We start from the raw sequence: 72,089 nt of genomic DNA on the forward strand, positions 1-72,089 counted from the left end.
ATTGAGCATATATGTATTTATGTATAATGTTGTCTTTATCATCATTGGACCTTTTCTTCATTACTTAAGCAAGTATATCTTATATTTTCAAAAGTCAAATATGGATTCGAAGATGATTTTTTTGTAAAATTAAGCTTTGTACATTAATATATTTCTATGTATCACCACTTTATCAATATGGTATTGTGAATTTTTAATCGTTGTTTTCTTTTCTTATGGGGATTTTAAACTTGTATATTATTTGGTAAATTTTGTATTACAAATTTTGTGTTGCATATTTCCCTTTAATATCTCGTATGTTAGGCATCTATTATATGTTAGGCGAACTTGTGTTTTGGGCTAACTTTAGGTGTGATTTTTAAATGCCTTGCTCTCTAAAATTTCTTACATATTCACTATTCTAAGTCTCTTTTCTACTTATCATGGTTCAATCTTCAAAATAGATATCTAAGTATCTGAAGCCGTAATGTGTGTTCTTCATTTATACCTTCAAATTAGATGTTTTTTTTAACCTTATATATCATCATTTAATACTTTTAACAGATTCCTCTACATGTCAAGGTTGTTTAAATATGGTTTCCTTTCGTCCCCTGACCATTATAAAGGCTCGATATCTTGACTAGGTTATGATTTATCATATTCAAAGAAAACGACTAATTATTCAAAGTTATCATTTTTTCCCTTCAGTAGTGTTCTCATTGTCAGAGTCTTAAGTGAATCATGTATACATCATCTTTGTTATGTTTAGTTTCATGTCTGATTACAACGTCATTTGTTTGATTACTTAATTCCAAAAATATATTGAACACCCCATCTAAATCATGCCCATACCTAAAAATAAGCCTATAAAGTTAATCACTTTCTACTCATTTCCATGTAATCAGGAAAATTGATCAATAAACTGCATTTAACTACTAAAAAGAAATTGCTCGTCACATAAGCTTCTCTATTAGCATAAACGAATACTTTGTTCTGGTTGTGTAACCTCTGACAGTAGTACCTATGTTTAGTTTGTGAATTAAGTATCTTGGCATCCTGGATATTATTTTTTTGTTGGGGTTAATGCAAGTGACAATGATCTTTTTTTAGAGTTTCTTTGCTCAGACGAAAATCTTAAAAAAAAAACACTCTGAATAGTTGGAGAGGAGGAAAAGAAGTATATATAACTAACACGTTCCATATCTTAAAAACAATGTAATTTGATTACATTTCTTGTTAGTGTTGCTTGTAATCTATTTGAATTTCTTTTCTTCCTTTTAATTGTAATAATGACATTCAGGTTTCTGTAACTTTGCTATTATGACAGTGAATATTTTTTTGGAAAAATTACTTGGAACAGTACAAACTATGGCCGATTTTTTTAAACAGTACCAACTATATTTTATCCATAAACAGTACTAACTTTGGGCCTATTTTTTATCGCGTAGGACCAATGACTTGAAACTGGTTAAATAAGTTAACACCCACTTATTTCCCTCATATTTCCCTCCAAACCCATTAATGACCTGTAAATCATCCAACCACTATCCTCAGACATTAACTTAAGCAAACCAAAATTAAACCCCAAATTAACCTAAACGAAGCAGAAAAATTTGAAGTTGCTTGCGATTGAGCGTATTCGAAGTGGATTTCAATGGCAGCAAGGTATGTATCTTATTCTTTTTTAGGTGCAAATTGGTTGAAGATGAGTTTTTTTGTGTGTTTGATTTGTGTGTTTGATAAGACAAATTTTTTCGAAATTAGGGTTAAAGATGAGTTTTTTTTGTGTTTGATGAGGATTATTACCACTAATTGTGTTCTATTACTTGTAATTTTAGTGATGACCCATTCGTCAATTGGGCTACTCTGCGTTTTTGGCATGGGGGTAATTTTAAGGAAGTTAATAATCGTCTGAAGTATGTGGGGGGGACAGGGCAAAACAAAAAGAATTGATTTGGATGAATTGAGTTGGTTTACACTGAAAGAGATGGTTCAAGAATGTGGGGGGTATAATGACATTTCTGAGAGTATTTGATGCCTAACTGTAGTTTAGATGATGGTTTGAAGAAGGTTTATAATGATGATGAATGTCTTGAGATGGGTAAACTGTTAATGAAGAGTAGGAGTTTGGACTTGTATGTGGTTCATGGGGTTGATACTCCCAATGTGTTGCACAAACTGCCAGAGGTGATTTTTGATGGGCATTATGTACCTGTGCCCAAAAGTCCAAAGAAACTCATTCCAAGAAGGTAACCAAAGAATATACTTATAGACAAACCTTCAGAGAGTTTGAGTGTGGTCCAAATAATCCAAGAGGTTGAGGTGACCCCACCAAAACAGGTCAAACAGTCAACAAAATAAAAAGTGACCCCCCACTAAGATCTAGCACTAGGTTTGATAAATCATGCACCAATCCTCATACTATTGTAATCTCAACAACAACATAACCACCCAACCCACATGATAAGGGAAAAACCCTAGCACCTGAAATAGAAGAAAGCTCTTCAAAAGCACCCAAAGAAAACTGTCAACCTTCAGAAACACTACCTGAAGATTATCATTATGAATTCTATGATGACAGACCTGAGTCACCTATACCATATGCTGAGTTGTTAGGTGTCAGTCAGACAATAGTAACTTAGATCCAGGTTATGCTCCAGATGAGTCAACTGATAGTAGTGAGTCTGATGGGGATGGGTTTGTGGTAGATGAAGAATTGATTGAGGGGGAGCAAAGTGAGAGGGAGGTCATTGTGGAAAACATTGAGCAAGCTGATTCTAATGATGATGAGCTAAGGGAGGCAAGGCAAAGGGTGAAGTTGAGGAATGCTGAGCTGATTAACATAGCTGAGAAATTGAGGAGGCAAATTGATGAAGGTACTTTTGCGTCTGTTAAACCAACTGATGGGACTGAAGGGAGGAGTGATAGCAGTAGAAGAGAGGGTGATGAAGCAGTAAGTGAATATGAAGATAGTGATGATGGTATTCATACCCCTACTGAAAGTGATGATGAAGGTAGGACGAGTAGGAGATCTCAATTAGTGGGTGAGGGTACTGATTGGAGCACTTTTACTTGGAGGGTAGGTCAGAGATTCAGAAGTAGAGAAGCGTTCAGAGATGCTGTTGTGGGCTGTAGTTGAGGGTGAGAACAGTGAAAGTTGGGAGTGGTTCATGCAGAACATGCAAAAGTGTTCGGAGCTTGGAGCTGGGGCTGGCCTAACTGTCATCTCAGATGAGAACCCTGTAAGTGCAAATCCATTTGTGCATGATCTTTGCTACTTTTTAATTTGAGAAGACCTAATATATTACTTGTATTTTGCAGGCACTGATGACATCAGTTGCTAGTGTGCTGCCTATTTCAGAGCACAGACACTGTGCTAGACATATTTTTGCACACTGGCACAAAGCTTTTAGAGGAGATGATTTCAAGCTGAAATTTTAGACAGCAGCTAAAAGCTACTCAATGGCAGATTATGAAGAAGCAATGGATAATTTGGGTATGGATAACACAACAGCAGTAGAAGCATTCAAAGGGTATGATCCAACTCTTTTCTGTAGAGCCTTCCTTAAGTGTGACACAGAAGTGGATGTTATTGTGAACAACATAGCTGAAACCTTTAATGGTTACATAATAAACTCTAGGACAAAACACATTATATATATGTTGGAAGAGATTAGATCAAATTTTATGCAAAGACTAGTTGTGAAAAGGTTGGAAATGGAAAAAAAGAACCAAGTGATTTGTCCTAGGGTGCAAGCTAAGTTAGAACAAGAGAAGTCAAAGGCTGCCATGTGTGATTGTTTCCCTTCAACCATGACAAAATTCCAAGTTAACTACTACTTGGACACGTTAGCTGTTGATTTAGAGAGTAGGAGTTGTACATGCGGAAAATGGGACCTCACTGGTGTGCCTTGCTGCCATGCCATTGCTTGCATTTACTTTTGCAAGATGGAGGCATATGACTTTGTGCATGAGTGCTTTAGAAAAAACACCTACCTTAAATCCTACACAGTCTGCATTCCTCCTATCCAAGGTGAAAGGCACTGGCCTAAAGTCACCATGCCACTTGACCCACCCCCAATCAAGGTTGGCCCAGGTAGACCAAGGAAGAACAGGATTAAAGATCCTTTTGAGAATCCAAAAAAACCTCGCAAGCTGACCAAACATGGAGTTCAGATGAGTTGCTCTAGGTGTAAGTCAACCACCCACAATGTAAGAAGATGCAAAGTAGTACCTACAACTGAAAGGGTACAACAGCCTCCACAAAAGAAAAGGAAAACAACCCAAACATCACAACCTCTATCAACACAGGCCTCAACATCAACAGCAGTCCATCATGAGGCTACAGCTCAACCAACCAGAACTGGTAGGGGAGGAAGGGTGATCAGAGGGGGTCTAGGTGCTAGAGGAGGAAGCAGAGGAGGAAAGGGACAAGGTGGAGGAAGGGGACAAAGTGGTACAGGAGCTGTTGTAGCTGGAGGACAAGGAAGGGGGAGGGGAAGACCAAAGAAGCTGCCTCAAGGGTTCGGATTGCTAGTTGGTGATGATGGCAGCACTTATGTGAATGTAAGTGCCTTGTAATTTTTTAATTCTGAATCTTAACTTATTTTGTTCAATTCTAACTTACTTTGCTTAATTCGCAGCCAACATCTAGAAGAGGAAGACCAAGGAAAGTGCAACAAGATGTAGCCTCAACTTCTGGATGCCCTATTGGAAGTCAATCATCAACAGCAAACACCTAGATCTAAGTAGATCTTAGTCAATATGTGATACATTCATTGCTGTTTTTTTGCTACTTAAAGTTGATGTATTTTGGATGATATATGGTTGTCTATGTAAAACATTTGCTTGATGTAATGTTATTTTGTGCCATGGGAAAAGTATTTGCAAAGAAAAATTTGTGCATTTGATTCTTTCATTGTGGACAACACATGGTACATCTTAGTAATAAATAAAGCATGCGCAATACAAGTACAACTACTAAATAACATCCTAAACTGCAGCACATCTAAATTCACTTCAACATAGCAACAGCACAAATTCCCACTACAACAATAGCCAATATAGTGCCCATAAATTGTTGTTTTTCAGCCTTCAAACCCTCCAACTCTGAATTCTTCATCTTCAACTTCGATTTCATGTCCTTCAATGAAGCAACCTTTTCCTCCAATTCACCCACTCGCTTCTCACTCTCAACCAACCTCAATTGCAAATTTGAGCACCTTGTGCAAACCCTACCAGCCAACAAGTCCTCTTCAAAAATCGAAAATCCACAGCTATTCTACAAGATTAACAAACAAAACAACCCAAATTAACCATTATTGATTCAAAGAAATGCAATTATATAAGGAGAAATGCTCAAACTTACTGGCCATAAACGACAACCCCAAAAACGATTCCCACTGCTTCTTGAAACGCACAACTTCGCTGCTAAATTATGCCCACATTGCAACCCTGACGCCATTGAATTCGACCTTCTACTTGATGAAGCACTAGATCCGGGAGAATAGTTATGATTGACAGCCATTGAGAAAAAAAAAGATCCGTTATGAGAGAAGAAGATAGAAAAGGTTACCTAAATAAGCTAAAGAAATAAAAAATTAAAAACAAATTAAAAAAAGGCAGAAACGCGCTTTTAATACCTCAACACTGACACGTCACCATATTAACCTAAGCTAACCTGTAAAACAGTTTATGGTCCTACACGATAAAAAATAGGCCCAAAGTTAGTACTGTTTATGAATAAAATGTAGTTGGTACTGTTTAAAAAAAACGGCCATAGTTTGTACTGTTCCAAGTAATTTTTCCTATTTTTTTCGAAGTTGAAATACTTCATCAGGGGGAAGGTCTCATTAGTAATAGACTCCCTACAAATATTTCAGACAGGTATTTTGTCTCTGTAATAAGATCTCTATAGCTTTGTTATTGTGACAGTAAATATAATGTTTCAATATCGAAATATTTCAAGATTGACTTTAGTGCAAAGCAGACAAGTGTTTCTTCTCATGACTGAAACTTTTCTTATATAAAAATTTATCAATAACTAATATGGTTCAGCTAATCTATTGAGTAGTTTAGTTTTGTCTTTTGCTAATGAAAATACATGCACCCTATTTTAGAAAGAAGGAATCTTGGAAAGCTTGTCGAATGTGATATTGCTATACTGAATACATAATTGAGTTCATTTGTTGATAATAGAAAGCGTTTAAAAGGTAATTTGTTTACTTATGAATATGTTGTCCTGATGCACTGCAAAAGCTGCTCGGCACGTGCTTACTATGAGGTCTTTTGTAATACGTACATGAAAAAGAGTTGTGAAGGTAGCAAGTATGTTTAGTGCCTTAGTGATGGTATCATTTATGTTGTTTAATTTTATGCTTGCTTAATACTTATGTGGTTGGTTCTCAATATAGATGTAACTAGAGGCATATGAATTCTAGTTTCGAGATTTATTTGCATATTTTCTATAATATTATTGATCAAGCAATAGGTATAGTAGTACTATTTGTGCTTTTTAGTTGTAATGGCTTGATATGTGTGTGTGTGTGTGTGTGTGTGTGTGTGTGTGTGTGTGTGTGTGTGTGTGTGTGTGTGTGTGTGTGTGTGTGTGTGTGTGTGTGTGTGTGTGTGTGTGTGTGTGTGTGTGTGTGTGTGTGTGTGTGTGTGTGTGTGTATTTATGTATGTATGGTTAAGCTTACTATCATGTATTCCCGTGTATTCAAGTTTGCACTTGTCCAGAAAAAAAAAAGGTCCGTACTTGGTAAAAATATTTCTTAAACCTGTGGGTTATGTACTTTAGGCGGTCTGATTTTTTTGCTTTGTAAAATGTATCTTTTAGCCTTTGTGCTTTAGTTTGGGTTTTAATGTTTAATTGTTGTGTATATTGTTGTATGTACTATTATTTTTCTTGGTAGGACTTTCAATGACGGTATAGCAGCTCAAGGCTGACTTTCAATTGGTGTTCGTGAAAGAGCATTGATGGAAGGATGGATGAATCAAATTAAATTAGAAGAGTGCTTTGAACTAATCTATTAGGCTATAAGCTAGGTTATATGTTAATCGAGTTACTTGGACATAAGAACGTGTCTCTTTTGTTATCGAAGCCTTGGTAGGTGGTAGCCTTTGACTACTTGGAGTTGGTGTTATTGGCATGAGTTAAAAAAGCTTCCTTTAAGCTATTGGAAAGTACAGATTGAACTTCCCTTGACTACTTCCATTGTGTTTGTTTAAGCTTTTGTGTTGATGAAAATCCTTGATCTAGAAGAAGATAGTTTTGTGTTACTTTGAGATTACACCACTTCCAGGTGTTCCATTCGAACTAACATATAACTTACCCACGATTACGTCCAGCAGGATTGCAATGCCAATGCATTGTTTCAACTTTTTGTTCTTCTTTGTTTACGCAATTTGGCATAATTATTTTGTCCTTTGTCGCGATTACAACATCGTGTTTTTCAGTTCTACTAGTTTCCCATGGTGCGCAATGCGCGCCGTGTTCAACTTTGATATCTCGTAGTATATCTAATTTTATTAGAGTTATTAAATAAACTTTAAGCTAAAATAATCTGAAAGGGAGGAAAATAAAATCTTACAAATGCTCAATACGATTATGAGTATGATATAACGTAGTAGCCTAAAATTGAGAAAGCATACGTAATTTGTTTCCACTCCTTTGACAAGGGTAACAAATGAAGGAATTTTTGGTACCCTCCGAAAACGATATTTGTTAGCTAAAGCTCATAACAAGCATTAAGTAATGAAAACGATTATTTGAATATCTTTCCTACATCAAAATTTCCCAATAATTGAAAAAGGTATGATCTAAAGCACTAAAGGTCACAACCCAACACCACCTTTCCAATACTTGAAAAGGTGTGATTCACACACATTGGTTACGTTCTTTACAATAGAATAGATGAATAATCTATAAGATGCAATATCTAGGCTACTATAAACGTGAGCGCAACGGAAACCAATAATAAATATTGAACCGCTTTAGGAAAGGAATTCCATAGTTAAGAATGCATCACGGATGTCAATTGTACTTAAGAAACTAACTTCAATTGTTCCAATCACAAGAATTTCTTTCCTTGAATACAGACATGCAGGTAACAAAGTTAAAGGGAAATACATAAACATACAGGAGACAATAATCAATGGCAAAAGATAATGCTACTGTATAACAATTTGGATAGTCCCTTATAATTGTATAAAGAAACTAAAAAAAGCTAACTGTATAGCATAAGTATTGCACCGAAATTGTAATGATACACTAATTGTTAAGAGCTCATAGTTCAAGGCCCATAGACGACCATCGTTATATTGTACCATCATCTACTGCATTTGCGATTCTTGGATGTAGTCTACTATAGGTCGGAATGATGATTCCAACAACAACAACTGGCAAATACAGAGTAATATAACTGAGTTCCATGTTAATCAATCTATTGCTAATGTCTAACACTGTATTTGTAATTCTCTTAAATAAATTGATACTTTCCAACAGCATTATAATTCTAAAAAAGACTCGGCCATAGGCCCACGGCAGCATTGATTGACTTTTTGTTGGGTTTTGTGTGGTTTTAAGTGATAAGCTTTGAATCCTATAATGGGAAAAAGAAAGTTCATAAACCAATGTCATCAACTCATTACAAAGAAAACTAATATAGTATCAACTCATTTGTACAGCTATGCATAAATACATCTCACACATATGGATACACCAATCTAATAAGATCTTGATCACAAGACTATGTTTTCACACATATATCAACCATAATAAATATTTGAACAAATGGGAGTGTATGAATAGTGTAAGGATGTAGCAATTTTTTTTTTTAAATATGGGGTAAGTTCTATATTTAAGGTGCAAGTGCGACTCCTACATGTATAAGAATTAGAAGCAACCAACTTTTCCTATGAACATATCAAAGTCCACAAACTCGTTATACTCATCATAGTTCTAATAAGCATCGAAACTAGCTAACTTCTCAACAAAACATTATAGTGGCTACATTTCAATAAGCTCATTATTACTAACAAACAGCAACCAACAAAGCAGAATTATCCGAGAGATGGTACAATTACACTTACTGTAACCTTACACCACTTACACAAATCAGCCAATAAGAATCCTCCTCTTTAGTACTCATTTTTTTTATCTATGAGGGAAATTTACCGCCTAATTTTATCAAAGTAGAGGGAGTTTTTCTTCCCATTCTCTCTTCATTTCTTCCCTCCTAAATTTTCATAGATTATAACCCACAATAACTACAAAGGTAGGTTTCTTTTTTTTACATTAATTCTTAAAAAATATGCTCGATTTTGGGAGAGCGTCATTCTGGCTAGGGTAGGTTCAGAGGGACAATGGCCCATTTATTATGTAAGTAAATCCCTCGTCGATGCCGAAACCATGTATTCCTCTTTTGAAAAGCTTTTCTTGGCACTGGTTACTGCTTCCAAAAAATTGAAACATTATTTTGAAGCACATGAAATACATGTAAAAGACTAACTATCCTACTAAGTCAATCTTGAGATGTCCAGAATTGACAGGAAGGATGAGCAAGTGGGCAAATACTCTTAGCAGTTATGACATCACGTATCAGCCACGAAGGACGATGAAATCACAAGCCTTGGTAGATTTTGTGGTTGACTTCAGCCCATGACTAGAGGTGTCGGTGCAAAGTGAGGTGAGTATGCTCGATGTTAGCCCAATTGATAGTAAATGGGTCTTACATGTAGATGGATACTCGAATTTTCGAGGTGCCGGACTCGATATATTGCTGAAGTAACCACAAGCGGACATTATAGCCCGAGCTATCAGTTGTGATTTCAAAGGAATATGAAGTAGTGTTAGCTGGATTGACTCTAGCTGAAGATTTGAATGCCACCGATGTTGATAGTTAGCCAGATCAAAGGAGAATTTGCAGCCAAGGACTCCAAAATGCGGCGTACCTGGAAGCAGTCCAGCCAAAGGTAAAATCTTTTGCAAGCTTTAACATTCATCAGATCCCAAAGGTTTAAAATACGCATGTGGACGCCTTAGCCAATATTGGCTCGGCTATGAGAAAATCGGGATTCAAAAATATAACTATTGTGCACTTAGCAACACCGACGATCGATCGATTAGCAACCAATGTTGGTGTAAACAAAATTACTACGCCGTCCACCAGCTGGAAGACACCAATCATTTCATAGCTCAAGGACGATATACTCCCAGATGACAAACTATAGGCTAGAAAGATTCGTTTTAAATCCTCAATGTACATACAGATTGACGACGTACTCTTTTGTAAGTCCATTGTAGGGCCCTACTTACGTTGCCTTGAGGATGATGAGTGCAAACAAATGCTTCAAGAGATGCACAACGGGAGTCGCGGTAACCATTTAGGTGGACGTAGTTTATCCAACAGAACCCTGAGAATGGGGTATTACTAGCCAATGTTGAGGCGTGATGCCAACGAATACGCCAAGAAGTGTGACGCTTGCCAGCAACATGCTGCCATGTCTCATAATCCGGTAAAAAAGGTACATCCCACTATCACTCTGTGGCCCTTTATGAGGTGGGAAATGGATATTGTCGGCAAATTGCCTCAAGCACCAGGGCAAAAAATGTTCATGTTAGCACTGGCAGATTACTTTTCGAAATGGATTGAGGCTGACTCGTTCACTCAGGTACGTGAGAAAGAAGTTATTAATTTCATTTGGCGAAATATAATCTGCAGATTCGACGTTCCATCGGAGATAATCTACGACAACGACTCCCAATTCATTAGTACACCCACGCGCAACGTCTTGGCAAAAATGGAATATACAACTAAGTTCTGCAACGCAGGGGTATCCACAGACAAACGGACAAGCTGAGTCGAGTAACAAGTCAATCATAAAAGTTATTAAAAGGCGTCTAAAGGCAACCAAAGGTAACTGGGCGGAGGAGCTCCGTCAATTCTTTGGGCGAACAGAATCACTCCCAAGACGGCGATAGGGAAGTCGTCGTTCTCTTTAGTGTAGGGCTTCTTCCCCTGGAATTGCGGATTCCAACGACAAGATATGGATTATTTACGCCAAAAAGGAATGAAGAGGAGATTGGTCACGACCTCGTCATCAGCGAGGAGTCAAGAGAAGCAACACTTGTACGCATGACGTCACAACAACAGATAGTGGCTTGGAGTTTCAAGAAAAGAGTCAAGGCAAAAACATTCAAGGTAGGAGACTGAGTCCTTAGAGAGATATTCCGAAATACTAAAGAGCTCAATGCAGGTAAGTTAGCACCAACTTAGGAAGGACCATATTGTATTCAAAAGGTGGGAGGGAACGACGCCTACAGGTTCTGCATAAAGGATGGTAAGCAAGTCACAAGAAGTTGGAACACCGTCCATCTCAAACTTTATCATTTTTAAGTCATATGTTGATGACAAAACAGACGCCACTACAGGTAAGTAATTTGCAAGTTAGATTAGGGTAGGTCGTTTCATTTTGTTCTCAACATCTTCAATTCTTTTGTGTTTTCTTTTGACGTCATATTGACTTGAGTGTCAGAGGGCCGTTGACGTCGTTAACGACCATCTCACCTTTATTGTGTGGAAGCAGGCTCATAAAACAAAGATTCAACCACATATGGCGCTGGAAAGTTCGACGTTACGATGTTTACATTCACATGACGGCGACATAAAACTCACATGCTGACTTCTGATTCGACGACGACTAACGACGTCAGGTGAACACATGACGACTTCTATACAACAAGGACACACACCTTGAGAAGTCAACATAATAGATCATGTATAACTAGTGGAAGTGGGATTTAACCCTTCAATGCAACTAGTAACAAAATGGTCTTAACATCAAAGGTACCTATCACACTTATACACACACTTGCGTACGCAACTACAAACAAACACATAGACATAACGTACAAAAAATAAATAATCATACAACAAAAAAACATAACATTGATATTTGCCATGAAGGCAATAGTCGCACAATCCATGGAAGCAAAGAGATAAGTGTTTCAAACAGGTGCTCCAACACCAACACACAACAAAAAACAAAACTTGGTGACACGACACCCCAAAACAAACTACAAATTAACAATGTTTTAATAGGTGTCACAACACCTTGCAGGAATTAAAATTGTTCAAGCATTATCAGTGCCAACGTCGTTGATGCCGGAGTCAGCAATAGTAGCTACATCGATTTCGCTGATGCCGTCTGAAAGCATATCTTCAGGAGTGCCGAAAACTTCCAGAAATTGCCCGACGTCAGCCTTCGGAGTCCACGATGACGCCTGTCCTTCAATATACTGCTTCTTTGTGCGAGCCTTGGTTTTCCAAGTGTAGTGGCTGGAGGCTTCCACAAGCTCTTCACACTGCCCAGCCACCGTCGACTCCATTTCTTCCTTCAACGCCGACAATTCTGTTGCCTGCTCAACAAACAACTCCTTCTCTTTTGCCACCTCTGCTGTGAGGTGCTTCAGCTTAGTTTGTGCTGTCCTTTATGTAACTATGGACCTTTCCAGTTTGTCACGAAGAGTTTCGCACTCTTTCTCCAGAGTAACAACAACATTGCGAAGAGCAAGGGAGTTTTGAACAACTTGAAAGTATTAACGCCGTCAGTAAAGGTACTAATTTTCGGCTAATATTTAAGTGTGCTAGACGCTAAAATGGATTTGCAGGGCTAGCCCTTCGCTCGCTACGCTGGTGAAGGGCAAACTGGCCAGACGGCGTTGTGGTGCCGAGAACACAAGCTTCTTCGCAACAGGGAAGATTGTTGGCGTAGTAATTTCGCAGAAGTTCTTGGGAAGCGTGATGATGAACGTTTCACCTTCTTGGAACGGCGTCCTAGCCGATTTTGGAGCATCCACAAGCGTAGCTGTTCTAGGAACCTTGGGAGGAATTATGGAGGACAGCGTTGCCATAGTTTCTCCTGCAATTTTCGTCCTCTTCTTCGCTCGCTCCAACATCTCAGTTTCAGAAAGAGCGACGGTGCGTGGGAGTTTTGGATCTAGTAGACATGGTATTCTCTGGTGTACATATGACAATGTCAGATGCACAAAAATTAATGGAACTCATAATCACGATGAGTAAGGGAAAGACAGACATACTTGATGCCATGGATGGAGAGGTGTTGTTTGTCGGTTCGTCGGTGTTGTTCGTTGGTTCGGTGGTGTTGTTGATATGCTGGTCATTGTCCTGGGGCAAAACTTCACCGTGAGAGGATGTTAACTCAAATTTGTTCCTGAAAGTCCGTTCTTTCGCCGAGTACTTCTGTAAGAGGCGGTTGACCTTCGTCCTCGTATAGTCCGTCTCTTTGATTCTTAGTGGTAACACTTCCGCAAAGAGGAAAAAAATTGGACAATGTCAACTTCACATTTCAACGACAGCACTAGGAAAATAGAGCAGTCACTTCAACGTTCCATCAAGAACTTGTAAGTTTTTCCTATTGATGTTTTATCCACAAAAACATACGACCTCTTCCACACTATGTCGTTAGCCCCCGAATTCTCAACTACAGAATGACGCCCAAATTTAAATAAAAAGAAAAGTGTACCTCGTGTTCTCAACCTGCCTTATCTCATACAAATACAACAAGTCATCTAACCCAAATTCCATACCCATATCCCTTGTCAATTTGTCTATCACATGCACTACCCTCCACACCAGAGGCATAAGCTGGCAGGGCTAACTTGTAAGGCCGTGAGTAGTTGGTCATTAAAGGGTTTAAGGGAAACTTGTACCCAATCTTGAAGGGTACTCATAGAGCACTAACCATCCTTCGAGGCAGTCATTAGGGAGTTCATCTAGGGTAGGGGCTCTAGCTTTGGTAAAAAGGGGGAGATCAGTTTTTTCCAAGAACTCATCTAGGGCAGGTCTAAAGGCTCTTTTGGACTTCCTAGTTTTCGGAGTTTCTTTGGGAGCCATGGAAATAAGAAAAGTAGAGCAAAGAAGAAATTACCTGCGAAAATGCTCGAACGGAACCGGTGAAGGAAGCGAATAACCGTAGCTCTTGCTTTCTTGAAGATGAGTGAAGTTTTTGCGAAGAGAGAGAAAAGAAAAGGTGAAGGGGCAAAAGTCTGATGATATGAGACGAGGTATTAATAGGGGAGGCGTGTGCAATTGGTAAGAGATGGAGCGGTTTTTTCAAGGCGTGTAATTGATAATTCTTTCCAAGGCTATTATTTACTCGATTTGCTTGTAAGTGTATTGTTCTTGTTGTTGGCCTCCCAATAGCTTTTGCGTACTTAGTATGAAATTGGCATAAACGGGCGTCATATAAAATACGGTCATAACAAATGCATGCATGTTTCCTTTCAAATGCTGCTTTTCTTTGGCTTCTTTATGTTCTCATATCAGTGTTGTTCATGATATATTGTCCAATGATCAATAAAAAATGTGCGTTTGCTTCTTTCAATTTCAAATCCTATTATTTCTAATTTAAGATGAAATTGGTTTCAGTTCTTCAACTCTTTTGCTTAATCACTTACTCAGCTCAGTTCTCAATTGCTGTGTAAGTGTGTAGATTGAGTGTTTGACAATTTATGCCATTTTATTGGGTTTTGTTGGGTTTTACATGGAGAGTGACTTCTGGTGTTTTGTTCATTTTTTTTCCGAAGTTAGACAAAACATGGTAAATACGCAATTTGCTCTCTCCAGTTTTTATTTTTTTATTTTTTTATACTACTGTATGCTTTGTTGGAGGTTCATTTACTTGGGTAGATTTGATGGGATTTATCTGAGTAGATTCTCATGGGATTCTTCATAGTTCCTTATTGATTTCCCTTGATTGAAGTTAATTTCTATGCATTGCTGTTATTTCCTTAGTCACTTGTATATTTTAAAGTTTATTAGATGCTTTGTGTCTACTATTATTTTGCTGTTATCCTTAACTAATTCACAGATGGTGTTTTCAGTTGCAGATTCCCAGCTTCCAGTGTACTAACGGTACAACTAGTATTTTTTTAGTAATAATTTATATGATTATAAGGTGTGGCAAAGTAATAGTCTTTGATTTTATAGTATTTGATTAATGGGCTTGGAACTTGGAAGTTCTGAAACTTTGAAGAGCATGTTGAAGTTCTGAATTATTAGTGTTTAAAATAAGAAGAAGAAAGAAGGGAAAGTAAGACATAATATTAAGAAATTGAGGAAAAGAGGGTGGTGGGAGTTTGGAGTCAGATAGTTGCTTGTGGGTATCACTGGCTGTGGGTATTATTTTAGTGGTTTGAATCTGTTGGCTATGTCTCCTCCCTTCACTAAGTTAACCCGGAATTCATGGGGTTTGCCGCCGCACAGGGAAACAGGCACTTCTTGGGTTCTCATGTCATTTAAGAGAGCCTTTAATTAAAAGTGACTTAATCCCATATCCTTTTTTCTCTCTTTCCCGTTCACCATTCTGCCTTAGTTTCTGCCAAGATTCGGTCGCGCTGGCTGCATATGTTCTCCTCCTTAAGATCTTCCGATATTTCGTTGAAATTAGACCGTTCTGTTAATTCTTGTTATTTGGTCCCATTCCTTGGGGGGTCTAAATGTTCCATTTTCAGGAAATTTTTCGTGATTGGTGTAATATATATCCTGCGTGATTGCAAACGCATTTGTATTGTCTGGGAATTGATGTTCTAGGATTGCATTCGTTTTTACTGCGGATACTACACTTTTGTGTAGAAGCCACGGCAGTTCAGATCTTTATTGACCAAGATGAAGTTTATGAAACTTGGATCAAAGCCAGATACATTTCAAAGTGAAGACAAGCATGTCAGGTAAGATCTTGGAGCCTAACAGTAATAATAGTCAATGATGTTGAATCATAGTTGCTTTTATATGTATTAGTTTTTACTGTCCTATTTCGTTGATTGGTGTATATGCAACTCGTCTGTCTTACTAAATCTACTCTGATTCTAATACAAGGGACTACGGTCCATGTCTTATTTGTCATGTGATTTAGACAGATTGGGCTGCTTAGGTCTCACTGTTCATGTTCAGTTAAGAGATAGTGATTTTAACTTTTGGCGATTTGAGGATGTTTTCTCATTTAACTTATTTTGAAATATAAGGAGCCCTTGGGTTTGGGGGGGTCGGTACTAATTTCGTGTGTCTTTTTTAAACGAGTCTAGGGAGAGAGGGTTTAGTTGTATGTGGTACCTTGAGAGAGGAAATTCAGCACTTTACAACCACCTTTCTTGAGCATGGCTTGTGAATTGCACTAGTACTTTTTTTTTCTTTTGTTTGGGGTAGGGGGACCTAAAAATTTATTGCGAGAATACCATCTGTTACTTTTAAATTACTTAGTATGTGATTGCATCGGCTGGTACCTGTCATCCTGCATATGAAACTGTTCTGTTTGTCATAGAATCAGGATTTAGATCGATGCTTGGTTTTGACTGTTAATATATTCCGTCTTTTCCCGTATTTCTTCCAACTTAAGATTCTGATGACTGAGAATTTGGCAGAAAACATGAGTCAACATCCGAAAAACAATAATAATCGCTTCTACATAGAAGTGTCACCATCTGAAGTTCTCTAGGTTTTCCTCGCCTTGACATCCAAATTGCTCATCATCCTCTGCTCCTTTGACGTTTATTAGTCTGAATAAGAAACTCATTGAGAGGGTATGCTGCCTAAGCTTAGGGCATGTCCGAGAAGAGGCAATTTTCTTTATTGGTAATTGGTATTACCATATCAACATAAAATTCAGGTCACACCAGTCTATAAGCATGGCAAATAACTGTTTTTATTTATTGTTCTAGTTCTGATTTATGGAATGGATATTGTGTTGATCTTTTCGATTCCAATGGAGCAAAAACATAATCTGAAATCTTTCTAGTTAACAGTTTCAACTTTTATGCTTCCTTTTTGATTTTCTAGCAGCAGTTTAAAGTTGGCTAATATAGTAGAATCTTAGTTATTAATGCTTATCCTAATTGGTTATAGCTGTAATTTTTTCTGGAGATGGTAAAGCATAAATTTCGTGAAGAGTTGACTTGGATATTATTAATGTATGTTTCCTGGCATGTGTAGGTATGTGGCCTCAGAGCTGGCTTCTGACATTGTTGTCAATGTCGCAGATGTGAAGTTTTATCTGCACAAGGTATGCCAATCACTAAGATATAGTGAGCTTATGTTTGAGAATTTTAGCTCTTGGTAGTTTGTGAGATGAAGGGTGATTATGTTTGTGCTCTGATATTTGCATTTTCTGCGGCCACAACCACAAGGCATCAACAATTACAAAATATTGACTATCATTGTTGATAGTAAACCAACATCAATTTGACTATCATGTTTTCAGCTACTGTTCAGGCTTCCCCTTGCTCATTGAAAAGGAGCAGGGTCTTGTGTTTCAATAAAAAGTCACTCTAGAAAGTTTAGTGGAATGAGTAAATTCTGAATGTAACACTTCTGCTATACTCAGGAGTCAGGCAATTGTCTTTCCTAGGGGTGTTCATTAAAAACCAAAAAACCGTACCCAAAATCCGGTCTAAATGGGTGGTAACCGTACCGATAAAAAAAAAGTTACTGAACCGGTAAAAGACTCTTTTCAATCCATTAGGTAGTCAAAACTCAAGTTCTCTGGTTCAGTAAACTGCTTGTAACCGTCAGCAAGGTAAAAAAAAAACTAAACACTAATCAATTAAATGCTAAAAAAACATTGAACTAATAAATTGCCCAGCTTGTCCTTTCGTAGCGGTGATCAACATTAGCACCCCTCCCTCTCGCAGAATGATATATTGGTAAAATTGAAATAACATAAATTATTTTCCCAATATTTCTGGTCATTAGCTCACAGCTTACTGCCTCACTACACAGTGACATATAGCATTAAGTAATGCACCACAAATATTGACAGGTTGCTTTGATTTTTTTCACAGTTCCCCCTGCTCTCCAAGAGTTCTCAGTTGCAAAAGTTGGTTTCAACAGCAAATGAACAGAGCAGTGATGATGTGATAATCACAGACATGCCGGGAGGGCCTGCTGCTTTTGAAATTTGTGCCAAATACTGTTATGGAATGGTTGTTACCTTAAATGCTCACAACGTAATTGCTGCTCGTTGTGCAGCCGAGTATTTGGGGATGCATGAAACTATGGAAAAAGGGAACCTTGCATACAAAATTGATGTCTTCCTGAACTCTGTTATTTTCCGGAGCTGGAAAGACTCTATCATAGTTCTGCAGACAACTATGTCAATGCTCCCATGGTCTGAGGATTTGAAGTTGATCAGTCACTGTGTTGAGTCTATTGCTTCGAGAGCAGTAGTTGACACTTCCAAGGTAGACTGGTCCTACACATATAACCGGAAGAAGCTTCCAGAGGAAAATGGAACCGATCCAAATTGGAACGGAGTTAGAAACTACAAAGTAGTGCCAAACGACTGGTGGGTTGAGGACCTATCTGAGCTTGAGGTTGATTTATATAAGAGGGTTATGGCTAGTATCAATAGCAAAGGCATTATTTGTGGTGAAGTGATTGGAGAATCTCTGAAAGCTTATGCATATCGACATTTTCCCGCTCTTATCAAGGGTGTGACACGATCTACAGATAAGACAAACTATCGATCCACTGTTGATACAATCATTTTTCTGCTTCCTGATGAGAAAGGCTGTGTTTCATGCAGTTTCTTGCTGAAATTGTTAAAAGCAGCGATATTAGTGGACTCTGGTGAAGTGGCAAAAAAAGAGTTAATCAAGAAAATAGGACACCAACTAGAACAGGCCTCTGTCAGTGACCTTTTAATGAAAGCACCTGAAGGAGATACTTTGATGTATAATGTCGATGTTGTATTGAACATAGTGCACGAGTTTCTAATTCGCGATCAAAATTCTGAAATCAAAGCACTCGAAGCAGACGAGGGTCAGGAAATTAATCAACCTGGGATATTGTCTGAAGCGTCTAAGCTAATGGTGGCCAAGTTAATTGATGGATACCTTGCTGAAATTGCAAGGGATCAGAATCTGCCTGCGTCAAAGTTTATTGAACTCGCTGACATGGTCTCGAGCATTTCAAGGCCTGGACATGATGGGCTTTACCGTGCGATTGATATGTACCTCAAGGTATTTATATTATTCTTATTTTGCACCATTTCAGAAAAATTTAGTCTGTAGGTCTGTTGTCTTTGCTTGAGCTCTAATAGGATTCGTGTGAAACGAAATGAAGAAACCATTATTGTTCATGTTTGGTATGCGGGTTGGTTAATGGTTTTGTTTCTTGAAGTTAACTATTTTCACCGAATTATTACCTTCTCAACCCTATCGTAACACACTATGTTATCCTCCTCAACCCTATGGCGATTCCTTTTCATAGTGGAACCAAACACCCAATAAAATAATAATAATTGTTACCATTGCTTCACTGTATTTGATTTTATTCCCTTTTCGTTCCATGAGTTGAAGTAAACATGCACTTAAATCAAACTAACACAAAGGAAAAAAGCCGACCTAGATCAAGCCAAGCAAAACGTTTTGGGAATCGAGTTCTTGTAAACCAATTTGAGACCTATCGATCTTTTCTCTGTGTTGCATAAATTAATACCTTATTATGTCTTGGAATGCAGGAACATCCTGGGATTACCAAGAGTGAGAGAAAGAAGATATGTAAGCTCATGGACTGTAAGAAGCTATCAGTAGATGCATGCATGCACGCTGTGCAGAATGAAAGGCTCCCATTGAGGGTAATTGTCCAGGTGCTTTTCTTCGAGCAGGTTCGTGCTGCGGCTACATCTGGGACCAGCACCCCTGACTTGCCAAAAAGCATCCGAGACTTGAACTACGGGTCCCAAAGAAGCTCAAGATCAACACCCAATGCAGATGAAGATTGGGACGCAGTGGCTACAGCTGAGGAATTGAAGGTTTTAAAGGGTGAGTTAGCCGCGTTGAAGTTGGAAAGGAAGAACAGTGAGAAAATTGAAGGTAGACGTAGTGTTGACAAAGCTGCCTTCCATAAGATGAAAGGAGTGTTAATGACAAAGAAGATATTTGCTAAGCTTTTGTCAAGTAAGCACGGTAATGGCGATACAAGTGGCTCAGATTCATCAGAAAGCCCTAGTTCTGCAAATCCTGAAGAAGCTAAATCTATGTCTTCCACCCATAGAAGAATTTCAGTTTCTTAGTATTGTTATTAATTTATAGTCGTCTTGTTGGTCTAATAATCCTTTCATATTTTTCTATTTTGTTGTAGCACTTCTGTTTCTATTCTTCCTCTTAAAACATTAGATGTCATAGAGTTAGTGGTTATTCGTCGTCTTCAAGTAAAAAAAAGGTAAGCATTTGTATGGGACGTATTGGAGATAGAGAAATAATGATATTTCAATTATCAAACATAGATCCCCTGAAAAAAAAAATCTATATATATATCTAAAGTAGAATCTTACAGGCCACGTGTCGTTCAGTTAGAGATTTGAATCCCACGTGGCATGACGTGGCATGCTCCGTCGATCAGTATTTTTTTGAAGCTGAATGAGAGTGTCCACGTGTCACACGAATCAAAGCATATGAAATTCCCATAATCACGCATATCCCTTCCCTTAATCACGCATATAATTGATTACGTAATCAATATAATTGACGTCAATCACGGATTTTAATTGATAGGTAATCTATATAATTAAGGAAACAATTATGTCAATCACGTTATCTATGTAATTGATACACTCAAATTGCACGTGAAAATAAATAAAAAACTTCTTTGCTTTTATAAAAACGTTATATTTTAGGAAACTTTATAAAACATTTCTTGATATATATATATATCCTGATCAAATGCAATCAATTAAGATCGATTATATCGACAAACTTTTTGGTATAAAAACGCGCATATGCACAAGTTACTTCCTCTCTCACAAATCTCCAACAAAATTCATTACTCATATCTCTTTATATTAGTTTGCAGTGAAACCCGAAATTTGATGTTCGATTATTTTCAACTCATCATTTTCGTTATATCTTGAATTATCTTTCATCATTTCTTTCTATTCTATTATAATGTTGATGGAGATTCCATTGATATATCTCTTTATATATGGCCAAATGCGTGCTTCCTTTGATTCTTTCCATGTGTTTTGACTGTCAAATATTTATTGTTTCATTAAGGGAATAGTAGGATTAGGGCGGAATTGAAGCTCATACATGTAACAGACAACATAACAATCAACTGCAGCAACAACAACAAACTGGTGCAGGGCGGCAGCCAGCGTGAGCGTCGACAACACCGGTGATGCAACACCAGCAGCACCACACATAACAACGTAGAGGAGAGATTATGTGAGGCATGCAACAGGAACTTAAAAATCAAAAAAGACATTTGAGGTTCCTCTCATATATTGTGGAGTTTCTAAAACCTTTGAAAGGTAGTAATGGAGTTTTAGTTGAGCAAAGATTTAATATTTGATGGGTGATTCTTGATTTCAAAAGAGAAAAACGTTAACACCATCATTTGCTTAGAACAAAAATGAGGGGAACAACCAAACAGGGGAGACGAAGACGAGTGGAAGAGGAGGAAGATTTGGGATTCTTTTTGGGTTTGGTGATCTTATGGAAAATGATGATCAAGGTCGTCTTTGATCTTATTTGATGGAGCATGATTTCTTGACAGCAAGACCTTAATATGTCACAACTCATGACTCAGATCCACGACAGAAAGAATAAAAAAATTGAATAGGTTTCCTTTTCTCATTTTTTTTTCCTCATGGGGGGAAAATTATATGTAATAAATTCATTTTAGATCAATAAAGTATATTTTGATTATGTTCCTCATAAGATGTAATTGTCTTTATGTTTTTAAAGTTTTTCAATAAGTTCTTCTATTTTGATTATATTATTTTGTTTGGCATGGCATATTATAAGGTTTTCAAGCTTTCTTTTAGGGCATGTTCTCTTCGGCATAAAACAACTGAATTTAACTGAACTGAATTGAACTGAACTGGTCTTGAACTGAACTAATCTGAACTGAATTAAACCTGCCCTTAATCACGCATATAATTGATTTGAAATTGAATTAAATTAGGAAATCAGTAAGATTCACAATCAAATTGCATGTTTAATTAAAAAAAAATAATGTCAATTAGTAGTATACATTGACGTCAATCACGCTTTGTAATTGATACGTAATCGATATAATTAAGGAAACAATTATTTAGGTTCCCAAATAAACCAGTCATGCTAATATTAAGGAAACAATTAGTTATTATTGTGAGTAAATTACATAAATAAATAAATTCAATAAAAACCTTAATTATATATGGCCATAATCCCTACAATCATGCGTGTAATTGATATTGTACTTGCTTCAAATTAAGAAACAAGTATATTCCCTTCTTAATATTCCCTATTATGCAGCTAATGTTAAGGAATTATTTTTGCTAATTCCGAATGAGAAGTTGTTCGACTTACAATTTTGCAACTATAAATAGGCATTATACTCTAGATTTGCAGGAGTCATTCAAAGTACATATTACATAGTTATATTATATTCTCTCCGGTGGTGTTATTCTATTATAAGTCAACCATACGATTGAAAGTGGGTTGCACCCAAAATTATAAGTCAACGGTACCAACTGATGAGCAATCTATATTTTTTTGTGCAAACTCATGAACAATCTATGATTATATAGCAAGCTATGATTAGGGATACAACAACTTATTAGTATTATTTTTTCTAACATTTATATCTTAGTATGTTTTTATGTTCGTAGTGCCCGTTTTATTATCATCATATTTATTTGTTGACTAATAAATAACTCACTCAATTTTGTGTTCGTGATTATATGGTATTATTGTTATCATATTCCCGTGCAATACTATTATTGCTTTAAAAAGGAATTCATTTATATATATATATATATATATATATATATATATATATATATATATACTATAAATATGTCATCATTCACTGAAGTGAAAACCCATTCATACAAAATTATAGTTATAAATCCATGAAATCTAACTTCTCAATTTCAATTTCTAATTAATTCATAAAATAAATAAACTCAGTTGATCCATAGCAATGTAGGCATATGCATGTTCAATTCATCCCCAAATTTTTATAATTGATCCTCAAAACACAAATTTTTTATAGTACAATATCCAATTTATATAAGGAAACTACCATAAGTAAGTTTTTTATACTTTTTGGGCAGTGGGATAAAAAATCAAATTACAATATCTATGTACAATATGAAAATAAAAACGGTTTATGTTATAATCAGAAAATTAACGAATTAGAAGTTTTAGAATTGGTATATGTCAGTTGAAACCAAGTATATAAGAAAAAAAATACCCTTCTTAACGATTTTGACAAAAAACCATTTTGATTTATAATATTAGTCACATAATAGAAATGCACTTTAACAATATTATAGAAAGAGACTTGAACAATTTAGGTAATAAATAATGACACCATCATAAAAGGTTCGTTAAAAATCATATTAATCCTAAAATAAAAGTTAAAAAATGATATTACATCCATCTTTGTAAAAATTTAAATAAAACGTTGAAACATCATTAATATTTGGCCAAAGTCATATATTGATTTGAAGAACTCTTTTTTTTCCGATTTCTCTAATTAACTCTGTTTATTGTTTTTTAATTAAAAGAAGTTTCAAACAAAAAACATTTCTAATTAGAATGTGAGTATTATTTTAATTTGTAGAACCAGGAAATGAAACATCCCCCTTTTAGTGATCTAAATTACATTAGAAACTATATATGTTTACATTCAGAAGTAGTCTTTGTTTTTGCCAATAATATCAATTAGTACTATACAAGTATCAGCTAGATTAACGTACATATGAATCATTTACTTGCTGCACACAAACAAAAACATCAAGGGATAAAAAGAAATCAATTGATAAAATGGAAAGTTTTAGATCACAACACAAAATCGAAATTTATCCTTGAATAACAACACTCTTAAAATTTAAAAGTTGAACTTTTATTTACCGCTTTATAGCATACTCTAACAATATTACAAAAAGAGTCATATATAATGAGCATCACTATAAAAATTTACATAAAAATCATATTACAATCATCTTTTTTGGAAAGTGAAATAAAATTTTGAAATAATATCATTAGCTGGCTTAACACCAAAATAAGAAATTCTTTTGCTCCAACACAATGTCATTCAATCTTATACAAATCAAAATTTAGTCCCTAAATTGTGCAATAATTATTTTTCTTAGGCTGAAACGATATTTCTTCTTTTAGACGCCATTGTAGGAAATCGTTCTATAAAGTATACTCCGTCCATTCTTGAATAATTGTCATGTAAGGTTTGGATACACATATGAAGAATATATAGTAGGGGTTGTAGGTATTGTTGGCAAATAGTGTACAAGTATAAACAAAAAAATTGATTGAGTAAGAAAGAGAACAGTGGAGGGCTTCACATCACATGAATATGAGAAGAATGTGTGTGAGAGATATAATTAGTGGAGGGATTTATATCAGATGGGTTCGGAGGAGTAAATTATCATTTAATTAAGGTAAAAAGATAATTATTTATGAATGCATGAAAATTTGATGACCAATGGAGTCTGTGCAAACATATTATCACATAATGTTACTAATATAATGAAAATATAATTGTAAGAATGAATGTTAAACATTTGCATATAGATACAAAATATCAAGATACGTGAAATAAGCAACATATTTGGTGTTTTCTAACAAATAAAAAAAACATAGTAACTGAAATCTATAACTGGAGAACATAATGAATAAAAAATGAAAAATCACATAATACAAGATGACAAAAAAACATAATGTAACAAAGTCAAAAGTTGCTTTAAATAGAAGGATCCTTTCCACCATCAAAGTGTAAATACTATTAAGAGAAAAGATAATGAAAGGTGATAGGATTACTCTAAAGCAAAGGGAGCATTAAAAATTAATTCATATTAATCTTGAACGTGACATACAATGATACAAGACTATAAAACGGGTATATATAACGTTAATAATATGATGAGATTTTATGACAGGTCATTGAAGATTATCATTTTTGTGCAATCACTCCCTTAATTAAATTGTACAATCGGCCAAAATTTTCTAAATAGATAACGTTTAAAGAAAGTCCCCGTGCAAGTAGTGGTTGTCTGGTGGGTGGTGGTCCATGGGTGACCCGGTGCATTGCAATGATGATGTAAGATTACAAGAGAAGAGAGGGTGAGTGGGCTGGGGAAAACGGGAGTGAAAGTGGTTGCATGATAGAGTGCAAGTAGTGATGCGAATTGTGATTTTGTATGAGCTTCTAAGTGAAGCAATGGGCACATCGAAGACTTTTTCAGTATACCTTTTTAAAGAAAAATGGTTGGTCACATGTCCCACCATAATATTAGCTATATTAGTTACTGAACATATGGGTCGTAAGCCAATTTAATATATTCTTAATACACGATATGATTATAAAAAGGTTGCTTGGAATTTCAGGAATATAATGACGTATTATATAAAGGAAATAATATGATGAGACTTTTGTGACAGGTCATTGATGATTCCCATTTGTGTGCAATCACTCCCTTAATTTATACAATATGCCAAAATTTTCTATAGATAACATCTGATGAAGTTCCCCGCCGCAAGCAGTGGTAGCCTGGTGGGTGGTGGCCAGTGGGTGGCCTGGTATAGTGCAGGCGTGCAGCAGTGGTGCAAGACAACAAGAAAGAGGGGGAGAGCATGACTGTAGAATGCAAGAGTAGAAGTGGTTGCATGATTGAGTGATAGTAGTGGTGTGAATTAAAATTTTATTTAAATGGGCAAAGCAAAGAAATTTTCAGTCAGATTTTCTAAAATATTGTTGCTCACGTGTTCCACCATAACATTAAATATATGACTATAATAACTTTAAATCACAAGTTAATATTCAGACTTCAATCATGTTCTTCTTCGTCGACTGCTAATGAAGTAAGGGAGTTCTCAGAATGGGTACTGAGTGTTGGTGATGGCAGAGCTGGAGGGTCCAATGATGGAGAAGTGGATATTGAAATCACTGAAGATATTCTTATAGACGGTGGAGATGACCCCATATCATCAATTGTCGACAGCACATACCCTTCACTCACTGATCACCTCTGGGAAGCCAAATACTTTCAAGAAAGAGCAATTCTAGCTCCAACTAATGAAATAGTTAAGAAGGTGAATGATCTTGTGTTGTCCACAATTCCAGGTGATGAGAAAAATTACTTGAGTTGTGATGCAATTAGTAAAGATGAAGGAAACTTAGGGGTTCATGAAATATAATCTATTGAATTCCTAAACACAATAAAGTGTTCGGGCCTGCCAAATCATAGTATTAAGTTAAAAGTTGGTGCACCGGTCATGTTGCTTCGTAATATTGATCAGACATCTGGATTGTGTAATGGCACGAGGCTGGTTGTCAAGCATTTAGGCAATCAAGTGATTGAAGCTACCATCATTTCAGGGAGTAATGTTGGTGACAAGGTATTCATCTCACGAATGACACTAACACCGTCTGACTCAACAAAATTTCCTATCAGATTAAAGACGACGATTTCCTTTAACTGAGTGTTTTGCCAGGACTATAAACAAAAGTCAAGGACAATCATTATCACACGTCGGGTTGAATTTACCAAGGCCTGTTTTCAGTCATGGTAAGCTATATGTCACTGTTTCCCAAGTCACGAACAAAAAAGGACTTAAAATTTTTATTTGTGATAAAGAGAATAATATGTGCAAAACAATTACAAATGTTATTTATAAGGAAGTGTTCCAAAATGTATAACTTCATACACATTTTTGTAATTTTTGTTATTATAACTTTTACTTATTATTTCATTAGAAAATTTGTTGTCTATTATTCATTTCATTGGAAAAATTTTCTTATTAAGCAAATCCTTTCCCGTGCATTTTTGCACGGGTCCAGAAGCTAGTTATCAAATATAGACAAGTATCCATATATTAATCATAGAAGAGGGAGAATGTTGGACAATTTTTTTTATTTTTATTTTTTTTGTAAATGAGTAACTAAACGCAGTGATGTTAACGTGATTTGATCTACGGTCTTGGCCACTTGGTATCATGTTCACAAGATTTTAACAACTAATCTAAATGGCATGTACACAATCTGAACTTTATGTTGAACCTTTGATTTTATTCACCATAAAAATTACCTTTGGTTATTGTCAAAATAGTATGTTAAGGGTTATACCAAACTGTGGACTTTAAAATTTTCTGTTAACTCGGAAGGAACTCCAAGAGGGGGGGGAGGGTTTGAATTAAAGTGTGGAACTTATTGTCCAAATAATGTGGAATTTAAAACATAAATAAGGAACTCAAAGTGCAAGAGAGGTTTTTACGTGGAAACTTTTTGTCTCAATAAAAGAAGAAAAACCACGACCTGCTCAAGATTTAAACACTTCACTATAATAGGAAACCTCCTTTGTTACAACCTATTACATGCACAAGTTCCACTCATAACTCCCACAATCTCACAAGTTCCACTAGTAACTTCAACAAACTAGACTTAACTTTAAGTCCCTTAAGAATTCCCACAACTCTTTACAGCAGGTTTACTCAAACCATTCACCCCTAGATAAACTTTACCCCAAGCCTACGCATAAACAACAAGAACTTACTCAAGTTCCTAACTCGAACTTGATACAAGAATTCACTCAAACCCTTTACCAAATTCCCATTACAAGAGCTCACTGATCAAACCCTTTAACCCCAAACTCAAATACAGACGGTTGATAATTTGGTGTAACTCTAGTATATAGAAAGTGAAGAACTGTAAAGGAATATGACACTCGTATGAACTTGGAACTCATAGGAACTAACTCAAAACAAGGAATGGAAGATATAATTCTTTTGTAACGCTATTCCTTAAGTCAAACCTTATGGAATGACATAAGTCAGACACTATGGAAAGACACCAGTTAGACAATTTATGGAATGACATAAGTCAGACACTATGAAAAGACACTAGTCAAGACTTGAGCACTACTTCCACTTATTTCTCCACTAACCCATGATCAGTTAGTTGGGAGAAACTTGGGGAAGAAGCGGTCAACTTCTTGGGCACAACTTATGTCACGTTTATAATAAAGCTGTTAGAGTAAAAATAGGAAACAAAAAGAAAACAATTTGGAGAAAACACAACGTTTTAGCAAAAAATACTCCAACATATATTTTTCCAAAACTCACTTTTTCTTTATTTTCTTATGCAAAAATATTTTATTGAAAACTTTTTTCATAAACCTGACATAATTACATGAATTCCTATGCGTACAAGAACTCGCGTCAAGTTCCTGCACTCACAAAAACTCACTATACCTAATATACATCTAGGCTTTTTATTTTTCAAAGTTTAATAAGATAAGATTAAATAAACTAAAGATATAAAATCAGTATCCTAAATTAAAACCGATTTTACTTAAAACTTATCTTTTATTCAAAAAATAAAACTTATCCTAAAATAATTAATGCATATTATTTAAAAACCATTAATAAAGTAGATATTTATTAAGAAACAAACTCTAAATAAATCCTATAGATTAAGATATTAATATGCAACAGACTCACTGACTCTTAAATACTTTTGACTCTAAGCTTCACGGGTTCCTTTTGACTCCTTGTTTCATTACGTTTCACGTTTCCATATACTTACATGAGTTGTAGAAAATAAACACATATTTTTCTGCCTTCATGCTCCATGCTGCTCCAACTTAAGAACAGCATATTGGTAGCTCCACTTCTGGAACTTCGACATGGTAGTTCCTTTAAGGAACTTCACACTTATAGTTCCTGACTAGGAACTACTTGTTTCAACTATGAAACTTCAAGGAATCGCTCCCACTCAGGAACTCTTCTACTCAAGTGCTGCCCCCATTCATGAAATCTTCCTACTTAGAAACTACTCCTACTCCAGTACTGCTCCTACTCTGGAACTACTCCCACTTAAGAACTGCATATTCAATATTCCTCTTAGGATATACCTAAGAACTTCTCTCTTTGTGTTCCTTCTAGGCACTCTTCTAGGAACTTTGTTTGTGCTTGCTTCTATAACATTTTTCCTGAACTCTTCATGCTTTGTTCCATATTAGAAACTTAAATAAAGTCTAGTAGCACATCTGTATACTCAAACTTCTTCTCTCTTTGGACTTCACTTATTGTATATCTTCTAGGAACTCCTCATCATGATGTGATATATTTAACCTTTCATGACTTGTTTTATGTTAATGTAATATCACATCTCAAACACGCATGTTAGTTAGATAATCATCATTTATTTACAATCATCACAACACTACATGACTCAACAATTTTGATGATGACAAATAAATGATGTTTATCACAAATTAAACAATAAATGATGTACATTAATTCCCCTTAACAAACAACTCATGCATGTATATGAAAGAAATATCAATATAAGATAAGCACGCCATACAAAGAACTTTCATCATTTAAGGTTTTAGACTTAACTATGCTTGACTATAAGCATCATCCATATTATTCCCCCTTTTGTCATTATCAAAAAGGGTCATCTTACACACATTTGTTTTAGTTAAATCATAATACACATATTGTTATATGTTACACTTAGCACCATAAAGGTTAAACACCGGTTAGTCCAAAAGACTCAAGAATCTCAATTTTCAAACTTAGGATGCATGTGTTAAACAAATTTCCAACTCACACTCCAAAGACCCAACTTCTAAACTATCGAAGGAACTTGCCAAATAAAAAAATAAAGTTCAAGAAAAAAAAATCAAATTTGAATTAAAGTCAAGAATGGATTAAGAGATAGAACATTATAATATCTGACTCAAAGAAATATGATAGAAATTTATGGAATGATATAAGTAGAGGGGACTCGAGATATATTTTGTGCTGTATAGTTTAGACTTGAAATAAGAGGTTCTTAACAATAATTAGAGTTGATCACTTCACCTCACATTTTTGAAATCTTTGTCAAACCTCAAACACATTCACCTTGATATATATATATATATATATATATATATATATATATATATTATATATATATATAATATATATATATATATATATATATAATATTATATATATATATATATATATATATATATATATTAAGTTCATTTTTACTCAACTGACCAAACGTGAGGAACTCATTGTTCGAAGAAACTTGAACGCATTCATCTATGTAATCAATTTCTTCCAATCTTTTGCTTATGTTCCTCTTCTCAAATCATCAAATCCATGAGTAAACATTCTCACAACCATATCAAATATTGACTTCTAGGAAATAATAAAGATTTGATCACCCTTGTTTACCTTCGGTTTGTTTTTTTTTTTTTTACACAAGGGTGTGATTACAAGTTGTTGCACTTTTCCTAGAATGTCACATTTACCTACCACAAAGAAGTAATTGCTTACTCACACATACTTTAAATCCACCACCAAGAATGAAAACATATATATCTATTCCTTCCTTATCCTCCCTTGAGTTCCTGAGCAGCACTAAGCATGTAAACTTTCTTCTCGAGTATTCCTTCATCATTAGGAACTTATATGAATAGTTCCATCTAATAATATATCGTTCTGAGCATCAATTGATAAAACATAAAATACTTGCTTCTCACTTCTTCTTGGACTCCCCCCTCAAAATGTATTTACCATTTATCACCCTTTATGTATCATTGAACCATAAAAAGTCATGAATTTTAATTTAGAGCACATGGGAATTAAGATATTTGAAGTGACAGTATATGAATGGAATGATGAATTAATCAATCAAAAGGGTATTTGAAGAAATGTGGTGTGAACAGATAATATATTTTTTTACTAAGTAATTAAGATTTGTATTCAAAACAAAACTTTACATCCTAAACCATAAAACATCAGTCCTTTCCCACCAGATCTGATAGGCAGCAGCATAAATCACAGCAAAACTCACTTGGCGTCTGAATCTAGACTAACCATTGCTAACCACAAGCAGAATCATTCCTTGGATTGAACTACACTGGAAATACCCCAACGTCTAAGGCGGTGGCGGAGAAGGCGGCCACAAAGAAAAGGCCGGCCGCGACGGGAGATGCCCCTCCCTGCAAAATTATCCAAAGGCTTCACGACCAAGAAGAAGAAAATGGATCGACCTTCTCTGCCGAAGGTCGAAACTCCTTCCTCAGTCGAGAAAGGTTTTTTTTCAACTGAGGAGAAGGCCATGGTTCCTTATTCAGGCACAGTGGGATCGACTCTCCCCTTTACTTCTGAGCAACCGGACGCGGTTTATCTAGATAAGGCCGAAGAGACCGAAAAGCAAGCTGCTCAGCCGGACGCGGCTGTGGACGGATCGACTTTTTCTGGGCCGGTAGCGGGGCTGGTATCACAGATGCCCCAGGCTTATAGGTCGGCCTCTCGATCTTCTAGTGAGTCTTATTACTCTAACATCATTAGGACTTTGCGCGTTGGCGGGCGTCCGATGAGTCCGTCCTATAAACTGGTCGTGGTTATACTCGTAAGAAATACTGACGAGTCTCCTCTTTCAGATAAAGGCAAAGGGGCAGCTGAAGTAGCTCCTGACAGTTCTCCCATTTTATCGGACGATGACTCCTCGGCGGCCTTTGCGAGGATGATTTCAACCAATCGTAAGAAGCTCAAACAGGAGCTAATCAAATGCTTCCCTGAGCGTTACATCAAGGGCTTAAGAGGGGCTTCATCTGGACATGTAGGCTACATGTCTCAACTGGCTGCTAAGGTATAATATTAATTTCTCTTGTCGTCTTCTTTTTATACTTGGTAAATTTGCCTACTTTTGTGATCGTCCTGACATACTTTAATCTTCCCTTTTTCAGCTCTTTGCTCGCAGCATAATAACCGAGGACTGGGCAAGATTGCTCAGGAAAGAAAACAAGCAGATCGTCCGGGATGCCACGAAAGCTGCGGACCAGACTCAATTCTCCATGGCCGAGCAGGAAGTCTTGCATCGCCAGTCAAGAGAAGCTTAGGAGAAGCGTTCGACCGAGATGGAGTCGGCCAACAAAGGATACCTAGTTCCTCTATCGGAGCTTCTAGACGAGAAGGCTGCCCTTGAGCGGACTCTCACAGACGAAAGAAACACGGCTCTTTTGACGGTCGTTGGGCTTCGGAGAGAGAATTGTTTTCTCCGAGCAAAAAATCACGACCTGAAGATAGAGGCCGCTGATGCTTTCGAGTCGGCCAAGGAGGCTCTCAATGAGGTGATAGATACCTCTAAGACGTGGGCTTTGAGGGCTTTTGAAATGCTTGCCGAATTCGAGAACCTTACCAGATATGAGCGTCGTCTGGAATTTCAAGAAAGCCTTCACAAAGCCTCCATGGCCGGAGAAGAGCTCCTAGTCATTGAAGAATCCTCGGACGACAAGGAGGAGGAGGAGGAGGCCAATCCAGAGGCTCAAGCGGATGATGCCAACAATCCTCCCAAGCCAGATGCTTATATTAGTTTTTATTTTTCCTTTCGATCTTGGCCGCAGGCCTTTTGTACTTAGCGTAGCAGTTTTTTTTTCTTTTGTAGCTTAGGTTGTAGTCTTCTTTGAATTTTTATAATAGAATATTTTGTTTCAATCATTGTCTCTGTTTATTGATTTTCTTATCAAGTACCACAACACTAGGTCGAATAAGAACGATCATGGACGATTTTCCATGGACAGTTTTGAAACACCCAAGTGCCAAAGTCATTTATAAGCCATCAAAACTTGCACAAATGTTTGTCTGCATTTTTGGGTTATTTAATTTCCTGACGCTTTGAGCCTGGATGAGTCACCACTTTTTTTTGTACACTAAGCTCTCCCCCCCCCCTTGTAGGACGAATTGTATTTTGCTAAGCACCGTTCGTCCGAGAAAAAGAATGGCCAAGCTTTATAGTGACTGTTATTTGTTGCAAGGTAAAGCTTTTTTACAGGATATTTACAATATGTCCTGCTTTCCTTTGTAATAACTTATCCCTTTACTAAGGTGGTTATTACATGGACGGCCTTTTGCCAGAAAGTAATATCCCTTTACTAAGGTTTCTTAATTCTGGCCGTCTTTTCTCAGGAGATTGATGATCACTCTTTTTGAGTATTATCTTGTAAAGCCATTCGTCATGTTTCAAACTTTATAGATTTATAACATGTTGGCCGATCTCCTAATGAAAGCATTTTTCTAATTTAGTGTTTGGTTTGGGACGATTTCCATCTTTACTTGTTATTTTGTCTTAAACCAGTGTTTCATGTCGTAGTAAGATGCTCTTAATCAAATAATAAAACATAAGTAAAGAGACAGTCCAGGAGTAGAAGTAGAATTGTATTATATGAATTTTGCTTGACTAGGAGCCAAGATACATGTATACAGGTCTACTTTTATTGTTTTTCTGCCGTGGCACTTTGGCAGAGGGGAGCTATAAGCTTCTATTTCTATTACATCAGATGAAATATTTTTTCACAGTGTCTGAGTTCCACGTCCGAGGAATAGGACGACCGTCCATTGCCTCCAGACAGAAGGTGCCACTCTGGACTTCCTGGACGATCTTGTAAGGCCTTCCCAGTTTGGTGTGAGCTTACCCATTTCTTTAGCCCGGCCGCCCGCTTCCATTTTTCTCAAGACAAGATCTCCCACCTTCAATGACGATCTTGTAAGGCCTTCCCAGTTTATATACCTGCATTCTTAGTAAAGCATTGCCCCGGACTTCAGGAACCTGGTCCAAGGCTGAGGGAAGAGCATCCCAGTTGGCTTCCTCTGAATAGAGCATAACTCGTAAGGTGGGTTCTTCTACTTCGATGGGAAGGACGGCTTCTGTGCCATAGACAAGCATAAATGGAGTCTCCCTAGTTGATTTCTTGGCCGTGGTTCTGATTGACCAAAGAACTAATTGTAGCTCCTCCACCCATAGACCTTTGGCATTATCCAACTTTTTCTTTATGCCGTTTGAAAGGATCTTGTTAAAGGCTTCTACTATCCCATTTGCTTGAGGATGAGCAACGGTAGCAAAGTGAGCTTTAATGTCCTGGTCGACCAGCTATTCTTTGAGCTTAGGCGTCTCAAACTGCGGTCCATTGTCAAAGACAATAGACTGAGGCATACCAAATCTTGTAATGATGTTCTTCCAGATAAATCCCTTTACATCATTAGTTGTGATCCTTCTCATAGCCTCAGCCTCGACGCCTCTTTACATTCAAAGTCACCATTTACTTGACTGACAACCAGCGGGGAATCTGTCTTTCCCTCAATTTCCAGAGCTCCTGCCACCTTGCACATATTAATGCCGGCTAGCAGCGCCTCATACTCCGCTTCGTTGTTTGAATCTTGGAACTGAAATCTGATTGCATACTCAAACTTGTCCCCTTCTGGTGATTGGAAGATTATACCAGCCCCGCAGCTGTTGGCAATTTTTATCATTAAATGAAATTTTCTTAGGCAAAACTAACGTAATTCTCAAAAGCACCATACTGCACAATCTTCTAACCACCACCTCTGGCCTTCAAACAGTCAAGTTCCTGATAACTTCATTTCTATCCTACCAAACATGATAAGCAAGAGCACACATCACAACAGCAATAAGCCTGCGTTGGAATTAAGATATTTTACTCTTGGACAAATACATCGACATCCTAGGTAACCGACTTTGCTTTTGAGAAATTTCCAGCGAATCACCAACAACTCAAGCATTTCCTTGTGAACTCACATTCAAAAAATAAGTGTTTGTGAGTTTCCACACTAACACCACATAGGACACATTCATCTGCATCCTTGACACCAATCTTCCTCAGTCTATCTGTAGTACGCAATTTTTCCAGCATGATCATCCAGCTAATGGTTCTTTGCTTAAGCACAACCAGTCTGTTCCATATAGACTGGCCCCAATGGACCTTCTGTATGTCTCCCACCATCTTCTTATAACAGCCCTGTATAAAGAATTTAGGCATCCTTATCAACTCCGACTGACTATAAAAATTATTTGCCAACTCATTCATTATGCAAATCTGCTTCCAATATCAGCTACACCTAGACTGTGGAAGATAATTCCACCAGTTTTCATCTTTGATATAAACTCCATTTACCGATTTAACCCAGAGTGAGTCTTGTTTGGCTAAGATAATCCACACATATTTAATGAAAGTTTTTTGGTTATTCCATACTTGGATACTCCTAACTCCTAAGCCCCATGCCTTTCTATCATAGCACACCTTTTCCCATGCAACATTACCAAGCTTCATACTAAATTGATCACCATGTCAAAGAAATGCCCTACACACTTGTTCAATCTCACCTAACACAGTTTGGGGGATTATATACACTTGAGCCCAGTAAATGTGGATGCTGAGTAATATAGAGTTAACCAACTGTAATATCTTTGTATAAGACAAATCCATAGACCTCCACACCTCTATTCTAACACACATTTTCTCAACTAACACATGCCACTTAGCCATAGTAACCCTCCTTGCTGAATAAGAAAACCCCCAAGTACCTAAATGGCAATTGGCTATGCCTAAACCCAGACACATCCTTCACTCTCTGAATGGTTTGTTGATCCCTAACAGCAAAATAAAACTCAAAAGGCATTTCATTAATTCTCAACCCTAAAATGTTAGAGAAGAATCTAAAATCTTGGAGCATAAGATAGGTTGAAGGAGAATCACCTTTGCAATAGAGAATCACATCATCTACAAACACTAAGTGACTCAACTTAATAGCATGATGAAAACTGAACCTATAACCTTTATAAGCATCTTCATAACTCTTGACATGTACTCCATGCATTGAACAAATAAGAGAGGGAAGATGGGATCTCCCCGCCTTAAACCTCTTAGCCTAAAAAAAACCATATAAACTTCCAGCAATCATGAGGAGAATTTTGGGGAGCTAACACAATCATAATAAGATTGGTAAAATAAGAGAGAGCTTCTAACATCTCTTATAGGAACACTCAATCAAACATAATATAACATAACACAATATTCGACCTTACACTAGTGGGAAAAAACCTTATATGTCACTTCGTAACCGATTCGATTTTTACAAAACCACATCCGAAAATCATTAAAAGAAACGGGAGGGAAAGCTGGGCAAAAAATCTGATCTGGTCCTTTAGTGAACCGGATTAGATTTGAAAAGCTGCTTCGATTTTTCAAAATCTGATCCGGTCCACAAGACCGGATCAAATTTTTCGTTTATTTTTGCGTGCTTGTTCCCTTAGAACGGCCCAAAATGAACGATCCCGTTCTCTCACCTAATTTGATAAAACCCTCCATCTATTCCCCTCACTTCCCTCCTTCCTCTATTGATCCCTAATCAGAGTGCGAAATCGTAGCGATGAAAACGAGAGAAAAAATTCGCAACTGAACTCTCCACACAGAGGAGAGAGACAGAAACAGTCGACTACAGTGGAGATGACGATGGAGGTGATTAACAGTGGTGTCTTTGCAGTTTTTCAAAACGGCGGCGTTGGAAATGGCGATTTGAAGACAAACCCTAAAAAAAATCGAAGGACAATAAACGTCGTCGCCGACGCCAGAAACATAAGATGAAGAGCAAGAATTTCTCGTCGCAAGTTGATTTCTTATTAACACTTCAGCTTTTGCCGATTTTATTCATGGATGTGGCAGCTTTATAGAGGTAATCTTGTTTATGCCAAAAATCGCCAAGGTGTCAATCTTTGGTCGGGACGACGACGGCTAGATTAGATGAGAAAAATAGATGGCAGAATTTAAAGGGAAAAAGTAAAGAGAGAAGAGACACAAGAAAATGGTGACGCGGAAAACCCATGAAAAGGGATAAAACCGCGGGTGGCAATGAGTCCACCAATCCACTATAATTTGGGCATTAAAGCCTTTGAATACAAGTATAATATTTTGAGAATATGAATGAAAGATAGCTGAATTTATCTAAGTATGACTATGGAAGTATAAGTAAATAGCATAGGTAATATCCGGTCCTTTGGTTCTGCCTACGAGCCCCTATTTATAATAGTAGGGCTGGTGGAGATAGCCTTAAACAACTCCCTAAAAATCAGGAATTAGTTACTAGAATCTTGGACTCCACTTATGACAGCAGTTAGTGGGTTATTGAATTGGTCTTCCTACTTTTTAGGCACGCAAGGAGTGATGCTTGAGCATACTTCTCTTTAGACTTGGTCTCCTTGATTTTAGGAACTGATTTTTTTGACTTTAGCTGAGATATGTTAACTTATCTTGAATGTTGTAATATTCTCGTCACCTGGTAGCTGGTAGCTGCTAGCTGCTAGCTGCATACTATAGCTGGGCGCGTCTTGGCTAGCTGTTCCTGCTTAAAAATCTGATCAACCAGAGCTGCTTATAAGCTGGTGTTGCCTACTGAAGCTGTATTGAGTGCTTAGGAAAAAGAGCCATAACAAATCTCATTGCTAATTCATTCAAACTTAAATGCTAAACCTAATTTTTTCATCGATTAGTTGATTTCTAAATCGAATTGATTTTGTTGAGTTGGTTATTCTGAGATGAAGTATGCACCAAAATTTAGGTTTATTACTTTATTTTACTGAATTTGGAATGTTTATGGATGTGTTTGATTGGTGTTGTAGGCGAGTTCGAGTTTGATCAAGTCGAGGAAGGTGAGCGATTCGAAATTGGATTATTCGCATATCACGGTATCTGTTTGATGCGTAATGTTTCATTGTTGACTTGTTTGTGGTGCAATATGTTGTCTTGTTGTTTTATCTGGATTGAGATTGTTGTGGTGTAGTTTTGAAAGCTCATCTCATGCTATTGTTAGGTTGAGTGAATGTTTGAGTAGGCGATATTTGACAAGAAGTTTATGACTGTGTTTTACCTATTGGAGTTGAATTATACCCTCAAATTGGCATTTTAATGTTGGGGTGGATATTTTCGTTTGAGACACCTGCTATTCACTCTTTGTTCTCATTTACTGAACCTAATGGCAATGAGGTATACACTTCTTAAAGTTTATAACTATTAGGTTTGAACTTGTATCAGTGGGCCTTATCATGATCATCATTTGGCTTTCCTTAGATAAACATGCTTGATTCTATAGTATATAGAACTTGCTTTTGGTTTGAATATGTTTTTTTTAGACAATTTTTACTTGCCAAAAAATAAGAAACCCAATTCTCCTTTTTTATATGCTTCACATTCCACATTTTCTTGACTGACTTGCCTCAACTGGAACTCAGAAGCATATAGCCGAGTAGAGACTGAGTTAATATATTTATGCTAATGAACTTCTCCTGCATGTTAATAGGCATATACCCTGTAATTTGAATAGAGAATTACTTTTAGAAAGATGAATTGCCTAGTTGATTTAAAGCTTCCTCATCTAGGAAGAAATTGCCTTCAATGCTTTATAGCTTGAGGATATATTTATTGGCAGCCTTGTCTTATCATTTGTATAATTGTATTGCTGAAGTTCCAATCTAGTGATTATAGGAGATATGGTGAAGTTTGATAGCAGTTTATTATAATTTTATAAAGAGACATATTTATGTGGGAATTTGTAACGTGGGGGATTTATTTATAATTTTTGAAGGCTTTTATATTTTATATTAGGAGAATTTCTTGTATATATGATTTTGGGAGTCCATTTATGGTACACCCGGGTGTACCATGCTCATGGTACACCCAGGGGCGTTTTCGTAATTAATTACAAGTTAAAGGGCATGCTGGTAATTTCGGGTCAATAAATGACAAAAAGCAAAAATCTGAACCCAATTCTTCTTTCTTGCTCATTTCTCACAATTCTTTCTCACCAGAAAAATCTGATTTTCAATTCTTCTCTCTCATCCTTCCAAACCTTCCAAACACAACCATGGAGATCTGAAATTCGCGAAAAAAAATTTTCAGATCTGAAATTCGCGAGATGAACGATGAGATGATGATGACGCGGATTCGAGATGATGATGATGAGGCGACTGAAGAGACCCACAACCCATCCACGACGATGATTAAGACCCACGACCCAGATCTGATTATGTTTTTGCTCATTTGTTTTGTTGTTGTTTTTCTCATTTCCCCTCAGTTATTTGTATTGCATAAACCAGATGTTTTTGGTTGTTTTACATGATCATGACATGAACAAAATTATGGGTGTTGATTTTGAATTATCATTGTAGGAATGAGCAAATGTATTCTGCAATAATTTTGAATTCTAATGTTCAAATGAGTCAAGCATCTATGCTTATTTAGAATGATTGAAGATTAGGTGCTCATTTACATAATTTGTGTTGGATGATTATTGGTGCTTAGTCAACTCTTATACTTGCTCTAGTCTTTTTTTTTTCTATTCATTTCTTCTCTTTCTTCATTTTCTTTTTTGCTCACCTGTAATTAGTTCGTTTCCGTGACTGCTCATTTGCACCAAGTTTGCTCATTTTCTTAAATGAGTAGAAATACTTGCTCATCTGCTCATCTGTTCATTTTACTCATTTGCTCAATTTGCTCATTTGCTCAATTTGCTCATTTGCTCATTTTGCTCATTTTGCGAAAATAGCCTTGGGTGTACCATGAGCATGGTACACCCAGGTTTACTACAAAGATTCTCTGATTTTGGTTGTTGTCTGCACTATGCTGCCTGAATTCTAATTGATGTTTTTCAGTTTAAAATTTTTTCATGCTTTATTCGTTCATGTTTCAAAACGAGTTATCTAATGAGGTATTGAAACATTTTAGAGATCTTTCAAGTCTGTGATATAAGTTTTGTGTGAGTCCTATCAATTGTGACTTGTGCGAAATGTTTTTGGTGGAATTCTAAGCCGATTTGGCGCTATTACTTTTTTGCAACTTCCTTGCTGGATTCTTAGCCTGCTTTGTTTTTAAAAGAGGGTGCATTCCATAATTGTACTTCGTCTATTCAATGACTCGGATTCATATGAGGAAGAACTAGATAACCAACATAGGAGAAAGGGATCTCAAATAAAAAAAAGGTGATGTAGTTGATCACAATTTCTCCTTTTTTATTTTTTTGCCCATGTCAGTGTTAGGTCTCTATTTGGTTTCAGATGCCTCAGCACACTTGAGTATCAAAAAAAACTAATATGAACCCGGTGCACACTAATAGTGTGCACCCGATCCATATCACGTGAGTTTATGCAATAGTAATGATTATGCTTTTCAGTTTTTGCCGCCTTCAATTTTTCTCTTTCCTCAGATTTTCTCTCTCGGATTTCCTCAGATTTTCTCTCTCCTCATAACTTCTTCCCACTACTTCATTCTATTCTAACTTCTGCATTTTGTCTCTCAATAATAATTTTTCATCTTCTTTGTTCTAACTTCTTCATTTTCTCTCTCTTCAAGTTCAGTTTTGTGTAATTTTCTCGCTTGAATTTAGCAATGGAAAGGAAGACGATCACTAATTTGAATTTTCCAAAACTTAGTGGTTTGCGTTCATCTCTTGGTGGTCATGCAAAGGAATAGGAGTTTCCTGGTGTTAGTGGAACTGCTCATACTGATGGTAATTATGTTGTTGATTTTTGTTTTTATTTTAATTTCTTATAATTTTAAGAGTTTTGATGTTTTTTAGTTTGAATTACTCTTCGTTCATTTTTTATGCGATTTTTATTGTTTGCATGATAAATTTATGTTGATTTTTGTGCGATTTTTGGAGTTCTGATTTTTTTAGTTTAAATTACTATTCGCTCCTTTTTTTGCGATTTTTTGGAGTTTCGATTTTTTTTAGTTCTAATTACTCTTCGTTCATTTTTGTGCGATTTAATGTTTGCAAGATAATTTTTTATTCATTTTTGTTCGACTTTTGGAGTTTTGATTTTTTTTTTGGTTTATTTTTTTGTAATAATTTGTAATTGTGTTATTTTTGTGATGATATAGTATATTTTGATATGATATAGTTTATTTTGTATTTATATAGTGTATTGTAATTAAATTATTTTTTATTAGTCTTGAAATGATAGTGTATTTTGAAATGATATAGTGTGTTTTGGATAATGTATATTGATATCATATAGTGTGTTGATAATTATAGTGTATTTTGAGATGATATAGTATATTTTGATGAATGTTGTCAGGATCGCGATCCTACTTTGGATCGTGAGGGGTTTGCAGGATTGGATCGTAGGGTCGTAAGATCCTAGGAATATTGAAAAATTAAGTCGATTCTAGCTAATTTACTTGTACATTTCTCAATTCTCATACTTGAAGTTAAATGATGTTAGAAACTTGTTATTTATCTAAAAATAGTTGATATTACATAATCTAAAAAACCAAACATACAATAACAGTAGTCTAAATATATATATATATATATATATATATATATATATATATATATAATGTTTACACCAGCATATCTCTACCAAACTAGGAATATATCTTTCTTGATTCCACCAGCTTGCACAAGTCACAACCTGGCAATATTTATACTTCACTTTTCTAGAGTCTTACCTGCAGAAGCATTTTTTCTCTTTTTATTTATCAGATGAAGTGACATTTTCTGAGCACGAAAAAATTAATATAATTAAACAAATATTGAGGTTAGAGGAATGAATTAAGCTAACAATAGAAGAGAAGTTGAAATAATGAAATCAATCGAAACATTGAATAAGTTAACTATGCAGCAGCAAATGAAAAAAAAATGACAAACTAAGAATAACGAAATCAAAATTCAAATAACTTTCAAGTCAAACTCTTTAACATGGCAACAACAAGATCAACTCACAAACAATCACCAAACAATAAAATCAACATGTAGCAAGAAAAATTAATTGAAAAAGTAAATAAAATAAATCCAATAGAAGAGAAAACTCACTCGTGCAGACTGCAAATAAAACATAAGATAGATTAGCTGAACCAATCGTATATCTTGGAGCCTAGGACAATTGGGGAAGACAAGGAGGCAAGGAGAAACCACCAAGCATGGCTGTCGTGACTGCAGATGATAGATTAGGGATACGTTATTTGGGTGAAATATTTGGGTGGGCCTATTCTTATCTTACATGTTTGGGCTGCAGATAACCTTTTGAAACAAAACAAGTCCATTTACAAGCTAAACATCAAGATCGTTAGAATCACATCAGGATCGCGATTCCACCGATCCTAATGATCCTGATGCGATCCTAATATGATCCTATGGGATTGCGATTCTTCCAGCGATCCAGATCGATATGGCTTATCTGGATTGTAGGATTGCACGATCGTATGATCCGGATCGCGATTTTAATAACATCGACTTTGATATAATATAGTGTATTTTGATATGATATAGTGTATTTTGTGATGAGATGGTGTATTTTAAAATTATAGTGTTGTTGTGGTAGTTCTTTGACAGTGTTTTGGATGATAGTGTATATTGATATCATATAGTGTGTTTTGAGATGATATGGTGTATTTTTACATGACATTATGTTAGTGTTGTGCTCGCGTATTTGGCCATGATATAGTATGTTTTGACATTATATATTGTCTTTTAGGTTGATGTAGTGTATGTTTTGTACAATTGTTTTTTGTTGCAGAGCACGTTGAACATGATGTTAGTAATCCATTTATTGAACAGTAGGATAGAAGAATTGATGCTGCTAATCCTGGTGTTATTGAATGAATTGATTCTGCTAAACTTCCTGGTAATGAAGGAATTGATGCTGGTAATCATGTTGTAACAAAAGAAGCGGCAAAAAGCAAGAAGAGGGTAAAAGGTGTAACTCAGAAAGATACATTTCAAGCTCCAAATAAGAGGAAAATATACACTGGTCTGAAGGACATAAGGTAAATTTGTTCAAAATTACTTGCTGTGGTAAAAGGCTTTGTGAGCTAAATGAATCTTTTAGTGTTGAAGAGAAAAAAGTTGTTATTAAATTGATTTTGGATCTTTGTTGGATTTAAAGATTTTTAGGACTAATAATTCTTTGAGTGAATAGATGGTGGAGAGGTTTTGATGATGGTTCTGACAGGTTTAAGGGTTATTATGGAAAAGAGTTCAAAGTTAACCAATTTGATATGTATGATGTGATTCAGTTCCCTTTCGTTGAAGGATAAGATGTGATTGATGTGTTTAGGGGACTTAATGCGGAGAATTCTTTTCACCTCATGACTTATATATGACTTATATATATAATCACCTCATGTACCTTTAGCATGACATTCATAGACTTTCCACAAACGAGGAGGTTTTCTTTTTTTGCAATTTCAATCAGTAGTTTAACACTAGCTTAATATTTCAAAATCGAATGTAGGTAATACGTACTAAAACTTAGAAAATATATGAGAATAAGTTCATTAGAACATAATAATAAAAACCTATAACTTTTACGTTATTCATGTTGCTTTGGCAATTTTCAAGGGAAAGATAGAGAATGAGGAAAGAGATAGAGGAAGAGGAAGATCAAGAAGAAGAGGAAAAAAAATACAGGAACAAGGGTGTATAATGAACTGGTGGATGATAAAAGTATTAGGGTTAGTAGGTTTATATTCAATTACTATTATGTGCGTTCAGTGTACAATAAGTTTATATCAAACTAATTTACTTTTGGTCAAAATAAGTCACTTTCAAGTTCAAATGGGTCACTTTTTAGTTTAAAATGGGTCAGTTTTACATTTTATATAGAAGACAACTTTTAACGTTAAACAAGTCAGCTTTGTAAAATGAAAATTGACCCTTTTAGGGCAAAAAGTCACCATTTTTTAAAGCTTGGGTTATGTATTCAGTCACGGACAATTGCATGATGTTGTTTGAAGAGTTACAAGCAAACATGGTTTGAAAATCTTAATATATAGTAAAGATCGTGGCAACTCATTTGTTACAACCAATGTGGTTTATAAGAAAGTTTTTCAAAGTATTTGAATCATGTATTGAGTTGTAATTGACCTTGTTTTTTATGTATCAATTTAGATAAAGTGCAATTGTTTTTTTGTTTGATAATGTGTTGTCAATTCAATTTGATTCAATCAATCTTATTAAACAAAAATGTTGAAGACATTAATAACATGTCTCTTTTTGTCTGATAAATAGTTTATAATATCACATACAAATATGCTCCCGTGCATTTTTTTTCATGGGTTAAAAACTAGTTATCTAATATCGTCTATCTCATTCAACTTCCTTTCTTTATGTAGCACACTAATTAACTTAAACTCATAATCTAGCTCTGAATTCTTCCACACTAATATTATTTTAAATAGTTCCATTCTTCTTTTCACGTGATGTAGCACTAAATTGTAATATGCATATAAAAGTTTCAATCCTTAAACCAACCTAGCAATGTGAACCAATCAAATTACAACTAAGACCACATATAATTTAATGTTCATTTGGTATATATAGGAATTTAATTCCAACTTAATGCCCATTTGGTATACATGGGAATTTAATTCCTGTAGGAAATTTTATTTCCTAGGAAATTGCTTCCCTTGTATAATTATAGGAAATGACCTAAATTTGTTTGGTTGACATCAAGGAATTTGGAGTTCATGTGAGAATTCTAATTGACTAAAGGGGGAGTGGGTAATTAAATTCCTATATTTTGTGGGAATTTCAATTTCATGGAATTTTCATTGCACTCATTTTCTCGATTTTCTGTTAACCAAACAACTTTCCAAATGAGAAAATCATGGGAATTTTTATTGCCTACACAAATTCTTGTCAACCAAACGAGCACTTCCTATTAAAAACTTTAGTTTGAAAATGCAACAACAACAAAGCTAATTTACAAACAACTATGTCTCCCCATATACTCTATTTAATTTGGGGTTTTAATTATGAATCAAGGAATAATATGTTGAAGTAGAAGAAGAAAACCAATATCTCACCACACTAAAATGAATTGACATACGAAGTCAAGGAAAAACGACAATTGAATCTATTATTTATGACTTGAAATCTTGTGAATGGCATAAGGCTAACTTTGAATGCAGATATCTCTCAATATATAAATGATTTTAATGTGATTCAAATTGGAAGTGATAGCTTGTTCAAAGAGCTTTCCAACGATAGGTCATATGCCCAATTCCATTGAGAAACGAGAAAGTTATGATTGTTTTACGAAGAGCTGACGAAACCGTTTCGTCTCGGGCCCGATCGGACGGATTTCGCCCAACCCATTCGGGCGGTGCGCCGTTTTGTGCGCTGAACGCGTTTTTCGATATTTTTTCGTTTCTAAGTTATCTTTTAGGATTTGTACGATGTTCCTTGTATTATAAAAGGGCTTCCTAGTGTTCATTATTATTAACAAAACTTATGAAACACTTTTAGCCTCTAGATTTAGGACTCTTTGTATTATTCTCTCTGATTTTCTCCATTATAGTGAAGAAGCTCTACTCCCCCACCTGTAGATGTAGGTCAAATTTGATTGAACCACGTAAATCCTTGTGTTCTTTGTTTGTTCATCTTTATTGTTTTCTCATCTTTATTATTTCATTGATTTTCTGTTCCGCATTAATCAAACTACAACACCCTATTTCCTAACAAAATATGGACAACACCACTAGCAATCACGATAGCACAACCCCCGACAAGACCATAAAACCGCACAGCAAACCACGACGACAGTGGCAGCGACGCAATATCAGGAAAATGAAGTAGAGGAGAGTTGAAATGGGGTTGTGACGATGGTGATTTGAGCCACCAGCAACAACGACGCAAGCAACACCAACAATACAGTCAACAAGGAGAGACAAAAACAATGAGCAGCACCGCTAGCACGGGGCGGCTACAACAGCACCGGCACCACGAGCTCGACATTGGCGGCCAAACAAACAGTCAGAACTGAAAGGAAGATGTTAGTGGAGGAGAGATAAAAGATGAATTAGCTTTTTAAGAATTTCTTTGGGCCACCATTCGAATTGCTAGCATAACTCACACAAATGGAATATGTTACTTACAATTTTGACAGACCAAAACTTAATCTTGCTTGGTAGCCTCACAAGAGGACATGAAGGGATGAGATGAAGATGTGGCTTTACATCTTTCAGCCACGAGAGAGGAGGAGAAAGAGAGAAACTATCATTTTTTTTTTCTAAAATCGAAATACTAATCCTAGAGCAATATAACCAAATATCATTTGCAATATAAAATAGAGCTTTTTTTTTTATCTTAAAACACTAAATCTTATTAACAAACTCCGTCAACTATACTTAAATATTATAATTAAGCTAAAATACATAATTAGCGTCTAATTAGACCTGCTTAAAAATACGAGTTATTACATGTAATCTCCACAAAGAAATATCTGATCATCCACCCTCTATTATGCCTGTTCGTCTATAGAATAAGGGGTAGTGCTTCGGCCTAGATAAACTGACCATATATTTTTCCCAGATCTTGATAGCATTAAATCTAATTTTTCAACCAAGATGTCTACAGAAAACGATAACTCTCTAAGGGCATCAATTGACAAGGGGCCACTCCTAGATGGTTGAGGAAAGCTTTAGTCTAGGGAAAAAAAGAAATGAGACCTTTCAATAAGGGGTACTCATAAAAATAAGAACCATCTTCTTTGGTCCAATCAGCCCTCTTATTCTCGCTAGGAATTAAGAAGTTGGTGTCATAAGGGAGAATTAAAGAATTGTTCGGTTTTGTAACGTCGACAGTTTTGAGGGAATATGGTTCGGAGTTTGAGGCATCAAGAATGTCAAGAGGAAATTGTGTTCTCTTTTGTCAAAATAAGAAGTCGAAGAAGTTTAAACTACTTGGGATCAAAATAAGAAGTAGAAGAAGTTTAAACTACTTGGGATCTCTTCCTAGAGTGGCCATACTTTTCTTTCCCATTTGTAAAAAGCACAAGAAAACAAGAACGGAATAGACTGTAAAAAAATAACAAAAGAGCGAAACTAAAAGTTGCATAAGAGGATTTTACTTGAGAAATTGGGAGTTTGAAGAAAGAAAGAGGAAGAGAGAAAAGTTGGTGTGAGTCAGTTAATAAAGGCTCTCAAAAACAAACGGTTGAGTTGAAGTGATATATGGATGTCAGTAGCTTTTTTAACAAACTATGATGAGCGACAATTTTTTGCGTATTCGAAGGCCCAGTAATTAATCGTGTGGGAAGTGGGAGGTTGTAATTTTCCTTTTTGTATTTTTATATTAATTCCCAAGCAAATTAGGGGTAATTGTTGTTTGGTAAAAAAATGGCTCTCATTTGTCTGCATGACCTGTATTCTTCTACCTAGCAGTCAAGCACGTATTAATGATTAACGTCAAATGAAGTCAACATATGTTGGGTGGTTGAGAAAACGACACCTAACAGGCGCAAGATAAGAAATCCTCAGCAAGGATCTTTGATACTTGTAACAAACAATAACGGTAACCTAGTTAGGGTTAGCTAGCAATAAATAGTGGAACATGTAACCAATATAAGGCATTCGATTCAAGCTCAATTAATATCATCTGTATATTATTCTCTTTCTATAATAAATATAATTGTTTAATGTGTTTCTAATTCAATAATTCAAGCAATACAAAGCCAATAAAAATTATTCATATTTTATTTAGCGCTTATGAATTTATTGTTGGTTCTTTCTAATAGATTAACCCTTCTTTTGGAAAATTTATCCAAAACAATCCGTAATATCTTTTGTTTTATTTGTGGCCCCAATTCTTAACTCATCATATTTTTCCTATTATAACATGTTAGTTACTTTATACTTTAAGCTCACTTTCTTTTTAAGCATCAATGATACTCCGTGGTGCTTATTGTTTCATTTTTAATGGTCAAATTTTGAAATAATTTACCAAATATTTATATCAATATATTTTTTAAAAATAATACTCATATAAGATGTTATTAGATTCTTTTTTTTTTGGCAATTCAAAAAATTTATTGGCTAGCAAAAAATTGGGTGAGAACACCATTACAAAAAAAGGCAATCTAGCTCACCCCAAAAATAAAAGAAACCAGTTGCTACAAATCAACACATACACCAACAAAATTACATCATCAAAAGTAATCTATCTTCATATTTATATCTAGCTGCAACTCTAAAAATAGTATCCTTCACAATCTTCTGAGGGAGTACACTTTCTTTGTTAAAAAGCAGATTGTTTCTTTGCACCCAAATAGCATAAATTGATTATGTGAAAATTATCACATAAACGGTAGGCAAGCTGGACCTAGCTACTATGAGCTTTTCTTACATGCCATTCTTAATTCCAAGTTGAACCCTTGTCTTTGATGTCTTATATTAAGCATATCAAATATAGGCTTTCACAGAGTTGTTGTATAATCACATTCAAAAAACAAGTGTTCTGTAGACTCATTAGCCAAACCATAAACACAACAAATCAATTTGCATTGGACATTCCAGAGATGAATTTTAGCTGTAGTAGCTAACGATTTTGCACCCCCATCCATCGAATAAAAATTCTTTTTGTTTTTCTCCACGGAACTTGGTCTTGTTCATCCATTAATAAAGCATAAGTTCTTTTAATGTCGAACTTCTCATTCACCATAACTTCTTGCCAGCCACCTATTTCATGAAGAAGAGTCATAGTTGTAATGATAGATCTTTCTCAAGAATCAAGAAATGGTGCTATTTGTGGCAACAATACCCATATTTTTTCCTTTCATGTAGTCAGCATGAACCCATTGCACCCAAAGCATATCAATCTTGAAAGCTGAAGCCTAAAAAATCTTTAATATTGATGCATTGTTCCAAATCTTCATGTCCATTAAGTTCCATTCATCAGGAGCCTTACTTTTACGAAAATTAGCCCAAGCTATTGGATCCTTCTTTGAAGGATCAGTAGAACTAGACACAAGAATTTTCTACAAATGCTTTCCACTGCCTTTTTATCACCTTCTTTTTTTTTTTTGACTACGGCGAAACGTACAAGAAAAGAAACAACAAACAACAAAAACAAGAGACAGAAAACTAAAAACCGGGACATAAACAAGAAAATAAAAACGTCTTCATCCGAAATCCATTTTATGCTGTCGGCACCAGAGAGCAACTTGTTGCGCTTCCGTAATCTGTAACTTGTTCACACGAACCACCTCGCAAGAATTCAAAGTAAAGGCATTGTTCCTTATCGCATCAGTAGTCCATTTGATAGAAATATCTGGAGAACCCCTAGTCTTAAGATTCTGAATGAGGCTCGTGGATGACGTTGTAAGAGTGATATGCAAGTAGCCAGCGAGTTGAGCCCAAGTTACAACCTTTAGGCAAGCCAGTGACAAGGCAGCTATGGTTGAAGAAGCATATGAATAGCACCCAAATTGCCTGATAGGTTGATTCGGAGATTCACGAAAGGCCCATCCGATCCCCGTTGACAGGGTACGTTTGTCCCAAACTGCATGAAACTGCAGCAGTATATGCGAGTCCCTGGAAGTCTGATGGGTCTGATGGCCAAGTTGGATGTGAAGGAAACCCGGAGGAGTAGCTGGATCCCGCAACACGCTAGCCTGCGCCCTTCGAACCTGTGAAAAGGATGCCTGTTGGTCGTCGCTCTTTTGAAGGCTTCGAAGAATTGAGGCCTCAGTGGGTCTCACCAGGCGAAACACTTGCTCGTTTCGTAATAACCAAATTGTCCACAAAGTAGCAACGAAAGCAGGTAAACGACTCCCGTAGTACCCGTCTTCTTTATAAAAGAACATAATCCATGAACGAAGCCATTCTCGCATGAGCATAGCCAAAACGGGCGCTCTGTTGATGCCTAAGTCGCGGTTTGCCCAAGCCTAAATTGCTAGGGGGGAATAACTAAACAGATGATTCGGATCCTCACAGTCATGAAGACATATGGGTCATTCACTCGAATCGCTAATCTGACGTCGATAGAGGTTCTTCTTCGTAGCAAGCCCATTGTGCCACAGTTTCCAAATAAAAAGTTTCCATTTCGGCATGATGCGCGATCCCCATAGGAGACGAAAAAAATCCTTGTCCAAGGAAGATGTCATGCTGTAGATTTCATTTTGCTATTGGAGTAAGATTGCATACCCCGATTTCGTGGTGTAGGAACCAGATTTAGTATGAGGCCAATATTGCTCGTCGCATATGTTGGGCGCGGGAGGGAGTTCAATGCTCCTGATCTGACGGGCCGAGCTGGGTTCGAACATAGCATAGAGTTTACTCAGATTCCATCGACGTTGGCCTTCCACCATCAGATCTGCCACACGAATGTCTCGAGCAGCTGAGAGCGGAACCTGGTCCCGGAATATCGGCGTAGAGCCATTCATCCAAGTGGGAGTGGTAACATGAATGTCACGTCCATTGCCTATTTTCCAGTGAGAAAGCTTATCGAGAAGGGTACTAGCCGTGTCTATGCCTCTCCGTCCCCAAGAGGAAAGTGTAATATGAGTCATATATATGATGAAGCCGAGAGCTGGTTGACCTTTTGTAAATTTGCAAGACCAGCAAATTAGGGTTTCGTATGATCCGTGAGGCCTTTCACATAAGTAACGCTGTATTAAACAAACCCACATTTCGAATACCTAATCCTCCCTCTCCTTTAGGTTTTTGGATCGTAGCGCGGTTTTTCCAATGCAGACCTTTTCCATGACTATCTTTCCAGAAAAAAGCCGCAAATAAACTATCCAGCTTGTTAGCTATTGTAGTTGGAATACGAAACACTGCCAAGTAATGCAGTAAAGCCCCGATAAGGATCGAATTTATGATAATCACCTTTGCTGGCTGAGATAAAAAGGATTGATTCCAGCTGGTAATACGTGAAGAGGCCTTATCCAGTAAATGCGTGAAAAGTGCTACTTTCGAGCCTTGGAAATCGATAGGAGCACCCAGATAATTACCCAGAGATGATCGTGTTTCCATCGCGAGGATTCTCTTATAATCTTGTTGAGCAGTCTCTGGCACATTAGGACTGAACTTAACAAAGGATTTCTGTAAACTCAACATCTGACCCGAAATAGTACAAAACCGCTGAATAACCTCTTTAATCGCATAGCAAGAAGCAGTAGTAGCTTTGAAAAAAAACATTGAATCATCTGCAAAGAATAAGTGAGAAATTTGCGGCCCTCGACGCCCAACTTTAATTCCTTGAAATTGCCGGATATCTGTAGCTTGCAAGGTCATAGGGGACAAGATATCCATGCAGAATAAGAACAGATAAGGCGATAAGGGATCCCCCTGACGAAGCCCGCACGATGGAGAAAAGGACGACGTCACTGTGCCATTTATGATCAAGCGGTAGGTAGCAGTGGAGATACATTCTCGAATCAAATTCAACCAATGGTCAGGAAACCCATAAGCACGTAAAGCCTTTAATAAAAAAAACCATCTGACCCGATCATAAGCTTTGTTCATGTCAAGTTTTAAAGCTGCCAAATGATTATTTCCTCTCCTTTGTTTGTTGATGAAATGGGTAAGTTCATGAGCCACAAGAATGTTGTCATCCATATGACGGCCCGGAACAAAAGCCGTTTGGTAATCCGCAATTAACAAAGGGAGCATATTCTTCATCCGGTTGACCATACACTTAGCTATACATTTATACAATACATTGCATAAACTTATAGGGCGAAGATGATTTACCTCAGTTGGCGGATTAACTTTAGGAATAAGAACCAGTAACGTTCTATTCCATTCTTTCAGCAAGTGACCAGTCCGGAAAAAGGTTTGCACTGCTTCTGTAACACCTGTACCAACCATAACCCAGTGTATTTTAAAGAACTCGACGTTAAACCCGTCTGGTCCGGCCGTTTTGTCATTAGGAAGGGAAAACATTGCTATTTGAATCTCTTCTTGTGTGACCGGGACTAACAGAGAGTCAATTTCTGGAGTTGACAGTTGCGGCAAAAATAATTCACGCAAGGCTAAGTCCACCTCTTCGCCATGAAGAGGACTTTCGTTATCCGAATCCCTATTTGAAGTGAAAAGAGATGCAAAATGATGTTGCAGGAGTGTTTCAATATCGCTATGACTACTAATCCATTCTCCATCCGATCTTTGCAACATGTGTAAATCATTCTTTGGATTCCTTGGACGAAGCTGGCGAAACAGTAATTTGGATGGCAAGTCACCACTTTGAAGATATTGAGTCTTTAAACGTTGGCGCCAATAGGCGTACGCAATAGAAGTTTCCGCTCAGAATGAACGATGTTGCTGCATGAAGCTCATGCCATCTTGAAGGGTTGTGATGTTACAAGCAGATTCTTGAAGCCGAGCAAGAAGCTTTTTCCAGTTTACACCCCAAAACAGCTTCCTATCTAAACACCAAGCCTGGAGTCGGTTCCGAAGCAATGAAAGCCGTCGAGCCAGAATGTAAGCCGGAGAACCAACAATAATAAGTGCCCAAATACTTGAGACCATATTTCGGACCTCCTGAAACCCGAGACTCCAAGTCTCAACTTGATAAGGTTTTTTTCCACCTGGCCGCGAAATCATAGTTTGAAGAAGGATTGTAGCATGGTCTGAAAATGTGATCGACATATTTTTTATGATTGTGTCCGGGAATTCTGACATCCATCCATGAGAAGCATAAGCTCGATCGAGGCGTTCCATAATAAGTTGATCATTATCTCTATTATTCGACCAAGTGAAGCGAGGTCCCGTGAAAGGAACATCACATAACTGCAAGTTAATTTTCCATTGTACAATTTCTTCCCATCCGCGAATGATATCACTACCACCAAGCTTATCTGAATAATAATCCAGTTGGTTGATGTCGCCTATAATCAAGTAGTTAGTATGATGTTGGAGCAACTGATATAACTCGCGCCATTGATTTGCCCGATGACTATATTGCGAAACTCCATACAAAAACAAAAAATGCCACTGCTTCCCATTCATAGCTGATATTTTACAAAACAAAAAACTATCCGACTGTTCCACTATATCTACACTAAAGGCCCCCCAACAAAAAAGAACTAAGCCCCCCCGTGTTTCCCGAGAATCTACCCCATGACAAAAGGACGGATTTGTAGATTGAAACAACTTATGTACATATGACACACTCCATTTAGTTTCTTGTAGAAATAAAAAACTAGGCTTGAACTGCGCTATCATCCAGTGGATATAGGGAACTATCGGATCGTCACTAGCATTCAATCCTCGATAGTTCCATGATAGTATATTCATAATGACTGCGAAGGTTGATTAGGGTCAACCGTACCACTATGTTGTTCGTCCATGGGGACAATATGAGCATCTGACCGAACCTGTACATCCACTTCCATGTCTTGGTTGTTTCCCTTACCCTCAGTAGTAGCAGGAAGCTGATTATCCTCATTATCTTGAGACCCGACACTGCGAGACCTTTTTAAGCTCCACCCACCTGTAGAAACCATTGGCGACGTCGATGCAGAATGTTTTTTTAACAGCCTCGAAGTAATGGAAAGCCCTGGTTCCACCCCTAAAGCCCTTGCCATAGAAGTGTCAGTAATTGACTTTGCCACTGTACCATCTTTTACCCTATCATGCCGTATATTAAAGCCTCCCTTAGCATCCCAATCCTCATATCTTTTTTTCCTTCTCATTATTTTTGTTCGATCCTCATGTGACGAGAATCTCAGATTTCTATCCACAGACAAGGCCCTACTTAGCAGATTTTGTCGTCGCGTTTTCTCGCCAAACCTGACCGAAGGTGTGGGCAGATCCTGGACAATGGGAGAATGAGGTAAAACTTCCTCCATACTAGTTTGAGAACCAATCACAACCTGAAAATTATCATCGTCAGAACAACTAAAAGAAATATCCAAAGGAGAGGATGGAGAATAATTATCTGCTGAGGTCGATTCACTTGTTTCTCTTGCATCCATTGAGTGATCCTGCAACATAGGGTTAAAAGCGTCTGCCAAAGGAGGGGGGACATGTGAAACCGTTCATTAGTAATAATTTCAGAAGGTCTAAAATCATGCTGAGCAGCTTCCAAAAATTCCCCATTAAAATTGTCACTCTGATGTTCATTATACAGATAGCCATAAGTGTGCAAGTGAGCAAGTTCTGCATTTCTTTCTATCCAATTGCTGGGACCAGCTTCATCTGGCCCAGGGGGATACATAGAACGACCGTAGGCCAACAGACCCGCCAAGGTCGTCCTAGGAGGTTGAATCGAGCTCGGTGATGGAGGGGAGAAACCCATTCGATTCTGAAAACAAGTAACAACTGGAAAACACAGTTCATTAGTCATTCGAAAAAAACCTTGAGCCCAACCGTGATGCCTACTTGTGCCCCTTTCACCCCTCGAGTCATTATGGTCTGCTGGAGCAGAAGGCTGAAGTTGAGGTCCTGCGGGAGATGGGTCGGGAAGCCCAGCAACCGGTTCTTCAGTGGGTTGTGGGTTAGTAGGCTCCAGAATAGGCCCCCACTATGGTGGAGGGTAGTTAGGTTGAGAGATGTATCAGGGTCACTGTTATTGAGTGAGCTATGGATTATAAAACCGTTTGGGTCAAGGCCAAGCCCATAACGGGTCCCAGGCCTTGGGCTAACAGGTGTTGGAAAGGCAGTTTGAGTGGAGTGATGGAAGTCCTGTGATGTATTATCACTATCCCGAGGAAGATAATCAGATCTAATTTGGATGTTGGCTTCTCTATAAAAGTCGGGGGAAGTGTCATAAAATTCGTCGGAGGATGAGTCTGAGATCATTTGGCTAGGGACATAGAAGTGAGGGAATAGGTACGGGTCCTGACTAGGCGAGTCCATGTGAGGTCTAATTTGCATGAGGTTTATTCGGGGATTACGGTGGATAAATCTATCAATGAGTCCCCTAATCTGATTGGTATATAAAGGAACCTCTTCCTGAGTTTGAAGGACTGTCATTCCATTTCTTTCAAACTCTCGAACCCTTGCGTTAATCATTTTGTTTGCCTCGTAGGCTGACAGTGGGCACCGACTCGTGTTGTGACCAACACACCCACAGTCTTTACAAAACTTAAACACACCTTCGTATCGAAAATTCACCCATACCACTCTATCATCAAGAAGAGGTAGAAAACAACCAGGAATTAAAGGTTTTGTGATATCGATAACTAACCTTGCACGGAGATACGGTTGATGTGGAAGACCAGGGTCGTCACTGTCTATGGCATCTACGAGACCGACATGGCTGAGTAAGCGCACTGTCCACTCCGTATTTAAGTATTCCCAAGGCAAATCTTGGATTCGTACCCAGAGCCGGACCATATTAAAGTTTATGGATGATGGGATCTGGTGAGCTGAAAGTGGGCGAAAAGTGATTATTTTCCCATCAATGACAGAAGTGTTAAGAGACATGATGGCATCCCTGTCCGACAGGTTCGAACATTCGAATATGAAATAGGGCCCAGTGCGAAGAACCTGAATTGGTGCCCTTGTTTCCCAGTGATTATTGACAATATTGGTAACATAATTCGTGTTTGGAGGGGAGTGGTCAAAGAACATCCCCACAACAACATGGGACCAGCGTATAGTTGTAAGCATGTGAGTTGGAGGATGGTGAATAAGTATCCCATCCGATGGGAAGCTAAAGGATGGTGATCAGGTGGGTACTGATGAGGAGGGGTATTTGCGTGCGAGCTATTGGAATCCATTATGACTGTGGTTGAAAGTAGTAAATCTGGAGGAGAAATTATGAAACAAATTCTTTTATAGAAGTAGCTGACTGAACAAAGAAAATTACTACCTTAAGAAATTCGTAAGAGGTTGACAAGTGTTATGGTAAAATCTAAGGCATGAAAGCCATCTGTTATGATCCTGCAGAGCTTGCCGGCAAGGTGCTATGGGATTGTTGAAAAAACGGCTGTAAGGCAAATCATTAGGTAGTATACATGTGTTTCTTTCAATGTAACTACTTACTTCATCCCACAAAATAATGCATTTTTTTTGCACGGCGTTTGAGACGTAACTTGGACTATTAAATTCTATAATCACATGTTAATAAAAATTATAAAAGATTTAATATTATGTCTTCAAGATGCTTACTTAAGGTTGACATCAAAAAGGCTTATTATGAATTAATGGAGTGGTTGTTTTTTGAAAGCATGTTGCATTAGTTGGGCTTCCCAAATCAATGTATAAGATGGATCATGTTGGCTTGTGTTCAGAGTGTTTCATATTCCATTTTACTAAATGATACTCCTACTTCTCCTTTTGATGCAAGAAGAGGATTGAGATAGGGAGATCTCATGTCTCCTTTTCTTTTGGACCTTAGCATACAGTATTTAAGCAGATGCCTTGGTGAATTACACTTAAATCAAGATTTTGATTTTCACCCTAAGTGTGAAAAATAAAAATTAACTCATTTAATGTTTGTAGATGATCTGCTTCTTTTTGCGAGAGCCTACCATAACTCTGTGAGTAAAATTTTGGCAGCTTTCAATAATGTTTCTCAAGCAACAAGCTGGAAGTAAGTGTTGAGAAGAGTTCTATTTACTTCTTTGGAGATCTGAAGATATTAGGAGTCCGCTTGTTGATTGTATTAACATGTCAGTTGGGGAGTTACCGTTTAGATACTTTGGGGTTTCTTTTTTCATCTAAAAATTGGATCGAATTTTTCTCAAAGTAAAATCACAACAAGAGCTCAAGGTTGGATGTCACATGTTCTCTCTTATGACGAGAGCTTATAGTTTATAAGAAGCATCGTAAGTAGTATGCAGAAGTTTGGCTCACATTTTTCCTTTGTCTAAGAAGGTGATAAAAATATTTTTTCACTCCTGAAATTATTGTGCCATGAAGTACTAAAACTAGACAGAGAAACTCTCTAAAAAACCCTAGGGAAAAGTAAACCCTTGCGATTAGGTAAATCTCGCCTTCACAGTTTTCCAGCCTCTGGATGTACTCTCTCTGTCCGGGAATAGTCTAAACTTTTCTTTTATCTTTATCCCAAATTAGTTTGAACACTTCAATTATTGACGTGATCCATTAATACTTTATTATTTCTTTTACACTCTTTTGGCCCACGCATTATTTTTATCACTTGAAATTTATATAATGTTTTGTCTCCTCTAATAATATTACCCGAGGACAACGACTCCCATCACATCTACTTTTTTAATAAAATAACAACACTACAACTTATCAATTTAAACTACATGTGCATATAAGTGTTAATATCTTTTTGAGATGGATGGAGTATTATAAAAGACTTTATGTACTATATCCATTCTAAATAAATGCTACATCTGAATTTTCACACAATCGAACACGCTTCTGTAATAGTTAATAGCTTTTATTGCGTATAAAAAACTAGGAAAAATTGTCAGAAACTACCTATTAAAGACACCTTTTTAAAAAAAACTACCTTATATCTGTTTATTTTATGAAACTACCTTATAAGTGGAAAAACTTTAAAAAGCACTACCAAATTCAGAATTTACTAACCATAGTTAACTATTCCCTCCAATTATCCTTCTAATATAAGATTACTAAAATACCCTCTTTAATTACCCTAATCCCTCTTTGTTAGTTCCTTCATAGCCTCACAACAACGTTTAACTTTCTCACTGTAGCAATTGTCTTCTGATTTTTTTAAAAAACCAAGCGACTATTAGCACTGACGTTATGTAGCCATCTATAATATACTATCTGCTGATGAATTTAAAAGCTACACAAGCGCCAAAGACAGGTCATACTTGATGACCACTAAGAAGAGACTTCAAAAGCATATAAAACTTAACTGCAAATATTTTGAATATGGAGAAACCTCCAATACCGAATATACAAGGCACATAAGTTTATGTGAGGACAGCAAAAAATTAGCAATAGTTCCATTTAAGAGGTAGCTATTCCATGCGCCCATCTTTACCCTTGGCCCTTGCCAGTATTTGTGTTATTAATAATCACCAAGTAATTCCACCCTGTTAACGTACAGAGAGCTTTGTGCAAGCCCAGGTGATCCATACGCAAATCAACATTATCTAAGTTGTAAGCATGCATAATAAGAGCATGCACATCTGGGAAATTACTTTGAGAAAAAGGTGAGATATATGCATTAATAATTTGTCTATGCATTAACAATTATATAATACTTATCGGAGCTATTAAAAAATATAGATGTACAAAAGAATAACTAAATCCTCTTCTTTTTGGAAGAAACATAAATTTAACTATCTAGCTAGGTATGAACTATTTCCAAATTAAAAATCGGAAGACAAAAAGTTCAAAAGTAATACGTAGAATCATGGTCAGGAATTATTTTTGGTATTATCTAAAAATAATTAAGAAGGAAAATTTTGATGTGAATAATCCAACTTTATGTTTTCATATTTTGGGATTGTTATCATAATAATCCAAACTCTTTTCTTCTTTGCCGTTACATCATCACTAATACATTTTGAGTATTATATTTATATATATATAGGACGTTGTTGACTTCATATGGAGTATTTCGTTAAGATAGTACTTGAACTTGTGTGTTTCGAAAATTATAAAAAAACTGATATTATTATAAGATGCATAAAAGTTGGGGTTAAGTAAATACTCTACAAAACTTAAAATTCAAACGAAACTAAAAAGTACAACTCTATATAAATAAAAAATAAAAGGAAAAAAAGTATAGTTGAGTAGAGAAGGAAAAATAATAGTAAATGAGAAGCGATAATTTTGGGGACTCGAGATTGCCAACAAGAAAAAAAATGGAAAGGGGAAAAAGAGAAAAACATTGTAAAGGAGTCCTCTGTAGGATTCGAAACTGCGCGTTGGTAGGCAAGAGCCAAAGTTTGCGGCCCAACAACCATTGAGGCAAATATCAAAACTCTGATATAAGACCGCGCAGAACAATTATATTAGATCTTTTGTTTCGGTATTCTGTCGATTTTCCTTTTTTCTTCTCCGGATTTTCGTGGGTTCAGTTGAACCCACTGAACCCACGCTAGACCCGCCCCTGAATGTCCAACACCAAAAGAATCGGAGAAAGCATAACTCAAGTTCTTCTGACAGATTATTAGATTACACACCAACTTACAGAAGGAAAAGGAAAAAAAATGGTTCACAAAACCCACCCCAAATATCAGCACTATTCGTATTTCAAGCTGGTTGATATGCTAGTCTCACGTAAGTACAAACTGAATTGATAAGAAGTTCCTAAATTTCGTTGTTGTGAGGCTACGAGGGAACTAACAAAGAGGGATTAGGGTAATTAAAGGGGGTATTTTAGTAATCTTATATTAGAATTGGAGGGAGTAGTTAACCATGATTAATAAATTCTGAATTTGGTAGTGCTTTTTAAAGTTTTTCTACTTATAAGGTAGTTTCGTAAAATAAACATGATATAAGGTAGTTTTTTTAAAAAAAGTGTCCTTAATAGGTAGTTTCTGACAATTTTTCCAAAAAACTATTTAATGAAATGGATATATTGAAAGAATGCATCAATATATAACAATATGTTTTCTTTATATAATGACGAGAAAATAGAGTCAAAATAGCTCAAAAAACATTGTTGTTTTTCTCAATGTAGCGTATATCTTGAAAAGGAGGTCATGTATGTCAGGGGAGAATCTAGCGTGGGTTCAACTGAACCCACAAAATTTCGGAAAAAAAGAAAGAAAATATGGAAAAAAAAATAAAAAAACATTACCTAAAACGAAAATCACACGAAAGAGTTTAGTTAGAGAAACTTTGGCTCAATCGTCTGTGTGAGTATTAATGCTTCTCTTTATATGCAGGACCGGGGTTCATGGACGCTCCCGACATTTTATTCCTTTCTTTTTTAGGGTAGAATGTATATGATGCTGAAGTACTCTTGTTAGTGTATACTCCCTCCGTTTCCTAAAGATCTTCCCTCTTTTCGTTTAAGGGTGTTTCCAAAAGATCTTCTCTCTTTTGCTTTATTCCTTATTTGGCAAAAGAAATTTCCCTATTTACCCTCTCATGTCACTATCATATGGTCCACCATTACATTATTAATTCAATTTTACTCCCTTTCTCTCTCCTACTTTAACCCTTTTTTATTTGTTTATTTATCTTAACTCATTTCTCTCTCCTACTTTACTCACACCATGCCCCACACAACTTGATTTTCCTTGGTATCTGTAGGAACAGTAAGTGGGAAGATCTTTAGGAAACGGAGGGAGTACTAGGCTACACCTTTTCTTTGTTTTGGCTAGTCCATAACATATAGTATATGATGCTATTAGCGTATACCTCTGTTAGCCCAATATAGGGGTGTTAATGAGCTAGGGTGGCTCGCAAACTATTCGAGTTCGGCTCGGTCAAAACTCGGTCAAGGTTCGGCTCGAGAGGGCTCGGCTCGAGTTCGGGATCGGCTCGGCTCGAGTTCGGGATCGGCTCGAGTCCTTAACGAGCCGAGCCTGAGCCTCCCTAAGTTCGGCTCGAGAGTTTTTTTTTTTTTGGAAATTCAAAATTGTTATTGATAACCAAAAAAAAGGAAAACAAACACCAATTCTCCAAACTTCAGAGTAAGAAAGCATCAGTATCCAAACTTACCCACCTTCTAGGAAGGGTTGTAAGAATAGACCCTTCATGTGCTTCTCTGAAGAAACAACTAAGCCTAGCCAACAATACAGCAAAGGGACAACAACTAAATTTATATACACAGTTGGGTTTTCATGTAATCAGGAATTCTACAAGCTACATTGAATAAAATTAAATCCATTGTCTGATCAGGAAGCTTGTGATTGCCTTCAAACACTTGATGGTTCCTTTGAAGCCAAATATTGTAAATTGCTTCTGCAAACAGCATGCCATACAACTGGTTCCTATTGCTTTTCCTTCTGCACTTACTTGCTGCTATAGAAATTTCGTCTAAGAAAGCCATAGGTCTTCTTGATATGCCCAAGAGATTCAAACACTGCATCCAGATAACAGATGAGAAGGGGCAGTTGAAAAATAAGTGTTGTATATTTTCTTCTGCATCATTGCATAAAACACATGTGGTGTCACTGATCATGTTCCATTGGGCTAGCCTACTTTTGGTAGCAAGTCTGTTAAGCACAGCCAACCAAGTAATAAATAAGCTTTTTGGAGAAGCTTTGTTGTTGCAGAGCAGCCTCTTCCATCTAACTTGAGTAATTGGTTCTCTAATAGCTTTATAACATTTGCTAATAGAGAACTTGCCATTGTTTTCATAATTATGAATTTTAGCACCATTATCAAAGTATGTTCTGCAATTCATGACTTTCTTTAGAACTCAAGACATACCAACAGGGATTCTCATGGTCCAAATGTTGTTACTCTTAATATAATAAGAGTGAATCCATTGAATCCACAGCTTGTCTTGCTTCAAAGCAATAGCCCAAAATTGTTTAGCTATAGCTGCTTTGTTCCAGTTTTCAAGATTGGTAAAGTTAAGCCCTCCTCCAGTTTTAGGAAAGAAAGTCTGCTCCTAGGAAACTAGAGTCTTCCTTGAAAGAGAATCTTTACCTCTCCAAAGGAAGGACCTGCAATGGCTTTGGATTCCTCAAAGACATCAAATAAGGACTCTCATCCATTACTAACATATCCCGAGGTTTTCCCTTATTGGGACACCAAGCTCTGCAACGGCGCCATTTTGACATAGGAAAAACTAGGTCGTCACTAGCCTCCTAAAATCAAACAAACCTAACTAAATCACTAAACTAGGTAAAGTGATAAGTAAGGGTCGAAATCCACAGGAACTAAGGAACACCAAAATGTATTGATAAAATAATAAGCTAGGCCGGAATCAAGTCGGAAATTGTCAATAACCAACTAAGAACTACGAAAAAGCTAAATATCAAAGATAACGAAAGTTAGGAGATGGGATTAAATACCAACTAATCATGAAATAGGCATAAGAATATAAAACATAGAGATAATACATGAACACTACTTGAATTAGCTATTGACCCAACACACAACTGCCATCCTACTCTCATAGGCGGAGAAATCCTCAAAGACATCAAATAAGGACTCTCATCCATTACTAACATATCCCGAGGTTCAAAGTAACCCAATTCAATAATAGAAATCAATAGGTCACACTCTCATGCCAACCTAAATCAATCAACTCCATCTAATACGACATTCAAGTGATCAAAGAAAATGCAACATAGATTAGAAGAGCTAAACAAGCAATAATTTAATCACGCAAATCTCTAAATCCAATCTCAAATGCCCAATTCAATCATGGTTGGATTTTCACCCAAACCCTAACCAACAAACTACTCCATAAATACAAAAATGAGGACTTTAGAGAAATTAAACTTTAATAACATGATAATAATCATTAATCTAACATTAAACTAAATAAAATAAATCATAAATAATTAAACTAATCATGAACAACTAATCTAAGAAAAACAATTAAAATAAAACAATAAAAGAGGAGATAGAGTAAGAAATGCTCATTGATTAATAGATGAAAGTTCCAATACCAGTGTCACCCTTGAATCTATAATCTTCCACATTTCTTTGAGTTTTCTCCCTTTTCTCCCTAAACTAAATTATGGAGGTTAAATCTCTTTAAAACCCTAAAAAAGTCTAAAAACTAAGTGATGGATATAAAAACTTGACTAAAAAGAAAAACTCTCCCAACAAAATGTGGGTTCAAAGAATTTATACAACTTCTAAAATTAGATCGAAAAATAAGAAGAAGGGGAAAAAATATAAAGGAGAAGTTAAAGAAAAGGACTAAAAAGAGGAAGTAAAAAAAAAAGGAAAAATAAAAAGAGAGAACATGGAAAACACGTGAAGTACAAGGGAGAAAAGAAAGGAAGAAAAAGAAATTAAAGGAAAAAGTAAGTTCAAAATAGAAAAGTGAAAAAAACCCAAAACTAAAACTATCAGACTTCGTCTTCTTCGCGAGTTCGCCGCATCATCACCATCAATGTCCATGGCCGTCGATCTTCATCGCCATCATTATCAGCCGTCCATCATCATCAACGGGAATAAACGGCCATTGATTTTCGAAATCAATTTGCTTCTCTGTGATTAATCTCTGCCGTTAATTCATGGCGTACGAAGTAATCTTAGGATGCCAGGTAAGACCACCTCACGTGCTGTTAGTAAATGGATGAGATGGATGAGCGCCCGCTCCGTGGTCGCTCCATGGTCGCTCATAACATTCTGCCTAGCTTCTATTTTGGTGAGTTTGAACGGAGCGCCCGCTCTTCTTTATTTTAGGACAAATGCTTGGACTGCAGTGGAGATGGAGTTTGGTGTCTTGGATTGAAATGGTGGCGATGTAGTTAATCCGAGCAGAAGATTTAGTGCAATGTGGGTATATGGGTGGAGGAAGATGATGGTGGTGGTAGTGTATTGGGAGTTGGGATGATGTGGTGTAAGATAATAGTCATGGTGTGGTGTAGGATATGCCTTGTATATGATAATTCCAAATTGCACATTATGGCTCCAAATAAGCTCACCTACAAGCACAACCAAACATAGAGGGAGAAACGAGAAATGTATAAATAATAATAACTAAAAGGAAAGAAAAATAGAGAATTAAACTAAATAATCTATAAATTAACAAAACAAAGAAAATACATAAATTATGAAATTAAGAGATAAAAGCTAGTAAAAATAACTAAAAACTCCAATTAAGCTACAAAATATAAAAAGAAGAAATAAAGACTAGAATAGGTAGAAATTTATGAAATAACTATGAAAATAATGTAAAAACTACTCCTAGAAGTGACATAAATGCCACTTATCAGCATTCATAAGTTCAGTTATAGAATCAAGGTCTCCTCTACAAAAAATCAACAAATCATCAGCAAAAATCATATGAGTAATAGAAAACCTAGAGTATTTAGGATGAAAGTGAAACTTATGATTTCCTTTCAAAGTACTAAGACATCTAGATAGGTATTCCATACCAATAGCAAATAAGAAGGGAGAGAGAGGGTCTCCCTGTCTGAGGCCTTTTTTTGCATGAAAGGGGGTGCAAGATTTGCCATTAAGCAAAATAGAATAGGAAACTGTAGAAACACAGGCCATTATCCACTGAATAAATACCTGAGGGAATCCCAACTCAACAAGCATACTGTGAAGGAAAGGCCACTCTATGGAGTCATAAGCCTTTTTGAGATCTACCTTTATTGTGCATCTTGGCGATATACCCTTCCTAGTATATCCCTTGATGAGATCAGTAGCAAGAAGTATATTGTCAGTAATGCTCCTTCCTGGAATGAAACATGCCTAAGCAGTATCCACAATATCACCAATAACATCATGAAGCTTGTGAGTCAGAAATTTAGTAATGATTTTATAAATCATAGTGCAGCAAGCAATAGGTCTAAAGTCACTAGCATAAGTGGGAGTAGTGACTTTATGCACCAGAGTAATAGAAGCTATGTTTATTTTGTCTTTCATGTGCCCTGTTTCAAAAAAATTTAAGACAGCAACATAGATATCAGGCTTAATATAATGCCATGTTTCTCTAAAAAAGAGCCCATTAAACCCATCAAGCCCAGGGCTTTGTTACCAGCAATGCTAAACAAAGCCTTATCAATTTCAGAGAGAGTAACAGGAGCACATAAGCTTTGTCTAGCAACAGTACTAAGTGTAGGCCCCTTCCTAATAATAGGAAGATCAATGCTGGGAAGTTCTTGATTACACTTGCCTATCAGGTTACTATAAAAGAGATTCAATTCAGGCTGAATCTCTTGAGCTTTCTCCAGCTTAGCACCATTTAAAGAATAAAGAACATCAATAGAATTCCTAGCATATCTTTCCTTCATAGCTGCAAAAAAGACTTTGCTGTTAGAATCCCCTGATTGTAGCCAATTTATTCTGGACTTCTGTTTAAGGATGCTTTCTTCAATTTGTAACCACTTCCTGAGACATTGGATGTGATGTTGCTCTTGATCATGCACGCTAGAGTTGAGTTGATCCTCATGAATTTGGGATTGAATCATATCTAACTGCCTCCTAGCCTCTTCAATTTTCTCTGTGATATTATCATAATGATTGAGCTGCAATGATTTCAACTGTCTACTGACATTCTTCAATTTAGTCCAGATATCATCCTGAGTATTAGCAGCTCCAGTCAACCTCCAAGTTGTTGAAACAATTTCATGAAACTGTGGGTGCTTCACAAGGTGGTTAACAAGCTTAAAAGGTCTTCCCCCATGAAAGGTGCCTTGATTTAAACTAATCAAGAGAGGATTATGATCTGAAATAGACTAATTTTTCACCTTTACAGAAGTATGAGTATGATTAGTCAACCATAAAGCATTGCATAAACATCTATCAATTATGCTATAAATTCTTTCATCCCCATGTCTCTTATTAGACCAAGTAAAAAATTCTCCAATCCCCTTTACTTCAAGCAGAGAGGTGTTGTCAAGAAGATGATAAAAGTCATAGGTCTCAACATTAGATATAGGAACTCCATTAATCCTATCCTCACTGCTTAAAACAGAGTTAAAGTCTCCCATGACTATCCAATCAATCAGGGTAGTATTATCCAAGCTAAGAAGGATGTTCCAAAGAGGTTTCCAATCATCAATGCTATGTAGACCATAAACAGCAGAGAACATCATTTTATAGCTAGTGTTTTTATCTGTCACCATAGTGTCAATGATCTGATCAGACTTAAGAACAACCTCAACAGTAATCAAGTTAGGATTCCAAGCCATCCATATCCTACCTCTAGGACTATAAGTGTAATTATCAATCCAGTTCTAATATCTCCCAAATATCTTCTGAATTCTATCTTTATTATTAAGTCTTTACTCTTGTTTCAGTTAAAGCAAATAAAGCAATTTTATTTCTAGTAATAAAAGAGATTACCTCCTTTACCTTGAGAGGGTCATTCAGCCCTCTAACATTCCAAGTGCAAGCAACTATCATGATAAATAAGGGTTTTCACCCGCTATTTCATCATTGTTTTCCTCTTCTGGTTCTTCACCTTGTTCCTCAAGAAGGAATTCTTCATTACTGTTAAAGCATGGTACAATAACCCTCTTCCCTTTGTTCTTCCTAGTCACCATCTTCCATTGATGAACAATTGGTTGTACAGGTGTAGTAATTGCACTAGGAGGGTTAGATGAGCCCTTTTCCACCACTGCAGCTGGTTGGCTTTGTCTTTCTCCAACAACTGTGTCCCCAGGAATAGGATCAATAATGATGACTTCTGTGGGTATAGTATTTGTTTGTTCGGGAACCCATTTCTGCACCACTTTTGGTCTGTTTTGTTGTGGCTTGAACTGTTTCTCTCCACAATTATATCCAATTTTTTGACATTTCTAACAAAACGGAGGCCACCAATCATATCTTACATCCTGCTTTATGATCTTGCCATTAGAATCTTCCACCATAATGGATTGTGTCTTGTCCTTAGTGACATCAATTTCCACCAAGATACAAGCAAAAGAGATACGCATTTGTTTTGAAGTGCATTCATCAGCATACAGTGGTATCCCTAGTAGACTACCAATTCTACTGAGAGAGTCAGGGCTCCAGCAGTTTAATGGAAGGTTAGGCAACTTGACCCATATTGGAATAATTTTTAAAACTTCCTCCTTGAAGCCGAAGTCTGGTGTCCAAGGTTTTACAACCATAGGTCGACTGTAAAAACTACGAGGTCCAGCATAAAGAACTTCATTGCGGTCATCAATTGACTCAAATCTCACCACAAAGAAACCATCATCGTGTAAGAAAATTTGTGGTTTTGAAACAAAGTTCCAGTCTTGCTCAATAAATCTCATCAAAGCACCTATAGTAGGAGTATTACCCACTATGTATACTACTAAAGAAGTAGCCCAGATTTCTGTAAGTTTATCAGTTTCAGATTTATCTAAACAAGCAACTGCAACCCCATCTTTGATTGTTGGTGCTACAAAGTTTAATGTAGTACCTTTAGACGTAACTCTGCTACTTTTGAACAAAGTATTCCATGTAGAATCAGTCTCTCTGATAGGTTGTGCTTCAGGTGGTGGTTGTTCAGGTGGCTCTTCAATCTCTGTCACAATAGTTCGAGGTTCTCTTAGAGGCGTTATAATCGTTGTTTGAATCGCATTCAAAGCTGTTTGTAACTCCAGTGAAGTAGTGCCAGCATTAGATTGTGGTTGAATATCCTTTGTTTACGCTTCGGAACAACAGATGAAGGTTAAGATGGAGTTTTCATCTTCCTAGCCATGGCAAAAACTAGTTGAAACCCTAACCAAGAATCGCCATGGTAGAGAGAAAAAAACTAGCCGTTAGACTCTTACAACTCCGGCTTGAGAGTTCGTGACCAAGCTCGAAAGTATTTTAGATATTTTTTATATAAGATATTAATGTCCCACATCGACATAGAAGGTGAACAACAACCTTCTTTTCATTATAAAATCTAACTACCTTGCACAAAACTTCATTTTAAATTATGTCTTATTTGTATTATTGGACTATTTATAAAGTCTTTAATTAACTAGTTTAATTATTTTAAAATATTTATATAAACATTTATTTTAAAATATTTATATAAATATTTATTTTAAAATATTTATATAAACATTGAACACATTATATCTAAAAAAAATATTACAAAAAGGTGGCACTAAGTCAGCAACTACATATTACAAAAGAAAAAATAAACTTGCATGCCTCTTTCAAAAAAAAAAAAAAAAAAAAAAATCATGCTAGAGCGGTACAACCTACATCATACGAAATTGCAAGTGTCCCACATCGGTGAAGTGCAGCGTGTGATTGCAAGTTTTGTTATATGGAATTCCTGAAGTCCCACATTGGTGAGGAAGGAAAGGAAAGAGTGAACCTTTTGCATTAAAAGGGCATGTGGTTAAAGAGTGACAAACTTCAATGGAAGTTGTGCCTATTTATTAAATGGGCATAACTTCACTTTCATATTAGTTTAATCTTGGCAAAAGTATGTTGGGCTATATTTTTATCAAAAGCCTAATGAATAAAATTTTTGCTGAATTTTTTTTTTAATATCTGAAAAATTTTGTTTTCGAGCCGAGCTCGAGCCGAGCTTGAGTTTGAGTCTTTCGAACTCGAGCCGAGCCTAGATTTTTAGGCTCGTCGAGCTTCGAGCTCGAGCCGAGCTCGATCTCAAACATTTTCAAGCCGAGCTTGGATATGTTCGGTCTCGGTTCGGCTCGTTAACTTCCCTAGCCCAATACTAGGCTATCAATTATACAATTACCTAACTCATGAGATAAGTTGGTTGTACATATTAAAGGGCTAATTACAATTGTTTGGGCCCATTAAGCCTTAGTGGGCCACCATATGTTCCAAAGCCCTTTGCCAGCATGGCAAGCCCTCAGTGGGTCCCACCCGTCTTGGATCCTGTGCCAGTCTGACAAGAACATTTTCACACATTTCAACACCTATAAATATGGAGCAGATCCCCATTTATTGAGGTAATGAATTCTAGACAAACTACTTCATTAATTCCAATTAACACATATCATCTGACTTGATCGTCGGAGGGGGGATCCTGGATTCACCCCCAGGGTAGTCTAACTCTCGTCTTGTGCAGGTCTCTCGGTAATCTTCGAGCATCCGACCATCATTAACCTTAATCTCGATCCATCCCACATAATACAAGTTTTTACCCTAAACAGGTTGGCGCCGCCTGTGGGGAATCGAACTAAAAGTCATGGCCATCACTCGGAGAAATCGGAGGCGACAGAGGACCCCCGTCCTATCCCGTCGCTCGAGGACACCGTGCCACGAGGTGGCTGATGAAATGGCGGAGAACCCTCAGCAAGCTGCCATTATATCATCTCGCCATCAACATGTCCTTGAAGAGGTCCACCCTCGAGAGGCTACCAGTGCCATCAACCCTGGAGACCTCAATGGAGAACGATTCATACTCAAGTGGAGCCCCCTCGATATGAGCAAACAAGTCCTAATTCGGTCACTCAACAAGATCTCCAGCAACTGGCAGATCCTCTCAGTGACAACCTCGAGCGTAGCCTCCGAGCCCTGATATTGAACTTCCAAGCAAGGGGAGAAGGGACCTCGAATAGGCCACCCCTTCCCCCCATACCTCGACTAGTCATAGGCCAACCTCGAGCGAGGCACCTCGACCAATATTAGGTCATAACCCTCGACCCACCAAATTCGCCACGAGCTCCTTAAAGGTCAGTTCGAGTTGCTCCTAGCAAAGGGGACGCGAGACATGTGATCAACGAGCGCCATCTGAGGAATGGCAATCGCGATGCCCGTGAAGTCCTGAACGAAAAGCGAGCACATTCTAAAGCAGGAGAAGCCCCTCCAATCCCTAACCGGCAACAGAGGGAACCTCGACAGTAGAAGGGTCATCGAGAAAACGAACTGGCATCAAGTAGTTTGAGCCCAGCCACGAGTCTGAGACCCAAATGGGCAACCTGGCCTTCGTGACTCCTTTTAGCGAGAATATCATGAGGGCTCCCATCCTGCGAAAGGTCAAAGTTCCTCCAATCGACCATTACGACTGGACCACGGACCCTATCGACCACCTAGCAGCATTCAAAGCACAAATGAGTGTGCAGACAAGCAGCGAAGCTGCATGGTGTAAGTTCTTCCCTACTACCCTAAAGGGGTTGGCTTTAACTTGGTTCACGGAGCTTCCCCTGGAAGTATCTCGAGTTTCGCAGCTCTCGAGACGGCTTTCAAACAGAACTTCATAGCCGGTCGAAGACATCGAAAGAAAAGTATTCACCTCATGTCTATTAGGCAACGAAGAGAACAAGAATTGCCGGATTATATCAAGAGATTCAACAAGGAATCACTATAGGTCTCCGACCTTCAGGACAGTGTCGCATATACTGCGCTCATGTACGGGTTATACCCTTTGAGCAGATTCAAACTAAAGCTTGTAGAAAGTGAGGCCTCGACGTTCTCAGAAGCTATAAACCTCGCTTAGAAGTTCATCCAAGCTTTAACATCTGTAAAACACACGGGGAACACAGTTGCAACAAGAAAAGGCACGATTATACTCCTCGAGCGGACAACTCGCCGATGTTCCTCGAAAAGAAAGAGACAAGAAGCCTCGTCTGGAAGACAACAGGCATGATCCTCGGTACAATTTGAACCGAAGAGAGATCTACCTGGACATCAAGGAAAAATACACCTTACCGAAGCCAAACCCCATCCGAACGTCCATCAACAAGAGGGACAAGAGGCTCTGGTGCGAATACCACAATGACTACGGTCACACAACGTGACTGCCGAGAGCTGAAAAGAGCGCTAGACAAACTAGCCGATGCAGGAAAATTGAATCGATATCTAAAAGATCCGAAGGAAAGGAAAATTGAGCCTCGGAAGGAAAACCAAACCCAGAGCGACGAGAAAGCTGGGTATGTGAATGTAATCGCGGGGGGATACGCCTTAGGCGGCTTAACCAACTGCTCTCGAAAGAAGCACCTCTACACCCTGAAAAACGGGACCGATGCGGCTTCTTCAGCAACATGCCCGACAATGACCTTCAAGGAGAGCCACCGGCCCATTCAGACCCCACACGATGACCCCCTGGTCATCGAGATGAAAATAGCCAATCTGCGGGTAGGTCGAGTGCTGATCGATAGCGGAAGCTCCGCAGACATCATCGCCATGGACTGTTTGAGCAAACTGAAATACCAAGAAGCAGATCTCATGCCCATCGACCAGCCATTGGTAGGGTTTGGCAGACAGTCTGTCCACCCCCTCGGCTCGGTCAAGCTCCCTACTCGGATGGCGAAAAAGGGAAAAGGGAGAAATGTGGTCGTTGACTATCTCGTCGTCGACACCAGCCTCCCTTATAATGTGATCATAGGGCGCCCCACGCTTAACAAAGTCAAGGCTGCCATCTCGACATACCAGCTGCTCCTACAATTCGAGGGCGACGATGGAAAAGTCGCCCGATTATCCGAGGAGCAAAAGTCTGTTCGGGAATGCTACGTCAACAGTCTTAAGAATAGAGGAAGAAGTCACTCGAAAGAGAAAGTACCCCGAGCCTGAGAATCCTCTCCCCGTCATGGGGCTCTACATGGCTGAAAACCCCAACCGATATGAGAGGCCTCGACCAGCAAACAGGGATGAGGAGGTGTGCATCGACGATAAAAAGGTTCGAATTGTCTGATCGCTTAAGGGCTCAAATCATCGAGGTCATCCAAGAGTTCCAAGATGTGTTTGCCTACACCATCGACGAGATGCCAGGAATTGATCCCCAGCTTATGGTCCATCGGCTGAATATTCGAGAAGGATACATGCCGAACAAATAAAAACTTAGGCATCAAGGGGCTGAAAGAAGTGTTGCTGCCTCCGAGGAGGTAAAGAAGCTGTTAGCCGCAGGTTTTATTTGAGAATGCCAATACACCGAGTAGCTAGCCAATGTAGTCCTGGTCCGAAAGCAGACTGGGCCTGGAGGATGTGCGTCGGCTTCACAAACCTGAACAAGGCTTGTCCGAAGGACGATTTCCCTCTCCCAAAGATCGATAGTCTGGTGGACTCGACGGCGGGCCATGCATTGTCAGCTTCATGGATGAGAATGCGGGGTACCACCAGATCCCTATGGCCGCAGAAGACCAGGTGCACACCGCTTTCACCACCAGCTCAGGGGTTTATTGCTACAAAGTAATGCCCTTAGGTCTCAAGAACGCCGGGGCTACCTACCAACGTTTCGTGAACAAAATGTTCAAAAAACAAATCGGCCGAAATGTGGAGGTCTATGTTGACGACATGATCGTCAAAAGCAAAAAGGAGGGGGGACCATGTCTCCGATTTGAGGGAAACACTTTCCACTCTTCGCGCCTATAACATGAAGCTGAATCCGAAGAAATGTGTCTTCGGTGTAAGAGGAGGAAAATGCCTCGGGTTCCTTGTCGACGAAAGGGTGATAGAGGCCAACCCTAACGAAATTCAGGCCATCATTGAAATGAAGAGTCCTCGAACCGTCAAGGAAGTCCAGCGCCTAACTGGCTGCATGGCGGCCTTGGGGCGGTTCCTTTCTCGATCTGCCGACAAGAGTCTCCATTTCTTTCGAGCCCTAAAGTAGTCGACGTTCGAGTGGGATAAATCTGCAGAGGAAGCTTTTCAATAGCTGAAGTCCCACCTGGCCAGCCTTGCTAAATTATTTTCACCTTTACCAGGAGAGACGTCTTCGTTTACTTAGTTGTATCAAAGCATGCTCTTAGCGCAGTCTTAGTGGCCGAGCGCTAGAAGAACCAACATCTAGTGTACTTCATAAGCCACGCCTTGAAAGGCGTGGAAGCCAAGTATCCTCCCATCGAAAAATGATCTTTGCTTTGGTTCTCGCCAATCGGAAGCTCAAGACCCTATTTTCAAGCTCATCCCATCAAAGTTCTGACAAGTCAGCCAAGCCGAAAAGTAATCGAAGGAAAGAACTACTCTAGCAGAGTAACCACTCTTGACAGAAGTCCTACTTGGATGGACAAAATCATATCTTTCTCTCGAGATGGCATCCTCCCTGAAGACGAGCTCGAAGCAGAAAGAGTCCGAAGAAGGGCTCGATGATACACAT

The 72,089-nt window shown here is 37.3% G+C and overlaps 3 protein-coding genes and 1 pseudogene across 5 annotated transcripts; 3 read left to right on the top strand and 1 right to left on the bottom strand.

Annotated features, from left to right (window-relative positions):
* Window positions 1-11,978: 11,978 nt before the first annotated feature.
* On the bottom strand, window positions 11,979-13,319 carry LOC125492664 (uncharacterized). The gene is made up of 2 exons (XM_048635363.1): window positions 13,083-13,319; window positions 11,979-13,001 (listed from the first exon to the last, which is right to left on the bottom strand). Exons 1-2 carry the CDS (start codon window positions 13,164-13,166, stop codon window positions 12,630-12,632), a joined length of 456 nt encoding a protein of 151 aa, XP_048491320.1. The 5' UTR covers window positions 13,167-13,319; the 3' UTR covers window positions 11,979-12,629.
* Window positions 13,320-14,234: 915 nt separating this feature from the next.
* On the top strand, window positions 14,235-20,334 carry LOC104901469 (BTB/POZ domain-containing protein NPY2). 3 transcript variants are annotated; one of them, XM_010689057.4, is made up of 6 exons: window positions 14,235-14,605; window positions 14,889-14,919; window positions 15,640-15,734; window positions 16,993-17,062; window positions 17,841-19,019; window positions 19,520-20,334. In XM_010689057.4, exons 1-6 carry the CDS (start codon window positions 14,517-14,519, stop codon window positions 20,072-20,074), a joined length of 2,019 nt encoding a protein of 672 aa, XP_010687359.1. In that variant the 5' UTR covers window positions 14,235-14,516; the 3' UTR covers window positions 20,075-20,334. The 3 variants fall into 3 exon arrangements, with proteins under 3 accessions (XP_010687359.1, XP_010687360.1, XP_048490511.1); XM_010689058.4 differs by lacking the exon at window positions 14,889-14,919; XM_048634554.2 differs by having other exon boundaries at window positions 14,246-14,370; window positions 14,889-15,734.
* Window positions 20,335-25,793: 5,459 nt separating this feature from the next.
* Window positions 25,794-26,777, top strand: LOC130589915 (uncharacterized; annotated as a pseudogene).
* A 42,995-nt stretch (window positions 26,778-69,772) lies between these two features.
* On the top strand, window positions 69,773-70,567 carry LOC104901539 (uncharacterized). The gene has a single exon (XM_010689126.1). It carries the CDS (start codon window positions 69,773-69,775, stop codon window positions 70,565-70,567), a length of 795 nt encoding a protein of 264 aa, XP_010687428.1.
* Window positions 70,568-72,089: the final 1,522 nt, after the last annotated feature.

The sequence above is a fragment of the Beta vulgaris genome, chromosome 8 (assembly GCF_026745355.1).
Source record: "Beta vulgaris subsp. vulgaris cultivar EL10 chromosome 8, EL10.2, whole genome shotgun sequence".
Taxonomy (NCBI): Eukaryota; Viridiplantae; Streptophyta; class Magnoliopsida; order Caryophyllales; family Amaranthaceae; genus Beta; species Beta vulgaris.

What these genes read in the sequence shown, in the direction of transcription:
- LOC125492664 (XM_048635363.1), bottom strand. Translation starts at nt 13,166, where the DNA reads ATGACCAGCATATCAACAACACCACCGAACCAACGAACAACACCGACG. An exon ending in CTCTCCATCCATGGCATCAA is followed by an intron (nt 13,002 to 13,082) that starts GTATGTCTGTCT and finishes TATGTACACCAG; the next exon opens with AGAATACCATGTCTACTAGA.
- LOC104901469 (XM_010689057.4), top strand. Translation starts at nt 14,517, where the DNA reads ATGCCATTTTATTGGGTTTTGTTGGGTTTTACATGGAGAGTGACTTCT. An exon ending in CAGCTTCCAGTGTACTAACG is followed by an intron (nt 14,920 to 15,639) that starts GTACAACTAGTA and finishes ACTTTTGTGTAG; the next exon opens with AAGCCACGGCAGTTCAGATC. An exon ending in AGTGAAGACAAGCATGTCAG is followed by an intron (nt 15,735 to 16,992) that starts GTAAGATCTTGG and finishes TGGCATGTGTAG; the next exon opens with GTATGTGGCCTCAGAGCTGG.
- LOC104901539 (XM_010689126.1), top strand. Translation starts at nt 69,773, where the DNA reads ATGACTACGGTCACACAACGTGACTGCCGAGAGCTGAAAAGAGCGCTA.